The sequence below is a fragment of the Neomonachus schauinslandi genome, chromosome 11, assembly GCF_002201575.2.
Source record: "Neomonachus schauinslandi chromosome 11, ASM220157v2, whole genome shotgun sequence".
NCBI lineage: Eukaryota > Metazoa > Chordata > Mammalia > Carnivora > Phocidae > Neomonachus > Neomonachus schauinslandi.
In genome coordinates, this window is record NC_058413.1 from 31583990 (window position 1) to 31656078 (window position 72089).

Consider the following 72089-nt stretch of genomic DNA (forward strand, 5'->3'; position numbering starts at 1 on the left):
TGTCCTTTATTGCTTCTGGCTAGCCTTTAGATTTCACATGCATTAAATATCCCACAGTAAACCTCATCATCTGTGCTGTAAGGTAGTTTGTATTGGTCATGTGTCCTGTCATGCTGATAGAAGTGCAAAGCTAAATGTCTGACACGCTAAGAATATGCATGTTTTTGAACAATTTGACTACTCAGTCCACCAATTTGGAAATCCTTCTGATAACACTTCCAAGGAACAGATAGCTTTGTTTATTTTGAGGTGGGGGGAGGCACGGATATTTCTAGCTGGAGTTCCTGAGTTCACTGAAGTCTCCTCTCTGGCGTTTAGCTGTGTGAATTTGGGCAAATTATTTCATGGCATTGAGCCTCAGGTTCTTCATTTATAAAATAATAATAGTTTCTGTCACTAGTCTTTAGAAGCTCTAAAGCAGCTAATACAAGTGAACTCATTTTGTTAACTGTAAACCCTTAGATATAATATTATTATATACTCAGTTCAACAGCACATTCTTGATAACCACAAGAGGGTCCAGGAAAGGAAACTGTTTATAAATCTTTCCCTTTCCCCAAATTAATGTTGGAGTGTTTAGGGAAATTCTTACAGCAATGAGCCTTAGCAATTATTAGGTCAAACCCCTTTGAGATTAGAGAAAAATGCACATACACATAAAACTGGCCTACCAAATTGGGGGGGGATGGGCGATTCCTCTGACACCCATTTAATCATTCCTTAAGGAAGTGTTTCTCAGAGCGTGACCTCAGATTTTCTGCATCCGAATTGCCTGGGATGCTTGTTAAAATGTTAATTCCTAGACCCGGCCCCACCCCTACTAAATCACGAATTCAGGAGGAGAAATCTGCGTTTTAGCAGGCACCCAGATGACTTGTATGCTCGCGGGATGTCCAAGGACTACAAATTAAGTACTGCCGTCTTGTTCCTTATTCTATATTTTAAGGTCTTTCCCAGTAGCCTACGAATCGGTTGAACTAATGGGAAGAAAATTCAACTTCAAAACAGGAACCTAGGTAGACGGTTGACAGTGTTCGTCCAATGGCAAATTGAAAATAGTCCTCTGGACCCTAGCCACTTAAATTCTCTCCGAGGATCTTGGCTACCTGCACCCTAAAGACTGCTCTTTGCTGGGTGGGGGAGGGGCGCGAGGGTAGGATTAACTGAGCCAACTGCTTCTTCCCCCCACCCCCCATCCCACAGGTAAGAACAGAAGGCTCTTTATCTTTGCTGCCCAGGTTCATTATTAAAAGGATTGGTTTATGTGTGTAAGTTTGCTAGGGAGAGAAGTGAAAACATCTGCAAAACCATGCAATGCCCTGGAACGGAACTCTTCTAATAAAAGATGTATCATTTTAAATGCGCTGAATTTTGATTCTGGTAATTCGTGCACTAGAGTGTCTATTTCGAGGCAGCGGAGGTATCATATGACACCGCACGTCAAGGCACCGTGGAGCCCTCTCGTGGACTCCCACCCACTTTCCCATTCACCGCGGAGAGGGCTGCTCGCGCTGCCGCTCCCCCTGGCGAGCTAGCATGAAATCTCCCTGCCCCTGCCGAGATCAAATGGAGCTCCTCGCTCAGGGGGTGCGAGTATTACCTCCGCCATGCAATTTCCACTATCAATAATTTAACTTCTTTGCTGCAGAACAGAAGGAGTACATACCGGGCACCAAAGACTCGCACCCCCCACTTCTTTTTAACCAAAGGGAACGTGAAAAAAAAAATAATAATAGAGTCTGGGAGTTTTGGGGCCGAAGTCTTCCCCAGAGCAGCTGCCTTGATGTTTACTTTGACAAGTAGTGACTGAAAAGGTGGGTTTCTTTTCTTTCTTTCTTTCTCTTTCCGTTTTTCTCTGGTCTGCTAGAAAGCGTTTGGCTTTAGTGAGGTCTGTCATTACTGGCTGGAGCAAGTAACTTGATGTAACGTTATCTGGGGGCATTCATTAATAAAAAATGCCTTTATTATCTTGATTGAATTCCTATTAGGCAAACTCTGGAGAGGTCAGTGCACGAACTCTGTTTAAGCCGACGTGTTTAAGGCAGCGGAGTAAACCAATAGCCCCCATGCTCCGTGCGATTTCATTGTGTGCTCGCGTTTGCAGCTCCGTCGTGCGGGAAGGTGCGGGAAGGTGTGTCTCCTGGCCCGGGAAATGCACGCCCTCTCCCGCAGAACTTGGGTGCTGGGATAGGGCAGAGGGAGTTGCAAGCAAGGGGAGCAAGACCCCGGGGGCGCTCGATTCGCACCAGCTCCTTCCCGCCCCAGCGCGCACAGCCTGGGTTTCCGCGAAGGGCGCGGATGCGGGGTTTCCCCGGGCGGGGGTAGGTCGCTCCTCGAAGCAGCGGGCGCGGCGCGTACGTCCTGCCCCGGAACCCCGGGCGGGCGCGGGGCTTGCGGGGACACGTCGCGGGGTCCCAAGGACAGGTGGAGGCGGGTGCACGGACCCGGGGAGCCCCGGGAGCCCCAGGGGCTGAGCCAGAGCGAGGAAAAGGCGCGGCGTTCCCTTTAAGCGGCCGCCCCGCACGGGTATCGGTGGCGCGGGCGAGCCGGGGGAGGGGGGCGGGGGGCGGCGCCGTTTGACCAATCGAAGCTCAACCGAAGAGCTAAATAATGTCTGACCGGAGCTCGAGGCGCAGGCTGGAGCTCCCGGTCACCGCCGCCGCCGCCGCCGCGCCCGGGCGCACCCGCCCGCTCGCTGTCCCGCGCCCCCCGTCGCGCCGCGGGCTCCCGGGCGGGGCTGAGAAGCCGGCCCGGCGCGCCCCCCGCCTCCTCCTTGGGAAGCTTTGATGAGACACTTGAACTGCAGTTGCCACCGCTGTTGTGGGGCCGGCGGCCAGCGGCTCCGCGACGGGGATCCGGGCTGGGCTCAGGGGCCAGGAGCGAGATAACGATGTGACTCCTCCGCCGGGGACCCGTGAGCTTTGTGTGGACTCCGAGGTAGGCGAGTAGCAGGCGTGGGGCTTGGCGCGGGAGCCGCCCGTCCGCGGGGGAAAGTTGGCTGGGGGGGCCCGAAGTTGTGGGAAGAGGTTGGAACTCCTTTCCTCCCCTCCAGGAAAAGGGGGACTTGGAGTTGCTCCGGCGGAGCTTTCTCCTCGGCATCCCCCGGCCCAGAGGGCAGCCAGGACCCCCCGAGGGAGAGGGACCCCGGGCAGCCCTGAAGTGGGGGAGAAAAAGCCTAGAGGAGACGCGGAGCTGCGTAGCAGGAGCGGAGACGGCGCCCCGGGGATCCGCCGAAACCCTCCCCTAGCACAGCCGGGGTCGTGAGAGATTTAGGGCGCCAGCTGTCGGGGCCCTGACTGCAGTGACTGTGTCGGAGCTGGGATATGTATCTTTCCTATGGGCTGGCGGTCCCCGCGCAGATTTTGGGGGGTCCCTTGCTCCCTCAGCCCACACCACCGCCCCCGGGGCTCCAGCCAGGCTGCACACGGTCACCTGCGCCTCGGGATTTGAGACCAAAGCGGACTTACACAGGTCCAGTGCCAGTATATCTCGGAAAACTTGAGACACTCCTGCAGCTCGGACCTGAAAGGGGCTGCGGGACTCCGGGGCTGGCTGCGCCCACACTTAACCCCATCTCGCGGCCCTCCCTTGGAGCACCTTCCAGGGAATTACAAGTTTTGACTTTCGGGAGCAGGATGGGGTGTCGACTCGGGTGGGTCTCTGGGGATGCAAAGCCGGGAAGAAGGAATGGGTGAGCTGCGCCTGGAAAGAAATTGCTGAGGGTTTGGGGGCTTTATGCCCGACGGGCTGAGAAGGGAAATTGCAGACTGGGGGCACCCCCAGGAGAGAAAAGTCTTGGGGTCGCTGGAGTGAATTGGATTCGCGGTCGGAGGATGCTGTGTTTCTGTGTTGGGGGTGGAGCGGGGTGGAGCGGGGTGGAGGGACTGGGCTTGGGGGGGCGAGGAGGAGGGGGCAGGGAGCTTGGTGCTAGGGAAGGTAGAGGGTGCCCTCTGCCGGCCAAGCTACCCAGAGCAGCTGCTGGGGGCCGGGAGGCTGGGGGTGGGGAAGTGGTAAGGGATGACTTTCCGGGATCCCTTCGGGAGCTGGTAGGAGGGACTTGTTGAATGATGCTGCTGACTCCCGACTCGGATGTATTTGACCCGTGCTCTTCTTTGGCACCTAAGCAAAAAGTTTTCCTCGTGCTGGGGGAGTTATGACGGACTGCAGTTGGTGGTGTTAGGGCTCCCTGGATCTTATTTCTGGGTTCTCCAGGTATCTTATAGTTACCCCTCACAATGTCAGTAGTAGCCAGTGAACATTTTTTGACAAGAATGCAGGATTGTTCTTGGCCAGAAGCAAAGAAAATCATATTTCTGAATGTTTATTAATTCTCCTAGTACAGTAATCTTTTTAAAGCAAACCAGTGTCTAATTGGGAATGTTGTTGTTGTTTTTAAACTGCATATAAAACGTGTTATGCTATTAAATAAGATCTTCAAACTGGCTCTACTTCTTGGAAAATACCCCTTCTCTATTCTTATCCAAAAGTTTATTTCTGTATGTGTTTATTATAAGGTCAAAAGCTATTTTGGTCTAAAATTATATACTTTTTAAAAATATTTTTATTTATTGAGGTATAATTACAGATTTATTTCGTCTAAGTGTGGGAACCCTCAATGTTTACCTCCTGCAAAACATCATTTTTAACTTGAAGTTTCTGAGATTATGGCACATACTGCTCCATGTTGTTGCACGTAATAGATCACATCACACATTGCACATAGAGATTGCCAATTCTTGGCCCTGGGACCAGCACCCCTTTAAAACACTCACTAACTCCTGTTCCCTGATTTTGCAAACACCTTGCTTAAGATTTTTCTTTTATGAGTTTACCTCTGGGCTAGCAGCAGAGGTAAGAGAAAAGAAATAGACACTTGTTGAAATGTAACCATAACTTTTACTGGAATTTAAAACACGTTGGTCATCATTACTGGAATTCCAGGGCCATAAAATCGTTGTCTTTTTTTTTTCTACATTATTTTGCAAAATGTGATAAATGTTGGTAAATACAGACTGGTAGTAAGTATTTTGATAGAATTGTTATGTAGGAAGGGCTATTTTAAGTTATTACAGAACGTATTCTATTTATAAATGATATAAGCAGAAAGAAATGATTTCCAGATAAACAAGACGTACGTACATGTTTTGAAGCATTAGAACATTGCATACACACTTAGACATCACATTTTTTTAAAAGCAAAATAACAGAGTAATTTTTCACATACCTTTGGAGCCATTCATAGCCCATTCAGAACTGAATTAGTAACTGGAAATCATGTTTATTTTAAGGTGATATTTAAGGTCATTTAAGGTATAAAGTAGGTCAACATTTAAGTATCCACAGAATAAAGCATTAAGGAAATCTGTTTTAGGATGTCTTCTCAGTAAGTATAACTTTTACTTTCGAACAAGAGGAACTGGGTAAAGGATCATTTGCCTAAAAAGCAAATGATTCATTTGTACTAAGTGAATTAATTGTCTAAAGCTCATAATGGCCAAAGTGGGGTGGGGAGGTGCTGGAATATTGCTGGCTCATTGTGATTTACCAGGAGGGGGAAATCCTGTAAATGCAAATTTCTAAAATCCTGGCTTAAAGTCCTTTGGTTTCCTGTTTAATAGGGGCACCATTAGAATATAAGCTATTCCCTTCTTCCTGGAATCTTAACTTTTCAGTAGTCAAATGCAGATGATTGATAATCTCATTTTTTTTCAAACATAAATAGCTCTGGTTTGTAGTTGAGCACACACAGCAAGCTGGGCACGTCCAACATCCACCTGATAATAGCAAAGAGCTCTGTTACATGTTTTTACGTTTGTGTTTAAACCGTTCTGTAAATATCTCCCCCACCCCCCACTTCAGACGCATGGAGCACACAGAGCTCTATATTCTATATCCAGTTAGTGAACTTGTGGAATGTAACAGCCAGCAGCTTTGGGTCTCAATTACGGACTTACTCTTCTACTAAACTTCAAGAATATTGAAGATACACAATGGAAAGGTCATATGCACGCAGTTCATTAACATTTTAAGATCTAGGAAGTTAGTCCCAGAGTAGAGAGAATAATTCTCGATTTCGTGAATGAAAACAGCATGGAAATTGTATGATGGCTAAACTCTGAAGATCTTTTAAAATGAAAGGCACTCCCATTTTGATGTCTATAATAGCAAATTTATTTTAATGGTTGAAACATAATTTTCAACTCCCTGTATGGAAGATTGCAATTTGTGTGAGGGGGCCAGCTCAGCCAAATGCGAGTGAATATGTCCCTTTAATTGGGTAATTGCTAACTTTTCTCAACTTGTTTTCAAACGATTGTTATGGAGCACTCAGTTTCCACTAATTGCAAAATTGCTGCTTAATTGAAGGACTCTCAGCCATCTAGAGCAGCCATTCATCCACTGGCAGGCTCTGTAATCTCAAACTGTGAATTGCATTTTAAAAAGGAATGGAGCGGAGAATTCAGGGGAATTCTAGGTTTAAATGCTGGATGTTCAGTGGAGGAAGAAATCATTTGAACAAGAATCACATTAAGTTGCGTTGTGATAAATTTCCTTTACTAGGATGAATAACATACCCAGATGGGCTTCAAAAGTGAATGAGCAAACTTATTGGTTACCCTCTGCATCCATTTACTCTGTTCAGCATGGAGTAATGTTAAGCAATAAATGATGTTGGCAAATGAAATCCGTATGTCATTTGTATATGGGATTTAACCCTAGACACAGAAAAAAGCTTTGGTATTTTTAAGCTCAGGCATGTGTGTCCTCAAAGTCCCCTTAAACTTCCACTGAAGGCATATAATTGTTTAGTCCTAAATAATTTTATACTTAAACACATCTCTGGCTTTCCAGAACACTTAGACTAAAGCGTTAGAATAAGTCATGGACCCAGTTATTAAATATATGGAATCATTCTTGATGGCAGACATGAAACAATGAAGCTCACTAATATATTGATTTTGAAAAACTTTTGGGGGTAAGGGAGTGGTAAATGGGTGTGTTCCCTAAGTGGAACAGAAAGGTATTCTGTTTCTGTAGAAAAACGCGAGAATGTGGTCAGATAAGAAGTATGGAAGCTTTCATTTAACTGCAGATACTCAAATTCAAGTTCAGACTCTGGGACACTTAGGTTCTTGGTGAAACAAATCTGACCAGATATGCTGGATGCTAAGAAGTGGTTCATTGCCTTGATTCTCATTTGCACATGGTCTGAAGCTTGAGGATGGGTTCCTTTAAATGAATTGGGGGAGGGCCGGGGGCGGGACCAGGAGAGTGACAAGGGGGAAGCAGAGTAAAATTACGAGCTTCAGTGACAGCCATAATATAGCAAAAGTTTATTTCCAAAGATCCCAGAGAGTAAAGAACATTATGCAGTTTTCCCTAAAGGTTCACTTGAAAGAACTTTTCACTGGTTGTCATGGTAGTAATGTCCTGATTTTGAAAGCTCCCAGAACCTAGTAGCTCTTAAATGTGCTTTCATCTTGATTCCTTTGGTCTGACTGAAGCTTTATGACCACCTTCTGTGTTTTTGACATGCCTCTGCATACTTAGAGGGAGGTGGGTGGGCAAAGGAAGATGCCTTAATTCTAAGACAATATAATTAGGAAATGTAAAATTATATGGTAAGAAATCACTTAACTTCAAACTGGCTTATTAAAATAAAACTAGAAGACAGCCTGTCATTTAATTACAACCAGTGTGTGTAAAATTAAGATTTATACAATGGAAATTCAAAAAAAAAAAAAACAACGGCATTTTCAAGAAATGTAAGCAACTCATCAAAAGTTGAAGTAATAGTGCCACCTAGAGAACAAAATCACCAGCTTTACCAAGCCAAATGGTTCATTTGCCATATGAGCCCTTTGTTTTCAGGCTATACTTTTAAGGCTACAGTTACTAGGATTTGCTTGCTACCCTATTCAGATTTGGTGAGTGTGGGGGCGGGAGGGCGTAGAGGTTTGTTTATGCCTTTGGGATTGTAGATGAGATTTTAAAACTGGCAGATCCTCAACTCACTGCATACACTAAGTCATTTTAGCATTTTAATATAGTAGCCAAATGTAGATTAGCCTGCCAGGAATAAAGGCTGGCTTTCTTTCTTTTTTTTTTTTTAACACTTATTATTTTCAGTAATATGTATTGAAGCATTGAGTACAAAGGTTCTGATTTTATTCACTCGTTACAGGCAATTCATTACACTTTCTGAGATACAATAACACCAAATAAATTGAGTAGAGAGACCTGAAGAATGTCTTTGATCTGAGATCCAATTTTAACTTTAATGATTTGAGGAGAATTAAGAATAAAATATAGGGTCATATATGTAGCAAGACTTTAAACGCCAAAAAAGTAAGAGGGGAAAAATAGACAAGGAGAAGGAAATTATAAGAGCTGCCTCAGCCTTAGAATAGATAAAGATAGACATCTGAGCCAGCACCAACAGATAGTAGTGGAGCCAGGAACCAATAATTGCAAATTAGCTTAAAATTCTTTGATGACAAAAATCTGTGTTTAACTCGTTTTTGCATGCTCCCACAATAGCATCCAAAACGGTGCTGGTAGCAGAGGAGGCACTTGGACAAATACTGTTGAATGGACAAGTAGATTGATTAATAGTTGCTTCAGAGTCTGACTAGCAATGTAGACAATGAAGAAATCTCATTATTGCAGAAAAATGCTTGTTTTGCTGGCACAGGAGCAGAAGTTGGAAGAAAGTGTAGTGCTACCTACCGGTTGTTGATGTCCTTTAGTTGGCTTAGTTCTGAAATTTCTTATGCACAATTCTTTTATAAAGTTCATCATGTTTGGAACATAGGAAGGTTAGAGTTGATGTACGCAGTAGCAGCTGTCAACTTACTGGTGGATTTTCGTTTAAAATGTTTTCAAAGTTTTGGATGTCAGTTATTGTGCTTCAGGGAATGGAAAACTGTGTGTGTGTGTATTTTTTTAACAGTATATGTTAAGTTAGTGCCAGTTTTTTCCAGTAAGCAGATCACCAAAGAAAGTCATTATATTGTCTGTATTTTGTGTCATGCATGGGAACAATCAGGTGTGGAAAACTTTCAGGAAAAAAATACTAAAAAACGAGAGACAGAGAGAAGGAGGAAAAAGGAAACTCACTGAGTACAATTTTTGCCACATGAGATTGAATCTAATCAGTCTTGGGTTTGGAGTGGCTAGCATCAGCTTTGACTGCATTTTCTGTTCTTTCTGCCTTCCTGTGTTTTTGAAAACTGAAACTATGCCCAAATTGAAACAAGTTTCTCTGTCTTCCCACATGTTTGTTTATTTCTTGAATTATGGGGAGTGTTTTTAAACACAGATAAATTTCTTTTACATCATACAGAATCTGAAGGTCAAGCAGTTTGCTTCAGGCCGCTGGAAGGGATGCTGGGCCGAGTCCCAGGCCTCACTCCTAGACCAAACTGTCAAAGGTGCTGGCTTACGTACGTGACACTGGGAAAGTACATCCAGCATTAACATGCTGGCTGATAATATATCTAAAGGCACAGATGATATGGTTATCATATTGAAACCTAAAGCCAGGGGGTGCCTGGGTGGCTCAGATGGTTAAGCGTCTGCCTTCGGCTCAGGTCATGATCCCAGGGTCCTGGGATCGAGCCCCGCATCGGACTCCCTGCTCAGCGGGAAGCCTGCTTCTACCTCTCCCTCTCCTCCCAACTCCTGCTCTCTCTCACTATCTCTGTCTCTCTCTCAAATAAATAAAATAAAATCTTAAAAAAAAAAAAAGAAAGAAAGAAACCTAAAGCCAGGAGACATTCTGTTGAATCATAGAATCTGGATCATTTACATTTACTTAGATGTAAAATAGTATGATTTAGTTAAAATCAATTGTATAAATGCAGGAGAGAGTAGGGAGTTGGGAAAAGGTTTGGGGGGATGACTTACCAGACTATAGAAAGGAAACCTAGATGTTTTAAATCATCACAGGACCAGTGTGAGCCAGTGGTGTGACTACGGGCGGTGAACGTAGCTACTGCAATTTTGGTCTGCACTAGGAGAAGCGTAACACTCAAATGGGGAAGCTGATAATTCTCCTTCACTTTTTAGAGAGACTATATATAGGATATTATCTTCAAGGAACTGAAATTGCTCTCATCTGTTGAGATCATGGTGACACAGATACACAGGGCATTTGAAATCATTGCATGTGAGGAATGGTTGAGGGAATTTGGAATGGGTGGCTGGGGACAGAAAAACTTAGGCCCAAATGGCAAATGGTTTTTTGTCTCTCTAGCAACTCCCATCACATGATTCTGGCTACGTGGAATGCTGGCTTAAGAAGAATTCTGAAGCTGTCCAGGCTCAAAAGAGAAAGAATGTTCTGACTACTAATGCCCACCATGGCTGAGGGGTTTGCGGCAGCATGTGTGATGTTTTTGACATCCTTATTTACAGGACAGTCTTCACATGTGGAGGAGGGAGTAGGTTTGTTTTGTGTCACCCCAGAGAGCAGATCTAGGACCAGTGATATAAATGTAGGTAACTGTACATAGTGTCTAGAAGTATTTTAAGTTCCATTTAATTTTAGCAAATATTGAATGCTTACTGCATACAAAACACTTCATGGGGGGGGTGGATTTATAATCTAACAAAAAAAGAGACCTTCTTAGGATATGGTCCATTCCTGTTATAGATGTTTAAGCAGAGGTTGCAAACTGTTTAGAAAGGATGCATGCTAATGTGGGAGGTTGGAGTTAGGTATATGGGATCTGAAGTACCTTTGTACTCCTAAGTTTTTCATATACATTGATCATATCATAAAGTGTACTCCCTATTTTTAGTTAACATACAATCCTAATAATGACAATTACGTATCTTTGTTTTCTAATCCTCTACCTTTGCAGCTTTGTGAATTGAGTATCAGAAATGCTTCCCATTTTTTTTTGCAAAAAACTTTACTTTTTCCATACTTTCATATGGATTCCCAAAAGTAGTTTTTTTTCCTTTGGATTAGACTAAGCAGAATGTTTCTAAAAAGAGGCCTGATCACATTCAGATGCCCAAATTGCTTAAGAAATTAACTTTTGACATTAGATTTTCTAGAGAGTTCAGCGGCTGAACTAAAAAAACCTTCTCAACATTCACCTTCCCCTTCTGGGAACCATGAGATCTTGAGATATGACAGTTTGTTCCAGAGTTTCTCTTTTTAAATATAAAATGTCAAAGAAATGGACCCCTTCCCCAACCCATCAGGTTTCAACATAAGTTTCTTTTTTATAACTTATTTTGCTCTTGGGTAGAATAGTTGGAAATTAACATGCATGTGTTATCAAAATGCAAGTCTAGACTATGGGGTGCACAACCCACTCCAGTACTCATGAATATTTATTCTTTACAATCGATCTCTCAGACTGCTTTCAAGTATTCATATTGTCAGTGTATCAAACAGTTTACTTTTTTTTTTTTAAGATTTTATTTATTTATTTGACAGAGACAGCAAGAGAAGGAACACAAGCAGGGGGAGTGGGAGAGGGAGAAGCAGGCTTCCCGCTGAGTGGGAGCCCTATGCGGGGCTCCATCCCAGGACTCTGGGATCATTACCTGAACCGAAGGCAGACGCTTAACGACTGAGCCGACCTGAGCCGAAGGCGGACGCTCAATGACTGAGCCATCCAGGCGCCCCTCAAACAGTTTACTATTTACATCCCCTTTAGAACATCACATATTTTATGGTTTATGTTTTCTCCTGTTTCAAAGCTTTTCTTTTAAAAAAGTAAAAGTGTTATACACCGGGGATGATTATTTTACTCATTAATGCACCAAGCATTAATTGAGTGCCCAGGGGGTGCCAGGCACTGGGCTACATGGGGTTTCTTTTCCCTGTATCGATCCATCCATCTTTAGGTGCTACCTGTTAGGGAACTCCACTGATTTTTCCATATAAGGCTTCCATTACCTTTTCATATACTCACTTCAAAAGAGGCTTGGTCTTTAGAAGAAAAAAATGTGTTGAGCAAATTCTCTGACTTCCTATCCATACTGTATTTTCAGTGATGGTCTATAACATTTTAAAATAACTTATTTCTCTTTTAAGGGTTGATCTTTCTTATCCCTTGATTTTCAGGTGTCATTTTGTATTCAGATAAAGACAAAAATGCTTGTTAGAATTTTGTCTTAAACATTTTGCTGCTAGAAGACATTTCACGAGGAACTCTTTGTACTGGATGCTGGTAGAAGCCACAGTAGAACTTCTGAACCAGAGATGCTGGTTCATATCCACTGACTTGATGATGGATTTTTTTCCTTACATACGAGGACATGTTTGGGCCTCTTAGTATTCAGGAATGTATCTTTCATTTGACAGTGTTTATAAATGCTGTATGTATATAAATTTAAATTGTGAGGATGCTTCCATTTCCTGGAAGCTGCTTTCATGATTATGCTGAGTAAGGAAAAGATGGAAAAATCAGTTTAGTGAATACTATCTTGCCTTTAAAGATTAGTCAGTAACATGTTTAAATTTAGTAATGTATGTCTTTAGAGTTTACTAAAAACCTCTTTTTAATCCATAGGATCTCCTTTCATGGTGAAGTCAGGAGGTGTTTTTGCTCAAACGTGTGGTAGAACTAAGAATTCATATGTGATGTTCATGGGTCATGTAAATATGCCAGTATAATAACTATGAGCAGTTTGGCACCATCAACTCAGAAAGGAATGTTTAACCTCTTGATATATAACAAGGAAGCAAATTTTCACGTAGTTCTGTGAATTTCAGAAAAATCAGGAAGTTGATCAAGAAGGGGTAATAGGTCCCACTTTCCTTCTCCTACACCATACTTGCTGCCATGCTCCCAGCCTTCGTTTACACTCCTGAGCAGGGCAGCTAGAATAAGCAGCAAATAAATAGTGTCAGAGAACACTCTATGCTTTGCGTTTTGAGACAAACTCAGAGAGATAGACACATGTCCACTAACCTCAAAACTAGTAGTATGAATATAAATAAATAAGTAAATTGTAGGGCTGTTTTTTTTTTTTTCCCTCTAACAAAATCATATACGGAACCTAAGTATGTAAAACAAGAATAAGCAGTGCTGTTCTAGTCAAACTACAGGTGGGAACATCAGTGTCCTGCCCCTTTGGCCTTGATCAGTTTTGTCACTTGCAAGAGGCCCCTTGACACCCCGCTCTGCAAAACCCAGATGGAAAACTATTTTTCTAGATAAAAGTCAACAAGTACAAATCCCAGAGTCCTAAATCTTCCTTCCTTTTTCATGAAAATGACTGTCCTCCTGCCCATTCCTTGGCCGTTCTCTTGCATTGAGAGTTGTGTTCATCTGCTTGTTCAGAGTATTCACAAATGGAACTTGATAAAGGAGATACTTCTACATGAAATTTTTCCCATTGCATAGTTTTTAGAAATAATCATGATGAAGTCCCAGTAGTTCATTTTTGCCCTTGCTTCCGTTGCCTTTGGCGATGTTTCCAGGAAGAAGTTGCTGCAGCTGAGGTCAAAGAGGTTGCTGCCTGTGTTCTCCTCTAGGATTTTGATGGATTCTTGTCTCATATTTAGGTCTTTCAACCATTTGGTGTCTATTTTTGTGTGTGGTGTAAGGAAATGGTCCAGTTTCGTTCTTCTGCATGTGGCTGTCCAATTTTCCCAACACCATTTGTTGAAGAGACTGTCTTCTTTCCATTGGACATTCTTTCCTGCTTTGTCAAAGATTAATTGACCATAGAGTTGAGGGTCCATATCTGGGCTCTCTGTTCTATTCCATTGATCTGTGTGTCTGTTTTTGTGCCAGTACCATACTGTCTTGATGTTGACAGCTTTGTAATAGATCTGGAAGTCCGGAATTATGATGCTGCCAGCTTCACTTTTCTTTTTCAACATTCCTCTGGCTATTCGGGGTCTCTTCTGATTCCATACAAATTTTAGGATTATTTGTTCCATTTCTTTCAAAAAAGTGAATGGTGTTTTGATAGGATTGCACTGAATGTGTAGATTGCTCTAGGTAGCACTGACATCTTCACAATATTTGTTCTTCCAATCCATGAGCATGGAAAAATTTTCCATTTCTTTGTGTCTTCCTCAATTTCTTTCATGAGTATTTTATAGTTTTCTGAGTACAGATTCTTTGCCTCTTTGGTTAGATTTATTCCTAGGTATCTTCCCATTTTGGGTGCAATTGTAAATGGGATTCACTCCTTAATTTCTCTTTCTTCTGTCTTGGTGGTGGTGTATAGGAATGCCACTGATTTCTGTGCATTGATTTTATATCCTGCCACTTTATTGGATTCCTGTATGAGTTCTAGCAGTTTTGGGGTGGAGTCTTTTGGGTTTTCCACATAAAATATCATATCATCTGCAGAGTGAGAGTTTGACTTATTCTTTGCTGATTCGGATGCCTTTTATTTCTTTTTGTTGTCTGATTGCTGTGGCTAGGACTTCTCATACTATGTTGAATAGTAGTTGTGATAGTGGACATCCCTGCCACATTCCTGACCTTAGGGGGAAAGCTCTTAGTTTTTCCCCATTGAGAATGATATTCACTGTGGGTTTTTCATAGATGGCTTTTATGATATTGAGGTATGTACCCTCTATCCCTATACTCCGAAGAGTTTTGATCAAGAAAGGATGCTGTACTTTGTCAAATGCTTTTTCTGCATCTATTGAGAGGATCATATGGTTCTTGTTCTTTCTTTTGTTAATGTATTGTATCACGTTGATTGATTTGTGGATGTTGAACCAACCTTGCAGCCCAAGGATAAATCCCACTTGGTTGTGGTGAATAATCCTTTTAATGTACTGTTGGATCCTATTGGCTAGTATTTTGGTGAGAATTTTTGCATCCATGTTCATCAAGGATATTGGTCTGTAATTCTCCTTTTTGATGGGGTCTTTGTCTGGTTTGAGGATCAAGTAATGGTGGCCTCATAAAACGAGTTTGGAAGTTTTCCTTCTCTTTCTATTTTTTGGAACAGTTTCAAAACAATAGGTATTAATTCTTCTTTAAATGTTTGGTAGAATTCCCCTGGGAAGCCATCTGGCCCTGGACTCTTGTTTGTTGGGAGATTTTTGATGACTGCTTCAATTTCCTTAGTGGTTATAGGTCTGTTCAGGTTTTCTATTTCTTCCTGGTTCAGTTTTGGTAGTTGATACATCTCTAGGAATGCATCCATTTCTTCCAGATTATCTAATTTGCTGGCATATAGTTGCTCATAATATGTTCATATAATTGTTTGTATTTCTTTCGTGTTGGTTGTGATCTCTCCTCTTTCATTCATGATTTTACTTATTTGGGTCATTTCTCTTTTCTTTTTGATAAGTCTGGCCAGGGGTTTATCAATCTTGTTAATTCTTTCAAAGAACCAGCTCCTAGTTTTGTTGATCTGTTCTACTGTTCTTTTGGTTTCTATTTCATTGATTTCTGCTCTGATCTTTATTATTTCTCTTCTCCTGCTGGGTTTAGGCTTTATTTGCTGTTCTTTCTCCAGCTCCTTTAGGTGTAGGGTTAGGTTGTGTATTTGAAACCATTCTTGTTTCTTGAGAAAGGCTTGTATTGCTATATACTTTCCTCTTAGGACTGCCTTTGCTGTATCCCAAAGATTTTGAACAGTTGTGTTTTCATTTTCATTGGTTTCCATGAATTTTTTAAATTCTTCTTTAATTTCCTGGTCGATCCATTCATTCTTTAGTAGGATGCTCTTTAGCCTCCATGTATTTGAGTTCTTTCTGACTTTCCTCTTGTGATTGAATTCTAGTTTCAAAGCATTGTAGTCTGAAAATATGCAGGGAATGATCCAGTCAATGAAACCAAAAGACAACCGACAGAATGGGAGAAGATATTTGCAAATGACATATCAGATAAAGGGCTAGTATCCAAAATCTATAAAGAACTTATCAAACTCAACACCCAAAGAACTAATGATCCAATCAAGAAATGGGCAGAAGACATGAACAGACATTTTTCCAAAGAAGACATCCAAATGGCCAACAGACACATGAAAAAGTGCTCAACATCACTCGGCATCAGGGAAATCCAAATCAAAACCTCAATGAGATACTACCTCACACCAGTCAGAATGGCTAAAATTAACAAGTCAGGAAACAACAGATGTTGGCGAGGATGCGGAGAAAGGGGAACCCTCCTACACTGTCGGTGGGAATGCAAGCTGGTACAGCTACTCTGGAAAACAGTATGGAGGTTCCTCAAAAAGTTGAAAATAGAGCTACCCTACGACCCAGCAACTGCACTACTGGGTATTTACCCCAAAGATACAAATGTAGGGATCCGAAGGGGTACATCACCCCAATGTTTATAGCAGCAATGTCCACAATAGCCAAACTATGGAAAGAGCCAAGATGTCCATCGACAGATGAATGGATAAAGAAGATGTGGTATATATCTACAATGGAATATTATGTAGCCATCAAAGGGAATGAAATCTTGCCATTTGCAACAATGTGGTTGGAACTGGAGGGTATTATGCTGAGCAAAATAAGTCAATCAGAGAAAGGCATGTATCATATGATCTCACTGATACGAGGAATTCTTAATCTCAGGAAACAAACTGAGGGTTGCTGGAGTGGTGGGGGGTGGGAGGGATGGGGTGGCTGGGTGATAGACATTGGGGAGGGTGTGTGCTATGGTGAGCGCTGTGAATTGTGTAAGACTGTTGAATCCCAGACCTGTACCTCTGAAACAAATAATATATTATTTGGTAAAAAAAAAAAAAGAAGAAGAAGAAGAAGATAGCAGGAAGGGAAAAATGAAGGGGGGGTGAATTGGAGGGGGAGACGAACCATGAGACTATGGACTCTGAGAAACAAACTGAGGGTTCTAGAGGGGAAGGTGGTGGGGGGATGGGTTAGCCTGGTGATGGATATTAAAGAGGGCACGTGAATGGAGCACTGGGTGTTATACGCAAACAATGAATCATGGAACACTAATCAAAAACAAATGATGTAGTGTATGGTGATTAACATAACATAATAAAATTTAAAAAAAGAAATAATTGTAGGTGTGGAACAGTTGAGAAGCAAGGAAGGATGACCTTAGCGTAAAGATTTTATTAACCATTAAAATGTATCATCATTAACAAAATTTATTTTAAACTGCTTTTCCTAAAATATCACTATATTCCTCTGGTTTTCACATTCCTGAGAATGACTCTCTTAAAAGTTGGAAGGCTTTATTATTCCAGAGCCTCTGATTGTCCTTCAGAGTCGGTCTCATGTAAAAATCTCGGGGAACTCTCACCATCGCTATTCTAAGCACTATTAAAGGATGTGAAAACTTGCCCTAATGCAGTAAGCATTGATACTGGAACCAAAATTCAGTTGGTTTGTCATCACTAACATTCCTACATGATTTTCTTGGCTAACATCATATGTAGACAAGGCTGCACATTTCAATAGTAATCTTGTCCAAAATCTTGTTTCATATTTTGAAAATGCATTCTCATGTCTCATTCCATTTGATCCTACAAATAACCCTTTGAAAAAGATGGAGTGGACATTATTCCCACATAACAGATGAGGAAGCTGAAGCTCAGAGTAGCTAAATAACTTGATCCAAGACACATAGCTATAGAACCAGAGCAAGGATTACAACTCAGTGACTTCTAACCTAGCCCTCTTGCCATCGCTGACTGTCCACAACCATAACCTACAGTATTCAGGTAAGAAACCATATTTCACCATTGGCACATTAATGGGAATCTGGCATTGGTGTAGGCCAGTATTGTCACCCTGGCCTAGTGTCTACTCTATAGAGCAGAGATTGGCGACCTCTCTGTGCCAAGGAGGAAAATGATGATGGGAAGATTTAAAAAATGTCTATTTTAAAGGGCTTTTAAATTTATCCCCCCCCTTTTTTTTAAGGAAAAAAAACTCTTGAAGAGAGAGGAACAGAATATATGATTTTTTGATGTCTTGTTCCTTGAGCTTCTTTGTTAAAATTTTACTTAAAGCTGAGGATCCTGGTAAGTGAACCATTGGAGACCATAACAGAGCAGAGTTCCCCAATGTGGTGATCATCAGAATTACCTTTGAAACTGTAAAAAAAATGCATATAACAGGTGCTAGTCCTTGAGATTCAAGATTTGTAGGTTTGGGACAGAGCCTGGACATATGTTTAGAAACTTCCACAGGTGGTTCAGATATGCAGGAAAGTTTAAGAATTGCTGAATGAAAAGCCAAATAAATTGAATATCCTGTGATTTAGAGAGACTTGTCATTTACTTCATTGTTCAAATACGTGGATTAGTGCATAGTTAGAAGGGATTTGCGGCCTTATAAATAATCAGAAGTCCAGAGGCTTTGAGATAGTAGGCCTATTGAAGATATTTTCTGACTTCAAAGATACTTCCTCAGAAACTTCCTTGAGAGCAGAAGACCTGGGACAATATTCCCCAACCCAATGATCAAGTTGGATTCTAGGTCCACCACATACTAGAAGTGTGACCTTGGGCATATCACTTAAACTCTCTGTGCCTCAGCCTCTTGACAGGGTAGTGGTAGAGATTAAATGTGTTAATACTAGTAAAGTGCTTAGAACAGTGCTTGGCGTAGTAAGGGCTAAATGAATTTCAGTCACTTTTGTTGCTGTTGGCACTTTCCAGCCCTAAATAGCACCATTTGTGACTTATTATCAAGACAATTAAAAACTTTATTAACATGCTTCCTGCCTAAATTTGCTCCACTTTATACCAAAGTTGACAAGACGGAGGCTCTGTTTTGCTGTAATCTTTGGAGTCTAATTTGTTTATTAATTACTTTCTTCCCCCTTCATCCATCTAAATCCTACTCATTCTTCAAGACCCAGCTGGAGTGATGGAGTTGGATTCCAGGTCCGCCACTTACTAGACTATGATCTTGGGCAAATTGCCTAAATTCTCCATGGCTTGAGTAATGTTGAGGGAAATACTTTCCCCTCAACCTGTGATTCCACAATGGCACCTGCTTCCTAAAATGCACAAGAGAAGGGTTAGGTCAGAGGAGCATTCTGGGTCTTCTCTCATCCCCATTACTTGCTCCTCTCTGTGAGAAGTGGTGATTAAGCTGATTGGTGGGACCTTACCAAACCTGGCCTATCCTAGAGTGTATACACTATGTAAATCAAAGCAACGGACTGCTGGTGCTGAGATTGAGCCCACCGCTCTCTTGCTCTGTGGGATGACCACGTCCAAATGTGTAGGTTCTTGGCATTCTAGCCATGATGCAATAAGCAGTAAATGCAGGGCTGGCTTCTTCAGGCCAACACCTATGCCCATCATGTTTTCTAATCCAGCTTTGCCAACATGAGGCTGACTCTGTATTTTGATTTCTTCTTGGCAGTGTGTTCCTATTCTGTTCTCAATTCAGATCCCAAAGAGAGGAGGTACGGCTACCCCAAATAGGTACTACTAAGTAGGAAGTAAAGAAATGGTAATTTTTTTCAAAGTTGAATGAGTTAGGGTCCTTGTCCCAAAACAGCTGTCTTACAAGTTAGCTTTTATCCCCCCCCATGTATTTTAGTCTTTTTTAAGTTTTTATTTTAATTCCAATTAGTTAACACACAGTGTTATATACAGTTGTAGGTGTACAATACAGTAATTCAACAGCCATGTATTTTAGTCTTAATTCTGCAGTTAAAGTTGTAAACCCTTTGAAAGCCTAGGTGTCGTGCACTGCATAGTAGGTGGTGACAGGGTACTTGCTCAATAAGTCAACATTTCCCTCCCGCATGGGAAAGACTTCGGCATTGTCATGTTCAGCTAGGAAAGCACTGTGAATGGGAAATCATTTCTAGGTACGTGGCCATAAATGAGTCTTGATTTCCAGCTTACATGCCCCAGAAGCTCACCAACATTGAACTCTTTATGGGCATTTTTCTTGCTTTATGGCTTGTAGGTGCTAAGAGGTTAAACAGATCAGATAACGTAATCTTTTGCTCTACAGAATATGATTTATACTGAACAAAAACCTAAGTCAACAGCCTCCTCTTCTCTGTCACCCCTTCTCCCTTCCATTCCCTCTTTTGGGACTGCTCCTGGGCACATGCAAATGACAGCATGTTTTACAGTGAGCGATAGTTGTTGATTTAATCTGTGTCAAACCTGTTCCCCATCCCCTCTCTCTAACGGTGAGGCTCCCAAAGGCAGGGATTCTGCCTCATTCATCTTGGTGTCCCTGGCATCTGTGCTCAGAGATTGTTAAAGAGCAAATGTTAGGAGAAGGCTAAGTCCTAGTTCTCCTAAGCTGTGAGTTTGATGTGTTGACCCCAATAAAAGGCTTTCACAGATAACCCAGACACAGAAGGATGGATGACCTTTGTGTCTCTGAAAGGAGAAAAGGCAGAAATGGAGCTTTAAAAATATTTGTGAGATTTTTTTCCTCATGGAATACTCATGGTCTACCACTGAGTTTCTTCACATGAGAGAAGGACAGAAACACAGCTGGTTACGACCTTCCACTTCAATGATACGACCAGAGCTCTGCTGATAAAACATGAGCTTGAATCCCTGACTCTGATGTATACCTTGGAGGTGTCCCCTCATTGTCCCTGTGTTCCCATGAACATTTTTTTAAGAACTGTTTTTGATTTGTGAACCTCTAATTGATTAACTGTGTAAAATTGACCATTTGGGGTAACGCTGAAACACTTCCTTGAAAGCTGCCGGCAGCACCCACCTCTGTAGGTCTCAGATTTTCTTGTTATACTTAAAAGTCAGTGACAATTTCAGGAAACAACAGATGTTGGTGAGGATGTGAAGAAAGGGGGACCCTTTTACACTGTTGGTGGGAATGCAAGCTGGTGCAGCCACTCTGGAAAACAGATGGAGATTCCTCAAAAAGTTGAACATAGAGCTACCCTACGACCCAGCAATTGCACTACTGGGTATTTACCCCAAAGATACAAATGTAGGGATCCGAAGGGGTACGTGCACCCCAATGTTTATAGCAGCAATGTCCACAATAGCCAAACTGTGGAAAGAGCCAAGATGTCCATCAATAGGTGAATGGATAAAGAAGATGTGGTATATATATACAATGGAATATTATGCAGCCATCAAAAAAATGAAATCTTGCCATTTGCAATGGCATGGAAGGAACTAGAGGGTATTACGCTAAGTGAAATAAGTCAATTAGAGAAGGACAATTATATGATCTCACTGATATGTGGAATTTAAGAAACAAAACAGCATCATAGGGGAAGAGAGGAAAAAATAAAACAAGACAAAACTAGAGAGGGAGACAAAACATAACAGACTCTTTTTTTTTTTTCTTAAGATTTTATTTATTTATTTGACAGAGAAAGAGCACAAGTAGGCAGAGTGGCAAGCAGAGGGAGGGGGAGAAGCAGGGTCTCCACCGAGCAGGGAGCCCGATGCGGGGCTTGATCCCAGGACCCCAGAATCATGACCTGAACCGAAGGCAGCTGCTTAACTGACTGAGCCACCCAGGTGCCCCCATAACAGACTCTTAATCATAGGAAACAAACTGAGGGTTGCTGGAGGGGAGTGAGGTGGGAGGCTGAGGTAACTGGATGATAGACATTAAGGAGGGCACATAATGTAATGAACACTGTGTATTATATAAGACTGATGAATCACTGACCTCTACCTCTGAAACCAATAATACATTATATGTTAATTAATTGAATTTAAATTTAAAAATGGAAAAAATATCACTGCCTTTAAAAAAAAAAAGTCAGTGACAATTTAAACTCAGGATTCAGTCACTTGAAGACTTCATTAAGAGTTACCCAGTCAAGGGGCACCTGGCTGGCTCAGTCAGTAGAGCATTTGACTCTTGATCTTGGGGATGTGAGTTCAAGCCCTATGTTGGGCATAGAGCTTACTTAAAAAAAAAAAAATAAGAGTTACCAAGTTGATTATTCCCACTTTACATGAAGCAGCCTTGAAAATTATTTTCCTTAAACCAAGTACATCTAAACTCTAAGTTTTGTTTTGTTTTGTTTTAAGATTATTTATTTATTTATTTGACAGAGAGAGACACAGCGAGAGAGGGAACACAAGCAGGGGGAGTGGGAGAGGGAGAAGCAGGCTTCCCGCCGAGCAGGGAGCCCGATGCGGGGCTCAATCCCAGGTCCCTGGGATCATGACGCGAGCTGAAGGCAGACGCTCAATGACTGAGCCACCCAGGCGCCCCTAAACTCTAAGTTTTTAATAAATAAATGAATCATTAAAATGTATGTAATGCTTTCTTAATCAGCGATAGTTTACCACTCATAAGCAAGAAGAGACTCTGACTTGAAATACTATAGGTTAGAAAGCCCCCTAGAGAAATTTCTGTAAGGAAGCATGGTCTGCTGTGAGACCACGTTTCTGGAGGTGGAGGTGAGGACGTTGTATTTGACCCAAAGAGGGATTGGAATTTCTCAGAATGGCCTAAAGTCAAGATTCATTTCATTAAGAGGTGATCCCAGAATTTGCTGCACCATTTGGACTACTTAAGACCCAGCTGGAACCAGGCACCTTGCACAGGGCCTTCTTTAATCAAAATAGAAAGGCATTCTTTGCTTTCTTTTTCTGAGTTCCATCCATACAGCCTTCTGGGTTCTTCCCAGGCGGCTAGGTAGCAGTACCAAGTAGAGCACCTCCAGTGAACTTCCTCCTGTAGTTATTTCCTGCCTCTGGGAATGTTGCACTTCAGGAGGGTGTGGAAAGCCACCCCTGGATTTTTCTGATTAGGTTAACATCATGGTGCGGCCTTGACCATCCATTTAATGGGAGCTCTGCTTTCCAGATGACGGTACATACAGAGTTGAGAAGGTTTTTTGTTTGTTTGTTTGTTTGTTGTCTTTTTTGCCTTTTTAAAGCATGGTTTTTCATTCAGTCTCTAAATTTGGGGTAAAAGGTCCCCTAGGGAGTATTTTCAGAAATGTTTGAAGTTTACATCTGATTTTGGAGGAAAGTTGGAGGCCTACCTGTGTGTGACAGGCATCTGTCTCCGACACCTCTACTGATCACAAGCACCATCATTTTGGATTTGAATTTGGATTTTGGATTTGACATTGATCTTGCATTTGTTATTAAAGTCTGTATCCTTAAAGTTTGCTCCCATATATGTCATGTTTCCCTAATTTCCCTGTTAGGTTTATGGGATTTCCAGTATATTCATTTGTAGATGACCACATATGGAGTCATTTAACCACATGTCTTCCTCTTCAAGTCTGTTTTTGTCAGCCCACTCTTGTTTTCTGTTGACATTTCAAGATTATTTTGGAGATTTCCCCTCCACTCCCCCACTATCTCAGTGTCTCAGAAACTTTTGGGAATGGGTCTTGTTCCCCTCCTATGTTTGGCTATGATCACCCCTCAGGCTGGTGGTGTGGTTAACAACATTTGTTTGTACAGTTGCCCTTTCCAGTTTATAAAGCCCCTTTCCATGTGTTGATGACCCTTGGCATGATGCTATGAGTCAGACAAGGTGAGATTTTTTATCGTCCCGTCACAGAGCTGAGGCAGCAGGGTCCTTCAGTTGGCTCATCCATGAAGATTCACCTATGAATTTGCCGAATTTGTTGGTTAAAAAATGGCTGATTATGAGCCATTTCATAGGGTCAACTTAAAAACCAGTGGGAAAGGCAAGCCCAGAACTCAGGTCTTCATTCCCCAGTCCCAGGGACTGCCCTCTATACCCAACTACCCCCATCTTGTACTGGTTTCTTCCAGAAAATGTCCCAGAAATTGAGACTTCTTGATTTTAGTCACTACTGGGACATAACAAAGGAACTGGCATAAATTTCTTGAGTGTCTGTTGTACCAGAGCATTGGTGTCAAAAGCGTCAAAAGTCGGGCGCCTGGGTGGCTCAGTTGGTTAAGCGACTGCCTTCGGCTCAGGTCATGATCCTGGAGTCCCGGGATCGAGTCCCGCATCGGGCTTCCTGCTCGGCAGGGAGTCTGCTTCTCCCTCTGACACTCCTCCCTCTCATGCTCTCTGTATCTCATTCTCTCTGTTTCAAATAAATAAATAAAATCTTTAAATAAAAAACAAAAAACAAAAAAAAACAAACAAAAAAAAAGCGTCAAAAGTGAAGTCACTGGGTTAAACTTTTTTTAAAAAATTGGTTAGTTTTAATTTAATTTTTTGATAGTTAATTTACTTACATGATTCAAAATCAAACAAGTATTAAAAAGTCTGCACTGAGGTGTGTTGCCCGCCTCAGTTTCCCCATCCAGCACATACCATCTATAGGTGATCATTTGTACTAATCTCATGTGAATCCTTCATAGTGTGTTTTATGAAAACATAAGTAAATATGAATGTGTTATTATTTTCCCCCATTTTTAAAAATTTATTTTAAGGTTCCCTCCATTTGCTTAAGCCATTATTTTTAAGTAATCTCTACTCGCAATGTGGAGCTCAAACTCATGACCCTGAGATCAAGTGTCAGATGTCCTACTGACTAAGCCAGCTAAGCACCCTTATTTTCCCCCATCTTTTAAAAAAAAAATTGTATTTATTTAAGTAATCTCTACGCCCCACGTGGGACTCAAACTCATGACCCCGAGATCAAGTCGCATGCTCTTCTGACTAAGCCTGTCAGGCGCCCCTATTTTCCCCCATTTTTTGAACAAAAGGTAATATACCCTACATATACTGTTCTTCACCTTGCTTTTATTACTTGCCAATATATTTCAGAGAGCTTTGTATTTCAGTATGTAGGCAGCTAATTGTTCTTTACAGTTGCGTGGATTCTATTATATGTATGCAGTATAGTTTATGTTTTCCTATAACTAGAAATTGGGCAATCTCTAGTATTTTTGCTATTATATGCCTGTTGCAGTTACTAACGTTGGGTATACATCATTTTGTAAATGTGCACCTACCTATATAGGTACATTCTCAGAAGTGGAATTGCTGGGTCAACAGGAAAATTCATTTATAATTTTGATAGATATGCCCCAAGGGCCGTGCAAAGGGCTCAAACCCTGGGGCACCTGGGTGGCTCAGTCGGTTAAGCGTCTGCCTTCAGCTCAGGTCATGATCCTGGGACCCTGGGCTCCAGCCCTGCATTGGGCTCCCTGCTCAGTGGGGAGTCTGCTTCTCTCTCTCCCTCTGCCTCTCCACTTGCTCATGCTCTCTCTCTCTCTCAACTGAATAAATAAAATCTTTACAAAAAAAATAAAGAAAGAAAACAAAGGGCTCAAACCCTTTGTGTTCCCACCATCAGTGTATAAGAATGGCTGTTTCTTTATAGCCTCAACAACAGAGTGTGTGTCCATCTGAAAGATGAGAAATGGAGAGTGAGCTTCTATGTGAGGTCTCTGTCTCTCACCTTGCCCCTAGTTTTCAGTGGGAATATTGCACGGTCCCAGACTTGGTGCAGACACCAATTCCAGTAAAAATACTGCTTCACCATGGCCATGGGCTTATGCCAGCTCTGGTGACACACACGGAATGGACCCAGTTGCCACTTGCAGAAGCTCATGCAATGGAAGTTTGAGCATGCACTCACTATTCACCTAACTAGCAATAATAGATCTAAAGACCGCAACAGGGGCGCCTGGATGGCTCAGTCGTTAAAGCGTCTGCCTTCAGCTCAGGTCATGATCCCAGGGTCCTGGGATCGAGCCCTGCATCAGGCTCCCTGCTCCGCGGGAAGCCTGCTTCTCCCTCTCCCACTCCCCCTGCTTATGTTCCCTCTCTCGCTGTGTCTCTCTCTGTCAAATAAATAAATAAATAAAATCTTAAAAAATAACAATAATAAAGACCACAACAGTGTTTATTGGAACAGAAAAGGACATTGTTCCACCACAACGCGCTGTGCACCAGGCTTTTGATGCTCTTTTCGCAGCTGTTAACCTTATTTTTAGGTACTGCGTTCAGAAGATATATCCCAAATCACAGACCAGGTCTTGCTGAGCTTAGAACTTTCACACCCAAGGGGATGCACTTTTGAGGAACGATTTTGCACTTTCCTGAAGATGTGTAATTGAATAATTAGTACTTTCTAAGATAAATTAAAGCTGGTGGAGTACAGCGTAAACATTGAACAATGACACGGTATTGTTACACTTTTCCTTTAGAGTTGCCGGGCAGTCTCCCGCATCATACAAATAGGGGATCCTGTAAAAACACAGGGTTTATAGCCTAGCTAACATCTCCACATTTCAAAAAGCATATATTCCAGGTCATGTTCACATGGCTCTATCATTCTCATTGGAAAGACTGATTCTTAGTCTTATTTTTCTCTGCAGACAGTGTGCTGTATTTAGGGGGAAAAAAATCCCTTTAGTTCTGCATAGAAAAGTGTGGTGAAAGGAGCCTGGCAGAATTGTTATTCCATTCAAGCAAGCGTTCTTTTTCTTTTCTTTTTTAAAGATTTTATTTATTTATTTGACGGAGAGAGACACAGCGAGAGAGGGAACACAAGTAAGGGGAGGGGCAGAGGGAGAAGCAGGCTTCTGGTGGAGCAGGAAGCCCGACACGGGGCTCGATCCCACGACCCTGGGATCATGACCCGAGCCGAAGGCAGACGCTTAACAACTGAGCCACCCAGGCGCCCCAGGCATTCTTTTTCATCGAATTTTTTAGGGGGCCCTTTAAAAGGGAAAGCCACTCCTCTTCCTCTCTGTGGCCTCGTGGCACGTGCGGCGTTGCAGTGATGAGTGTATGTGGCTACACAAAAAATAATTCCTGGGCATAAGGGTGGACTGCCAGAAGCTAGCTGACACACCACTGACAAATACACGTTTTCTCTTGTCCGTATCTCTGAAGGCTTTCACAGCAGGCATTTCCAGTTCTGCTCTCAGGCTCTTTGCAGCTGCTTCTCTAGAAGTCTGCTATCGTCCGAGGGCTGACTGTGGCCAGAAGCAAGGTATTCGGTGTTTTGTGCCATCATGCATCCAACCTGCCGCACACATTCAGGATGTCGTCTTGGGTACATGTTCTGTATCCACTGAGTGTGGCTGTGGGGTCCACTTTGCCTTTGCGGTTCATGCCAAGGGCCTCCAGGTACCCATTTGGAGGCAGGGAACCCATGTGAGGTCTCCACCCCATGACCTTTTTTCCTTTGGCTGTTTCAACTTGGTTGCTCTTATGGGCGCAATCTGAGAGTCTGCTGCTCTGTCCATGTTGGATCACCTGTTCTGCGGTCTTTGTGGTCCTAACTAGTTGTATGAACCACTCCCTGAGAATAAATTTGAGATTGTCCTGCCATACCTTTTTTTTGCCACTGCCATCTCAGGCCCTCAGCTCTGTTCTTGAGTAACAGGACCATGGCATGAGTCACAATTGGGGTGGCCTAGAGAACCAGGCCTTTAGATTTTGAGGGGATTAGGTTGGGGTACTAAAAAGAAAGATTTTATGTCACAAGTTGTTTTTTCTTCTTTTTCTTTTTTCCTTAAGGCACATTGGTATTTGGGTCCTGATTGAAATCATTCTTACTCAAGTGGAGTTGACACAGGAGTATTTGCAGTTGTGGTTAGTGATCTAAAAAGCATGTGGTTCTGTTCGAGGCCCAGTGAGATCTTCTCGGGGGAAAATGTTATGACATTTCAAACAAATTACCTCCGTGCATTGTGTTGACACTATGCCCTGTTAAGTATGCGTGTATGGTTGATACCTTCAGGGAATGCTTCAATCTGGGGAAGAGATAGTAAAGCAGAAACAGAGTGATTGTCAACCTTGTGAAATTAGTGTGTAAATAAACTGCTTATCAGGAATGATCATAGAGGGCTTTGCTTAAATAAATAAGAAATTGATACATAGGGTTTGCAGGCTGTCTCTGCCAAGTAGACCTCCCTCAAAATATAAGCCCACATCCACATCGGACCCCATGTGGAAAGAAGCATGCAAGCCATCTCTGGTTCAAATTCCACTTCTACCACATGCTGGGCATGTAGTTTTAGGCAATTTATTGAACCTCTCTGAGCCTCAGTTTTCTTAGCTGTAAGCTGCGGATAACTTGGTTATCTACCTTGCTGCTCATAAATGTTAGCTATTATTTTAAATAATTTTTTAATACAAAGAGAAGCTTGATACTACTTATTTATCCAGCTGCCCACGGCTTCTCCCAAAATCCACCCCCCCATACACACCACTACCTCCAGTACTGTGTTTACTTATAAATACCACGTAGATAGAAACACATCCCTCATCCCACTGCTTAGATTAAATATGTTGGTGTTTCAATTTGCATGTATTCTGTAGGAAATCAATGTCTAGCGAAAAGGGTTGGAGACAAACAGATGTTCTCACAGTCCTGATGCTCATGAAACAGAATCGAATGTTTCCATATAGGTACATTCTATTGGCTTAAGTGCTGTGGATATTTTCTGACCAGCCATATGGATCTTTTGTCATCTGAGATGTTAATATTTTCCTTGTATTTTATAGTAGCTCTGCAACATGGCCAATTTCTGGAACAGGGTCCACATGGCTCATTATGCGCAGGGCCCAGAAACTGGCTTGCTTCTGCTACTCACATGAACAGGGACACTTACAAGAGTTGGGGACTGTGGTAGGGCAGTGAGCAGGGGCACATACTCCATTATTTTTGCTCCTGCATTAAGCTACAAATAATGAGCACTTCCCTGTGCTTTACAATAAGTAATTAAAAGAAATTATAGAGTCAGGTGCAAAAATAACCCGAAGGACAACTGGATGTGTGGAACCACCAGTCTTCTCCACGTGTGCAGGAGGTTAATCCTCGTTCACGCTTGGAACATTGAGTTTCTACAGAGAGGGCTGCATGTCCACGCACGTCTTGGCATCTGCCCACACGCTTCTGTATGGTATGACTGTGCATCCCAGAAGAAGGGCTGTGGCATGTGGAATTTAACAAACTGATTCCTGAAAATAGTCTCATAAAGGTGAGCAATGGAGAGCTAATGGCGTTCTCTTGCTAATTTCATCTTTCTCTTAGGATTTCCCGATAGTGGTTTTAAAAGGAACGCTGTTCTTTTGTTCTAGGGGCACCTTATCTGTCCAGTTTCTTACCCCACCTGTTTTTCACCTCTTGCTTTGTAAAAAATGTTTTCTGTCGTAGTTCAGAGGATAGGGTCTAATCTAGACAGCAGTCTCTTCATCAGGTGAGAATCATCTGTCCCATTCTCATTTTACCCCTTCTGAAGTAATGACATTGAAGGCTTCCAGTTTGGACCTAAGATGGCTCTAATTATGAACAGATATTCTGTGATGGAATTCACTCAGATAACTAATTAACCACAGGAATACATTGGCTGTGGAAAATTTCAGAAGCACCATCTGTGGAAAAACTGGGAAGGGCATGCCGTTACCACAGCTCTGGGGTCCATTAAGAGTGTGTTTGTGTGGGGATGGTGTCTCGTGGGCGTCAGCTCACAGCTGCCAAAATTCCCATAGCATCTCATCCCAGGAACTCCAGAGTGTCCAGCAACACCTTACAAGCAACCTGTTGATTTGAAGTTTCCAATTCTGAGCAAAGAGACTGAAATATAGTCTCTTTTGTTTGGTTTTGGTTTTGGTTTTTAACTGTAATGGGTTCTGGCTTGTTTTCAATTTCCACATTATTGCAAACTTTTCTTAAAGGGGGATTCCTTTTGTCTTCTGGCTTGAGAGAGTTACTGCATGTTTTCTCCCCTTGGGGACAAAGGGCGCAGTTACATCACCCTTGCACTTTTTTAAAGTACAGAGCATGCTTATTCCTGGATCCCGGAACTTGAAAGACAGTGCTCTGCTGCACTTTCACAACATCCCCTGGTAGTAAGTCCTCCGTGTTTGTAATTTGGAGGAGGCAGCTCCTTAGTTGTGTTCACATCTGTACTGTGTGGGGCTTAAGATGGAACCCAGTAATACTTAGGATTCCGCCTGGGAAAAGAGGGTTGTGTGTCATCTCAGCCCCACCCATTTGCAGGTGATCTAACACAACACTATCAGGCTTCCCAGTGTGAGTCATTTGTGTACGTACTGATGACTTGGTGACTTTGTGTTTGGGAACTAGCTGTCTTTCAATCCTTTGTAAAAAAACCTAAACAGTGAAGCAATCTCCAGTTCTGTTGATGAAACTACCCCATCAACTCCCTGATGATGTCCCTGTAACTCAAAAATGTTTAGACTTTTCTTTAGAAAGCTAACTTTTTTTTTTTTTTTAACCACGTTGCCTCCTTCAGTCTTGAAGCAAATGATCCCAGTTGTTGGAACCCAACTGAGAAATTGGGTTGCCTGCTGGATACCTTACTGAGTGAGATAAAGATGAATTTGGGTTGGCTAGGGATTTGGATGCTTGATACACTGATACGTTTTAGGGTTTTGTTGTTGCTGCCACTGCTGTTGTTTTGTGGGTTTTATTTAGGAGTTAGGTGGTAGATGTTAGCTATATCTGTTAGTTTTAGGGCAGGCTTAGAAATAAATCTTTATTGAGTGAGTCCGTTTTCCCTGCCTCTGTCTCCGTTTCACCTTCAGAGATATCTGGCTGAAAGGAATATTCATGTGTGTGGAAATCTATCACCTGCTAATGCTATTGGTGTCATTTCCATTGAGAGAATGATGTTAGGCCTTGTAAGTGATCAGGGAGACCAATTATGCTTGCACATGGTTTGTAGCATTGAGATAAAAATTAGTGGAGTGGAAGTGAGTGGAAGTCCAGATTTAGGTCCGTAGTACAATATAAATTCTCATTCAATCAATCACATTTATAGGTATCCTGTACTTTATAAACACAATAGTGGAAAAGCCAGGTGACAATAAAGGGAGCCCAGATTTATTTAATACCATTACAAAAGCAAAAATATTTTCCTACAGAATAAATGTCTCAATAAAACAAGTTGAACCAATGAGGAAAGATGGCAGGTAAGCCCATGATATGCTCAGAATGTACCACAATACTTAAGTTGACCTTAACCCTTTCATTTCCTCATTTGAAGTAGCTTCTTTTCTCTTTATCATTTACAGTCCAATGTTTCTCAACTTTAATAAGTATATGAATCACCTTGAAGTATAAGAATCTTGTCAAAGTGCAGATTCTGTTTTAGTGGATAGGGTGGATGGGATGGAGGAAGGGAAGCTGAGATTCTTTTTCTTTTTTTTTTAAGATTTTATTTATTTGAAAGAGAAAGAGAGAGGGAAAGCACAGAGGGAGAGAGAGGGAGAAGCAGACTCCCCACTGAGCAGGGAGCCTGACATGGGGCTTGATCCTAGGACCCTGAGATCATGACCTGAGCCGAAGGCAGACGCTTAACCAACTGAGCCACCCAGCTGCCCCAAGAGTCTTCATTTCTTATAAGCTCCTGGGTGATGCTAATGCTGCTGGCCCATGGATCTCACTTTGAGAAGCAAGGTTTCATTTAATTTTTTCAGGTCCTTATAAAGTAGGTCATTGAAACTTAATGGAACCTATGGGAATTTAATAATGCATTGTTTTTTTGCAATTTAATAGAACGTTGTTCAGAGAATGACAAATACCATATGATTTCATTCATGTGGAATTTAAGAAACAAAACAAATGAGCAAAGGGGAAAAAAGAGAGAGATAAATCAAGAAACAGACTCTTAATTACAGAGAACAAACTGATGGTTACCAAAGGGGCAGTGAGTGGGGGGATGGGTTAAATAGGTGATGGGGATTCAGGAGTGCGCTTGTGATGAGCATAGAGTGATGTATGGAATTGTTGGATCACTGTGTTGCACACTTGAAACTAACATAACACTGGGTGTTAATTAACTGTACTTAAAATAAGAAACTTAAAAAGTCAAGAACAATAGTAATAGTTAGAATACTGTTAAATCTGAACTTTAGTTTATATAAACAAATCTCACCTGAAATTCTAAAGAAAACAGAATCCTAATTAAAGAGGTTAAGCTTTTTAATTGAATGTTAACTGCCATTTTGTTCTTGTGATCTAAAAAATAGCAGTTTAAGGGGGCACCTGGGTGGCTCAGTTGGTTAAGCGTCTAGCTCCGGTCATGATCTCAGGGTGGTGAGATCCAGCCTGGCATTGGGCTCCACACTCAGCACGAGTCTGCTTGGGATTCTCTCCCTTCTCCCTTCCCCTCTGCCCCTTCCCCTGTGTACGTGAGCGCTCGCTTGCTCTCTCTCAAAATAAATAAATACATAAATAAAATCTTTTATAAAAATAGCGTGTAAAAATGTATTTTAAAAAGCAAAATTTTTAAGCTGTCTATTCATTTGATAGGCAATTGGCTTGGATATGCTTGACTTTATTACAGATCTGTGCACTGTTTGGGCAGTATTACTCTGTGAAGAGGAGCTGGAGGAAGTGGGTAGGGCATGGATAGGACTTCCAGCTGTGGGTGGCTCTGGCTTTCAGGCATTCTTCCTTGGTTACTGTAGAACAGTAGGTTTCTTGGGGCAGTACTTTTGGAGGCACTTAAAGACCTTTGGATGGTGGCAGCTGTGCCTGGAATGGAAATGGCAGGTGGAATGTTCTCTGCCCAGACCTGGTCCTTGTGCCAGGCATGTTCTAGCCCTTACTCCAAAATTCATTCCATCTCATTTTAAGACTTCCTATTCTTACTTTAATTTCACCTCCCTAAATACTATACAAATATTACCAGCACAGAGGGAAGAGAGTCATTTAGCATGTATGGGAACCTACTTTGTACAAGGTACTGCAGAAATTATAATTCTCCATCCTAATGGAGAATATGGTCTAGTGTTAGTCCTAGGTAAGTTGGGTGTCTGACCAGTAGAAAAATGTTTGCTTTTTTCAAGGATGGAGTATGGAATAGAAGGTGTTAATAAAGGACCAGAACTGTTGTGCTTTCTATCAAAGATGTATGTAAATTTATCTATCAAATTAATAATTCAGGGCAATATACTTTTTTACATGCTAATTACATGTATGTATTATTCTGGGTCTGTAAGAACCAGCAATTTCTCTGGCACTCTCAGTGAGGCTAAGTAATGTCTGCAAGTGTCACAGTACCATGCGTCCACTAGGGGATCAGAGAGTACTCTGGTATGAAGGACTGTGTTGTGTAGAAAGCATAATTGGATACCCATGAACATAAAATACATTATGGTTGAAAACTACATTTTTAAAGGTACTTCCTTCAAAGCTTTGGAACATCTGCCTTATTAGATTTCATTTACTAAAATATTTATTAGTTTCAATTGATTGGTCATTCAAGCAAATAGGTGAGCATCTGTCATGATCATTAGGCCTCCACCGCCATTTTACTTATGGATTCCAACTACCAATTATTTTCTTTGAGGAATGTGAAGTTATTTGTTTTCAGGTTTTTTTGTTTGTTTTGTTTGTTTGTTTTATTCTCGCCTAAGCAGTATATATCTAATGGGAAAATAATGCAGAGGGATGAAAGGAACTGGTCTCTGTAGTTGAAAGGCCTAGTTTTCCTTTGGAATCTGAGCTTCAGACCTTGTTCTATCAGGGGAACCACAGCGAGTGGATGAGTTGATTAAAAACTCTGGTCCTCCTTCCTCCTATACGAAAGGGGGATAATTATAGTTACCTGCACCTCTAGGGTCCTATGAGTCTTAATTAGTTAATATTTGCAAAGTGTTTGGAGATCTTTGAATTAAAAGTGCTGAGCAGTGGAATCCAAGTTCAGTGTAATTATAATTGGAATGACAGCTTCTATTCCCGCCTTCCCTCCATCTCCCTCCACGGTGTTCTTTCAGCCAACCCAGACATGACCCGTGGTTAACACTCATCTTTGCACACTTCTCTCTAACCCCTTCTCCTTTTGGAACTCACTTCAGCCTAAAAATAAATAAATAGAAAATAGAAATAAATTAATTAAGTCAAAAGATATACCCAAGTCCTTAACTCCAATCTCACACTTAAGTAACTACTATTTATTTATTTATTTATTTATTTATTTAGAGCGAGCACATGCACGTGCACACACAGGGCTAGGGAAAGAGGAGGGGCAGAGGGAGAGAGCAAGAATTTTTTTTTTTTTTTAAAGATTTATTTATTTATTTGAGAGAGCGAGAAAGTACATGAGAGAGGGGAGGGTTAGAGGGAGAAGCAGGCTCCTCGCCGAGCAGGGAGCCCGATGCGGGACTCGATCCAGGGACTCCAGGATCATGACCTGAGCGGAAGGCAGTCGCTCAACCAACTGAGCCACGCAGGCGCCCGGGAGAGAGCAAGAATCTTAAGCAGGCTCCATGCCTAGTGTAGAGCTGGTCGCGGGGCTTGATCTCACAACCCCTGAGATCATGACCTGAGCCGAAATCAAGAGTCGGCTGCTTAACCAACTGAGCCACCCAGGCGCCCCTCACTATTTATTTTTAAAGCTCAACAGCCACTAAGAAGAAAATCAATGAATTAACTGGTCTTTCCCAGTCTATCATTCTTTCAGGCCCTCCTATACCTGGTGATAAACTGGGCTTCTGGAAGAATTTCCCTGCTCAGAAACTCTTCACTGGCTCTTCCATGCCGGGAAGGCAGGGTCCAAACTCATTAACATCCCCCTGAGAGCCTTCCAGAATCTGACAGTCATTCTCTGTTATTTCTCACTATTCCATTTCAGAGCTCTTCTCTCGAGAAATGTATTCTATGACTTCAACCAAGCCTCCATCCATCCATTGGTGTCTTTTCTGGACACATCTAAATCCTCCCTATCCTTTACCTTCCTCTTCACAAAGCATTCTTCATTCTCTAACTGGAAGTAACCTCTTTCTCTTTATAGAATTTTTTCTTTACTTTTCCTGGGTCGTTTCTACCTTTTTGTTTTTATTACTTAAATATATGTCCTACTTCCCTCCTAGACTGTAAGATTTGAAGGTAGATTCTTTGTATGTTGAATGAACAAACAAAATATATGCATGTAGTGAAATTGGACACAAATTAAAGATTATTTGCATTGATTTGCAAGATTGCATTAAGGTGGTCTGTTAATAGGCTTGCATCATATATGTTAGGAATTAAATATTAATTGACAATTTCTTCAACGTTACCATTATCCTTGTTGCTTATAGGACTAAGATGAGCAGCCCTATCTTTAAACTGTTTTCTTTGATTACATGCTCATAGACAAAACCCTAAGGGATTGGCAACAAGGAACGCTTTGTGTTTTCTCTCTTTGCCTGAGTTACCCATATTACTGTTTGCTTTCCCTTCTTAGCTTTGGCCATGGAAATGTTGTTCTAGCATGCCTAAATTTTTGCAAAGCTTTCCTTTAGAGGAAGACCATGTTGTCTGAAATTCCATCCACTGGAATGGCATTAAAGTCAAAGGGTCTTCTAGGTCACAATTAATCCAATACTAAAAAGTAGCATCTGGGGGGTGCTGCCTTTAGAAAGTTGGGCTCCAGGATACACACACCTGCAGAGAACTGTGGCCACATTTTAGAAGCTCCTTCTCTGACCACCCTCTGTAGCAGAGCCTCTCTTCTCCTGGCAGTTAAATATTCTAAACCCAGCAGCATGTCCTGATGGTGAAAACCTGGACGAAGAGGTAACCTGTGAACCTCTCTGAACCATAATTGTCTCATCTCTATAATATGGATAATAATATCTGTCTTATCTCCTTATAACAATCAAATTAGATCATACTTGTGAATGTTCTGTAGTCTTTTAGACAAATGTAAGTTATTACTACAGCATGCTGTCATGGATATTCATCTGGTTGAATGTTTAAGACTTGTGAGTCATGCTTAAAACTAAACTTTATTTCTATTTTGTCGATTTTCTTTTTAGCCCAGCGTACTATATTTAATTTTTTGAGAATGGGGCTAAAAAAGAAATCCTTTCTAGCATTTTATAGATGCAGTTGAGTTGATTGTTGTAAGCCTTGGAGCAGAATTAGACAGCACCAGTGAATTTATTACATATAAACAGATATATAGACAAACCGTCTACTTAGCAGTATTACACCGCCTCTCATCTTTGGCGTAATAGACTCATCTGAAGGGCTAAAATGTTAGGAATTGTCATGGAAGCTTTTACTTTTAGGATTTCCTGATACAGCGTATAAAATCACTCACTGAGGAGGTTAACAGCAAAAAAGGCAGTTACAATGGGCACCTGGGTGGCTCAGTCGTTAAGCATCTGCCTTCGGCTCAGGTCATGATCCCAGGGTCCTGGCTGGGATCGAGCCCCGCATCGGGCTCCCTGCTCGGCGGGAAGCCTGCTTCTCCCTCTCCCACTCCCCCTGCTTGTGTTCCTGCTCTTGCTATCTCTCTCTCTGTCAAATAAATAAATAAAATCTTAAAAAAAAAAAAAAGGCAGTTACAAGACTAAAAAGTCCAAGTTTTGCTATGATTATTATTATCACCGGCTGCTTTTCCAAAGTCTTCTATTAGAAACAGAGCTACACAAATGACAGGGGCTGTTCATATGATGTCATGTTATTTGCTTTTTAGAAATCATTCAAGTAAAGCTTTGCCCTGTTAGAGAAGCTGAAGAGATTCTTCATGACTGATCATTGACATCTATCAGATCCCTTCGAGCTTATAATTTGGGTTTAGCATGGCCTGTACTTGACCAAATAATTCCAGTGACTTCACTGGTGCTTTCCAAATGGGAAGGCTTCCCATGAAGATTAGGTCAAAACTGTCTTTTCTCATGGTTCAAAAAACTCATCAGTAAGTTTTTACTGAGAACTATTATATTACTCTGTGTTAAGCATTAATTGGGTCAGACATGATTCATTCCCTCAGAGAGCTTATCATCTAACTGAAGACTGGCCATGGTTAGCAAACACCGTTAACAATTAATGAGTGAGTAGGGAATGAAGTACTAAATGCAATGTAACATGCAAATTTTAGAAGAGAAGGAGGACAGTGTGTGCTGGAGTAATTAGAGAAGGTGCCATGTGTGATTTGATGCTTTAACTGGGCCATGAAGGATAAACAAGGCTTAGAGAGAAAAGAGTTTGCCAGGAATGGAACAAGTCACTTCCAGGCAATAATGTTTCTGGGATTCCAGGGACTCTGGCCTGATCAGAGTAGAGGTGAGTAAGGTGAGACCAGATTCTGAAGGGTATGAATACCAGACAAAGAGGTTAGATGGGATCTAGTGGAACAAAAAAATGCCATTGCAAGTTTTTGTAAGAGAATGATGAGCTCAGAGTGGTTAGTCAGGCAGTGGTCATCATAGTTCAATGGAGCAGAAAGGATGTGAAGTATGTCTGGGGGACATTGTAGTCCCAAAACCAAATGGTGACAGCTGAGCCAAGATGGTGGCAGTGGGATGGAGGAAAAAGGGGATGGACAAGAAAAAAATGTCTTAAAGGAAAAATGAGCAGGACTTCTTTGCTGATTGGATTTGAAGACCATACCTAAAATGTATGGTCAAACCTGACTCCAAGATTTCTTGCCTTCACCCTGGACGGTCCAGAGGAATAAGAAATCACTGTCAGGAACAGAAAAGTTAGGAAGGAACATTGTCCCCACAAAAAGTAGGTGTTGGATGCATTCCCAGGCCTTGTGAGTGAGTAGGCAGTGAGCATCCCGGAAGTGTCCCTCTGGGCAGGGCTGGAGATGGGGGCTGGACTTCAGCACCAGGAAGTTCATTACTGACTCTGCAGATGTTGAGCTTTCAGGGATGCCCCGGGTTTGGGCTTCAGGATGGAAGCCAAGTTATATTGACTCAGATACCATTGGGGTATCTGAAATAGTTACTTATGGAACTGCTAAGAAGAATATGTAAAGGACTGACTACTTTTGTAACCGAGAAGTTATTAATAAAAAGATGAGACCAGTAAAAGGCAGGGTAAACTTCTTTAAGCCAAGTATAGGAAAAGGTTATCATTAAAAGACTTATTACTGTGGTAGTGGTTATAAAATAGTTGCCCAACTCTGTATTTGAAGGTGCCTGAGTGCCTTAGGCCATTTTAAGCAGTTTGTGTGGGCACTTAGTAAATATTTACGAGACTTACTCTATTTGATTAATTCTAAATGAGCATTTTCCGATTCATGTTTTTAACATCTCTGAAATAGGTTGTGTCCTACAGTTGATGTCACTTTATTGTTATTGTTGGCCAGGGAGGAAGGAGTCACGGCACAGTTGTCACCACCTTAGCCAATTTATTTTGCTTAGTTTTCTTTGGTTATGTATGCAGAAAAATTATATATGATAAAATGTGTCCAAATAAGCCTAAGAGAGCTCTTCAGCAAGTATACAGTAACAGTTCCGAGTGATAAAGAAAGCAATAGTTTAATTGGCTGCCTTTTTAATTTCTTAGTGGTACATAAAATGGTGTGTTTTATAATGCAGGTATCTTAGATTTAATGAAATAATAGTATTAAAAGATAACTGATCACAGCAAATCTCTAGTGATATAGGTGGATGTAGTAATATACAGATGATATAGATGGCTGGAGTGAAATATTCTAAATTTGCATTCTTTCCTCAGCCTCCATCGGAGGTGCCCCTTGGGTTGTTTTAATTTGAACTGGGAACATTAGGAGAAAGGATTTTCATTCAGTGGTACAGCCAGGTACAGAAAGCTCCTCGGAGGATACATTTCTTTGGTGGTGCAGAATCCAGAACATTCACAAAAAGTTCAGGTGTAAGCAGAATGGATATCTGTGGTTCATTCAAACCAGTGTGCCCTTCCAACCCTCAGACCCTTGTGTACTGCAGACAGTCCTGAGCATGCTTGCTAGTTGTGCAAAGTGAGAGTGAATCCACAAGGAAATTTGTGGGTGTTTGGGGACAGTAATAGTCTCTCCGTGATCTCTTATAAAAGCGGAGAACAGAAACGTTTGTTTCTCCGTACCAGCATTTTCAGCCATTTCTGCAGAATCACCTATTGACTGGAGGTAGGTTGTTGCCTTCCTGTTCAGTGACACTTCATGGACAGAAAAACAGTCCTTCTTCCTACTGGTTAGCACAGCATAACAACTAGGGCACGTGTGTGTCTCTTTGTAAGTCCTTGCTCCAGGACTGAGAAGTAGGAATAGTTAGTGTTGGAGCTGAGGGATGCTTCTCTCTCTTGCTAAGGGACCCAGTGTTTCAGGTAAGTGATTCTGAAGTCCTTCACCATCAGACGGTAACCTTGGGTCGGTCTGTAGGTATGTTTTCATGTTGTTTGTTCACCTATCCTAATTGGCTTCCCAGAGTCTGCTTGTAGACGTAGAGCCAAATTTAGAGAATAGCAGCCCTCTGGCAAACAGGAACAGATTAATTTTGTGGTGTGCTGTTAAGGGACTTCCCAGAAAACTTCAAAAGCACAGAAAGAAGCCTATTCCAAAATGTGCAAAATGCCACGCAGCTTTTTAAAGGTGTGATAAACTCCGAGCTCTCTCATACACATACACACCGGACCACACCTCCAATAAAAGGAGAAACTGAGCTTTCTTAGATGGGGCCGCCTGTGAGCCAGGAAAGCCAAGGGGTGAGGGGCTCGGAGAGTTGGTGGAGATAACTGTGGATCCACATCTGGGAGGCATTTGAAATTGACTTCAGTGCCTTTTTAATGCTGACTTTTCCAGTTCTCTCTTAAGTAGACACATTGTTTTCATGATATCAGCCCCAGGCATAGACACGCCATTAAAATCAACGCGTAGAAAATGATTTGTGTTTGGAAATAAGCAAAACATTTTCAGTTATGACCACCCAGGTGTAATAGGGAAACACTGGAGCTGAAGTTGGGAGCCCCAAGTTCTAATATAAACTTTCTTTGGGACAGGAAGCAATTCCTTCAGTGGCCTTTGGTTTCCTTATCTGTAAAGCAGGATGGCTTGATGGGATTATCTTTCTGCTTTGTTGTAATAGATTATCTCTACGGGAGGGAAAAAAAAAAAGTCAATGTAAAGGCTCTTTACCCCTCCCTGACTTCTTTTTCATGGTGCTCTTCCTGCCTAGCTATCACACAGCTAGAAAGGCCCCCACAGACCCCTCAGGCCACTACTGTTCCTGTCACACGTTCCTGCAATAGGACCATGTTGCTAACTTGAAAAAAAAAAAAATTACTATTACACTTGCAGTTGTTGCTTAGTAACATTTCTGATTTTGTGTTTCTGTGACAGCCTGAGCAGAGATCATTAAAAATTAAACTTACAAAGCTGCCAAAGTGGGAGGAAGGAGAACTTGAAGCCACCGTTTTTTTCACTTGCTTAGAAGCCATCTAACCTTGGGTTTCAATGCCAAGTCTTGGGGCAAACACAGCACAGTCTCTGGTTTATATTAAACCACACAGAGCACACTCCTGACATTAGCTTGTGTTGCAGCTGGAGTTTATCACCAGTACATAAAATCCTTGACCCTGCAGAATGGCCTGGAGTTACAATCACATGGCCGCACTGCATCCCTGCGGAAGAAAGCCCTAACGAGTTCTGTGTCCTCTTTCTGCTTTCTCCCTACAGTTCCACCAGGTGAGAAGAGTGATGACCATCCTTTTCCTTACTATGGTTATTTCATACTTCGGTTGCATGAAGGCTGCCCCCATGAAGGAAGCAAACGTCCGAGGACAAGGCAGCTTGGCCTACCCAGGTGTGCGGACCCATGGGACTCTGGAGAGCGTGAATGGGCCCAAGGCAGGCTCGAGAGGCCTGAATTCCTTGGCTGACACTTTTGAACACGTGATAGAAGAGCTGTTGGATGAGGACCAGAAAGTTCGGCCCAATGAAGAGAACAATAAGGACGCGGACTTGTATACTTCCAGGGTGATGCTCAGTAGTCAAGTGCCTTTGGAGCCTCCTCTTCTCTTTCTGCTTGAGGAATACAAAAATTACCTGGATGCTGCAAACATGTCTATGAGGGTCCGGCGCCACTCTGACCCCGCCCGCCGTGGGGAGCTGAGCGTGTGTGACAGCATTAGCGAGTGGGTGACAGCAGCGGATAAAAAGACTGCAGTGGACATGTCGGGCGGGACGGTCACGGTCCTTGAAAAAGTCCCCGTATCGAAAGGCCAACTGAAACAGTACTTCTATGAGACCAAGTGCAATCCCATGGGTTACACAAAGGAGGGCTGCAGGGGCATAGACAAAAGGCATTGGAACTCCCAGTGCCGAACTACCCAGTCGTACGTGCGGGCCCTGACCATGGATAGCAAAAAGAGAATTGGCTGGCGGTTCATAAGGATAGACACTTCCTGTGTATGTACATTGACCATTAAAAGGGGAAGATAGTGGATTTATGTTGTATAGATTATATTGAGACAAAAATTATCTATTTGTATATATACATAACAGGGTAAATTATTCAGTTAAGAAAAATAATTTTATGAACTGCATGTATAAATGAAGTTTATACAGTACAGTGGTTCTACAATCTATTTATTGGACCTATCCATGACCAGAAGGGAAACAGTCATTTTGCGCACAACTTTAAAAAGTCTGCATTACATTCCTCGATAATGTTGTGGTTTGTTGCCGTTGCCAAGAATTGAAAACGTAAAAAGTTTAAAAAAAAATAATAATAAATTGCATGCTGCTTTAATTGTGAATTGATAATAAACTGTCCTCTTTCAGAAAACAGACAAAAAAAAAAAAAACAACAAAAATTTGAACCAAAACATTCCGTTTACATTTTAGACAGTAAGTATCTTCGTTCTTGTTAGTACTATTATCTGTTTTACTGCTTTTAACTTCTGATAGCGTTGGAATTAAAACAATGTCAAGGTGCTGTTGTCATCGCTTTACTGGTTTAGGGAATGGGGGCTGGGAGGGGTATATTTTTGTTTGTTTTGTGTTTTTTTTGTTTGTTTTGTTGTTTTTTTTTGTTTTGTTTTGGTTTTTTTTTAGTTCCCATAGGGAGTAGGGATGGGGAAAGAATTCCTTCAATATATATTCTGGTTGATAAGAGATTTATTTGTATGTTGTAAAGATGTTTGCAATATCAATCAGATGACTGGACAATGAATAAAAATTAAGGCAACTGAACAAAGTGCTCACTCCACTTCCCATGATGCACCTCCTAGGCTCCCACTCGCCCTTTGGGCCTTGATCAGGGGAGTCTCCTTTTGTCTGAAAGACCTACATTTTCTTAGAGCACATTCTTTCCCTCCCTCCCCCTTTGGTCCCCTCTTTGTTTTGTTTTCTCTCAAAGGAAGAAAAATCAGTTGCGCGCTCTGAAATAATTTACCACTGCTGTGAACAAGTGAACAAATTTTGTCATTGTGGCACTCATAGAAGCATGGAGAACAGGGATTTCTTTCTTTTCTTTTTCTTTTTCTTTTTTTTTTTTTAAGAAGAGAAAAAGACAACAAAACACAAAAATGAAGATTCTTTTTTACGAGGGGTAAACGTTGGGTAAATCATTGTAAGCCTTCACAGAATCATGGTAAGGCTTAAAAATTGTCTTGCAAGCAAAAGGTGGAGTTCTGTATGGACCCAGAAACGCCTAGATCAGAGTAGGAGTCCACACGCCAGTGAAATGAGACTGCAGAGCAGCCATATGGAGGCTATGTGGAGCTGACGTGTCATTTCCGGGTGGTGCAGGAGAAATTCCTGAGCGGCCATCCTGAGGTCTAGGTGGGGGTGGGGAATGGTACTTGAGACATTCCAGAAGGGAGGCCTCTGAAGGACCTTTCAGAGGTGGCTCTGGAATGACTATGTCAAGTTGCTTGGACCTCGCGCTTTAAGTGCCTACATTATCTAACTGTGCTAAGAGGTTCTCGCTGGAGGACCCCACTCAAGCTGACTTATGCTCTCCACCCCTGGGTAATTTGTCCTAAAGCTGGATAAGCCTGGAGCAGGTTCAGAACCAAATATGGCATTGTGATCTTGAGACTGATACAATGAGAGAGAAGATGCTTGCAACATGAACACTTACTGCTTTGAAATTAGACTTGAGGAAACCAGGGTTTTGTCTTCTGAGAACTTTTGGTAAGGGGGAAGGGACAGGAAAAGGCCCCAAAATTCAGGTTGGATGACCAAGGCTACTGACAGAAAATCTTGTCCAGAGACAAGACTTCGAGAAGGTGTCTGCACATCCAGGACACCAAAGGCTTGAAAAGGTGCCTTGCTCAATGGAAGAGGCCGGGACAGAGCTGACAAAGTGTTGCTCCCAGTGAAGGCCTCAGCAACCTCCTGCCCATCCTGTCTGTTCATGGAGAGGGTCCCTGCCTCACCTCTGCCATCTTGGGTTTGGAGAAGTAAAGTTGGGAGTCTGGAAGAGTGGTCCTGGGAGAAATAGTGCTAAACCCACTCCCCCATTCAGCCCCCTGTCCAGATCTGAGAATGTCCTAGACCAGGGTCCTTGAATAGCAGAAAGCCTCCAGAAGTTGCTGCATCTTAGGAGGTTGGGTGAGGGGTCAGCAAAAGAGGACGTCCACCATGACCCAGGGAATGAAGATACCATCAGCAAATAATTTCTATTTGTTCAGTCTTTCATTTAGAACGAGCCGAGCCTATCCTTTACGATACCATCTGAACACCTATCTTTAAAAGAGGGAAGATTTAATAGAGGTTTGTTTTGTGCTGTTTGAAAATATTGTCTTTGTAATTATTTTTGACATGTAACGAATATCTGCTGTATGTTAACTTTTTGCAGCTTGCTTCTGAGGGACAAAATTATAAAACAGGAAGTCCCGTCACAATCTCAAAGTCCTGCAAAGGCCAGATCCGTTACGTGGTTGAATAGGAGACCCTGAGCAATTGTGTGGTCACTGGCTCTCTCTTACCCCATAGGTTACATCACAGTCACACGCTTGGTGGCTTATGTTGACCTAAGATTTATTTTGTTAAAATCTTTCTCTGTTGCTGTTCATTTTTGTTCTGTTCAGTTCTGTTTTGTTTTTTTTTAAAGTCTTGCTGTGGTCTCTGTGGCAGAAGTGTTTCATGCATGCCAGCAGGCCTGTTGCTTTTTTATGGTGATTCCCATTGAAAATGTAAGTAAATGTCTGTGGCCTTGTTTTCTCTATGGTAAAGATATTATTCACCATGTAAAACAGACAAAAAAATATTTATTGTATTTTAGTATATTTATATAATTATGTTATTGAAAAAAAATTGGCATTAAAACTTAACCGCATCAGAAGCCTATTGTAAATACAAGTTCTATTTAAGTGTACTAATTAACATATAATATATGTTTTAAATATAGAATTTTTAATGTTTTTAAATATATTTTCAAAGTACATAAAATCTGGGGGTTTTGGGTTTTTTCTCTTCACTGTAAAACCAAACATGAAAACGCGTTTTATTATAAATACGTGTGTTCCTTGCTTTAAGACCAACCTGACTAGTGTTAGCAATTGCACAGCCCCAACAGAGAGGAGGCTTATTTCAAAGCAGGGGAGGCCAATCCTGCAGTCTGTGAGCTTCTGAGAAGCTCTAGGATTGGGCCCGCCTTCTGCAGTGGAAGACAAGAGTGTCAGATTCTAGGACACTTGAAAGTTCTCTCCTTTGAAGTGATAGACTTTCATCAAGTACCAAACCATGTATCCTAGCAACATCAGGATCCATGAATCAGGGCTGGCTGGCTCTATTTGATTATAAAATAACTGTTAAAAAAAAAAATCAAAGTAGGTTTACTTAGGAATAATGAGAATAAATTGGCCCAAATTTAGAAAGTCAATGACTGAAAGAAAACATAGAAATTCAATATTTAGAAGCAGGTCATGTACCCTCCATTTGGAAATGGTGCCATTTGCATTATGTTTTTGTATCCATTGCACTGATTTAATTTTTATATGTGAAGCATGCAGATTTTATATCATAGTACCCATGATCTAACAGATTGCTAGGATTTCTAAAAAGATTTGCCACTGTGATGGCTGCCAAGCCGCTGGGTAATTTAGTTAAAGTGTTTAAAGTTATCACTAAATCTTAGGGAAATAAATGGAAGGATTTTAAATTAGGGAAAGAGCCATTAAGGAAAAAAAGCATCTGTTCCTACTCTTCAGACTCCCCATTTGAACACTGACAACCCATCCCAGAACGTGGTGAACCATATCTGTGCAATGTATCATTTCTATTTCAAACATACACACATGGTTTCCTCTTGTATTGTCTTATAAATAAGGATCAAGAAAGTCATAACAAACATTGACTTGTGTTGTGTATATGGAAGAACAGAACCAATGAGATGAATTACTCGATCCTAATCTGTCCAGGGAGCTTGCAAAGTACTCCAAACTCTAAGAGAAGACCCTGCCTGGCAGTCCAGGCATGAGCCCAGACGTGGAATTAGATCTTTGGTAAACGTCAGGCTTAACCAATTTTCATAGTCCAGGAAGACTAAGATATTTTTGAAAGGATTGTGTAAAAAGAGAATTAAGTATGGCATTCAAATTACTTAAAAGGGTGTGGTAAACAGTCCTGGGAGTTTTCATCAGAAGATGAGGTCAGAGAAACAAACAAAAATGGAGGCCCTACCAAATTAACCAACTTGGAGTTAACAGGAGTAGTCAATTTGTACTCTGTTCATTGGGTACAAGCCGTTAAACCTGTTCAGTCATTGGGATGCCTAGACATAACCCAGATCATTGCTTTCTTGGACCAATTGTATTTCACAATATTAAGAGGCCTCTCTGATTATTGGCGGTGTCTATGGTATTGTTAGCAGTACTAATTCCATGAATACTCCCTCAGTTGTGAGATTCTGAACGAAGTACTAGAGTGGATCCGTGCTAAATCTTCTCTTATTCATTTAAGTGATTACTAGACTCTGGATAAGATGTCAAACACCTTATTAATTGCAACCAAGGGTTTCCAGCCTGGCCTCAGTTCAGCCAGCACTGAGGCAGCGTTAGGGCATAAGCCTGATGCAAAACATACATACCTTCTCTGCATTCTCTCATCAAGCCTGTTCTGGAAGTCAGTCAAAGTTGAAACAGCTGCATATTTTGATAAGCTACTCTTAAGTAAGAAATGATATATGTACATACATGTAGGTAGATAAAGTATTTAGCCTGGAGAAAATTCACCCATGGATTTGACCCATCCTCAAAATGTTGGACAGAAAAATTAGTGATGGAATTGGGCCCTTTTAAAAATTTTTTGGTTTTCGGTTTTTGGTTTTTTGGTTTTTGTTTTTGTTTTTTTAGCTGTGGGTTGTTTTAACTCTTGCTTTAAAGGTTAGTTGGTTGGTGATTTGGCAGGGGGAACGAGGGTTGGGAATCTGACTCTCATTGGTTACGTTAAGCTAACTGGCGATTGGTTCTGTGAATCCTCACCTAAGAGCCAAACTGAGTGACTAGAGTAGGTGCAACCACTCCAAACCAGCCAGCGTTTACGTATGTTGCAGCTAAGTGTCCCCCTCCCCCTGCACCTCTGTCCCCAGGCTTGAGTGTCTTCATCCACTCCCCAATTCCAGCCACCATTTTAATTCTGTATAGAAAAGCAAAAAGACCCCCTCCTCATCTTTTGATAAGTGATTAAAAGCAGTAAATTGCCTGAAGAATGTTTAAATATTAACAGAAAAAACATTGTGATCTTACACATCATTATATTCCTCATTAAGAAAGAGCTCTGTCTGTAGGCTTTCCATAGGCCTCACCTCAACCCCTCTAATTATTTGCTCGGCACAAACACTGGATCAGGGGCCCCCCAACCTGGCATTTGCTTGTCTGACTAAGGATAGTGTACCCTCCGTATTCTCGGTATCATGGAATTGTAAATGCTGATCTCCTAATTAATTCTCACTGCATGCACACACACACACAGGATCTTTGCATTCATTATATATTTGTGTGAGCCACTAATTTCTTCTACCTGGCAAAACAAACGTATTTTCCCTTTGGAAAGATAAGCCCTTCCTTCTGTCCTAAAATATCCCACACAAAACACTGCAGTTTAATGACGGGACATGTCTTAGGCCTGTAAATAACCAAAAAATGTTGATGGGAAGACTGTGCTTGAAGTGCATGTTCTACATTTAGAAATCATCATAAGGATGCTTCTGCAGCACGGCAGTTTGGGATTGTATTCTGTTCAGATGGTTCCTTAGAAACCAGGAGGTGGTCTGCATAGAGTGGCTGAACCCAGGGGAAATATTTTTGTCTAGCTTAAGTGCTCACATTTTGGAAAAATCCGTATCAAGTATTGCAGTACATACTCAAATTAATTTAGTCAAGCTACATTCTCCACTGAGCCCTAACATTAAAAAAATTTTTTTCTAACTGGAATTTGGCGCATATCAAGTGGGGAAAGAGGAAAAGACACAAAACAAAGTCGAAACTCTCTAAGCGGGAGACCTCCAACAGGTACCGCACAGCGTTTACTTGGAGGTAGTGGTCCCATGCTTGGGTCTAATTGGACTACGGTTCTCAGGGTAGGCTCTGCAATCAGCAAGCGGCAGCCTCTTCAGGAACTTATTAGAAATGCATATCTCAGGCCCCACCCTAGACTTGCTGGAATCAAAAGCCCTGGGGGTAGAGACAGCAAATCTGTGTTTTTAACAGGCCCTCCGGGTGCTTCTGAGGCCCACACACATTTAGGAATCACTGGACTAAGGGACATAAGCAATCAGCCCCACCCCTGTATTCTAAATCATAGGAAGATAGCACAGCCCGAGACGTTGGAGCTGTGAGTTCGAATCCCAGGCATGCCACTACCTCTTTCCAGGGCCCCCAAAACATCATTCAAACCATCGAGCTTTTCATTTCCTAAAAGCCACAAGAACAGTGGGTGCTCCCAGGCGGAGCACTTCTCAGCGCTGGAAGAAGGCACTAATGATTGAGAAGCAAGCACATAAATGTGTGCGAGAAAAGCTCACCACAGTTTACAGTCAACAATTTTTTTTTCTTTCCTTTCAAAGCTACAGCAGTCGTGGATTCAGGACCCAGAGCATGTAGTCATTTGTAACACATTTGGAACGACTGCGAGAAATGAGAAGCAACACGCAGCAAATTAATAAGGAAAAGATTATTCCATCTGGGGAGCTGGGCTCTGCACCTGCCAACACGGCCCTCTCTCTGTGAAACAGAGCTATATTGGTCACAAATTAAATAAGCTTCCTGAATTAATCAGCTATTAACATCCAGCTGAGGAGTCCAAGGTTCACCCCTCCAGAATGACCAGATTGTAAACACAAAGGGCTTCTCCAGTCTTTGTGGCCAGCCTTTTCCTGATTGTAAGGAACTGTTTTTCTGGAAACGAGGACTGGAGAATAATCTATTCCCACCCCCACCACATATCTGTGTGTATGTGTATGTCTGTGTGTGTGCACATTCCTGCACATTTTTAGACACCGCAAACAGCATTCGAAGGTTTTCTGTTTGTGGGCTGGGCTGGAGGTGTCCAAATATGTTACCCATTTACTGGGCAATGTGGAAACCTGAATCCTGACAAGTCTGCTTTAGGAGCCAGGAGTCCCAGTAGCTCAGTTAACCAAGTCAGCCAAGCCATGTCTGGACTCTGAAACTTCAAGTCCTCCTTCGTCTGTCCTAGGAAGAGACTCGGCTGTCTTGGAGGTAAATTCCAGCTCCAAGAGTCTGTCATCCTGTTCTTCCTACTTCATTACTTGTGGTAAAAAGAGATTAAAGAGGTATCGGAAGCACTTAAAAGCTGGGGAACAATCTGAGAATTCACCGCCCATCTCCTGTGTCTGTCCCTGATGCCCTCACTGCTGGCCACTTGCCACAAAATGGAAATCAAGAGGCGCTTGGGTCTGCACGGGAGTTGAGGAAGTGGCGACATGCCCTGAGGAAGGTTTTCACCGCTTATGTGACTATGAAAATGTTACCAACTGTCGGACAATCAGGCAGAAAATGCCTTGGGGAAGGTGCCCAAATATTATTCAAGGGACAAACTTTTCCTAAACTTCATTTCCAAGCCAGACAGTGATAGTTGCCCGTTTTATGCCACTTCGTACTCTATATGGTGGCTGGCCAAGAGAGATGACGGCAGGGAACCCTGGGGCCAGCTGCAGGATCCTCATCCTGTAGAAGAGCTGTTTATGGAACTCTGAAACAAACAGGGCTTGCATCTCAGTTCCTTTGGGCTTGTAACTTCACCAACGACATGCAGTTACCAACTTGCAGTTATCAACCTGCCTCACCGCTGCCCCGGACACTCTGGATATATCCTCTTTCTCGAGACAATAGACTTGAAGACAAGGGTGTCACATGATAAATCAGGGCAACACTACACCCAATAGCACACTTCTTCAGAGCCGACCTTTAGGGAAGGTCGTTCCAAGTGGAGTCTAGAAGACAAACCTCCCTGGCACAACAGAGTCTGGAAGTCCTCATGCCAACCACCTAACTTTGGCTTATTCCTGGCCCAGAGTCCTTTAGACCTGAATCTCTGAGAAACCTATATTTTCTTTCTAGTTCAATCTGCCTCTGCTCCCAGTGTATGCCCCTCCTCCCTTCCTGGTGACCCGAGGAGTCGTTTCTTCTGGAATCCAACTTCTTACCTCTCAGAGCATAGTATGGTAGTTGAGAGTACAGATTCTGGAGCCTGACTGCTGGAGTCTGAATCCCAGCTCTGTTACTAGGGCTGTGTGTCTATGGGCAAGTTACTTAACTTCTCTGTGCCCCGATTTCCTTCTAAAGGACAGGTAAAAAATACGACCTACCTCACAGGACTTTCGTGAACATCAAATAAGTTAACGCACATAAAGCACTTAGAAAAATGATGGACCCGTGCACAAGTCTCAAGAAGTTTTTACAAACTCTTATTCTATTGATTGGTGATGAACTAGGCTCACCTAGCCCAGATATCAGAGATTCTTCTCTAATATTCCCCGACTCTTAGAGGGGATCCCATTTCATCTGTGTTTCATTAGCCGCCAGGGCACTTTGTCTTCTCTGGAAGACTCAGAGAGGCAGCTCTCGTGTATCCACTAACAGGATTCCTTGGCCGTTAAGCTGTGGCCAATATACACACTTAGGCAAATGGAGGAGATACGCTACAATAAAAGGCATTTTTCTAGACTATACAATCCCAACGAAGCCCATTATCCTTAAGTGTCCATTCCAGCTGAATGGGACGGACTGAAGCCAGGGCAAAGTGGATGAACTCACCGAGCCAGAAAGAGAAACGAGCCACAGTTCTAAAAATAGCCATGGCCCGTCAGGAGGATCTATCAGCCGCTGGTCATCCAGACCATGACACAGTGGTAAGGACTTGTGCTCTCCCTAAGCAAGCGCTGCCCCAGGCACCGTAGGCAGATCTAGGTGGCAGTATTCGTACTCACATTTTAGAGGTGAGGAAGGGAAGGCACAGAGTTCGAGGGAGCTGCCGAAAGTCACAGCGCTGGTGCGCAGCAGAGCAGGGCCCGGTATCCAGGCAGTCTGGGTCTGGAGCCACTCCCCTAACTGCTGCAATGTTGAAAGAGTGTAAAGAACATTGGGGGAAAATAGAAACAAAAGCAATGGAAAGTAGCTCTGGTCTAAGAAGATCTGGGCTTCCATGGAAAGGGAAGAGCCCTAGTGGTGTTTTGTTTCTAGCTTTCAAGAGATCACTGGCTGGCTCTTTGAAGGGTTAACGTGCACAGAGGCTCGTGTTGCACGGAGGCCCTTCCAAGAGTAGATAGGACACTGCTCTGTGCTAAACAATCTGAGGGCAGGGTTTCTAGAGCTTTGTGCCAGCTATTTCCAATGCCTGGAAATAGGGCAGCTATAGCCCCCTTCAACCTCATAGCACATCGGAAGGGTTTCCTGTGAGTTGCCTGGATTGGGTAGACAGAGTGTTCTGGATCCGCTTGCTAAACTCAGGATTGCCCAGTCCTCCCTAGGTGAAACATTTATGAAGTTATTCTGTGTTTGAGATGGGTGGAGGAGAGAAAGGGCAGGGGCCCAGACCCTGCTGGGTCTGCAATGGTCTTGGACAATGCGCTGCAGGGGTAACACAGACGCCCCCTCCCCTTCACCCCACCCCTTCCAACTATGGCAGACGCCACTAATAAGTCCTTGCTGAGCTTCGTTTCAGCCTCAGAATACTCAAAATGGGGCTTTGTGTGGTCACGGCCAACTGAATGTAACCGACTCAAAAGATGAACTCAGTTTGCTGTCCTGGGTTCCCCAGTTTCTCAAGAACAGATCCCATAGGTTGCGGGATAGATCAGGCAACAAAGTCAAGTGCTGAGGCCTCGATGTGCCCAGCAGGCTGGAGCAGAATTGGGGTGTGAAAGGATCAAGAATGTTCTCCAGACAAGTATGTAGAGAGTGGTACCCGTGGGCTTTGGACAGATGATCCAGATGTGAGAAGCCCAGGAAAGGGGTGATGACATGAGGAAGTGGTTGAACACTAGGAAAAAAGTTTGGCAATAGGCAATAATATTATAACCCTGAAGTATTTTGTACAAGATGCCATGGTAGATGCTTTGCATGCTATCTAAAATGCATGTTAACCATGACATAAGAGTGATTAAAGAGATAAGGAAACTAACAACACACAAGCCTAAATAACTTGCCCCAAGGTCACACAGTAAAAAATGTTAAATTCAGATTTGAAGCCACATCTATATGATTCCAAGGTCCCTAGTTTTTAAAAAATCAGCATTGTTTTATTTTCTTTCATTGTCCATATGCTACCTAAAAATCTTAGTAAGTTTACTGCTGCCTCTATATTAATAATCTGTTGGCATTCTCAGTGTAACCCTGTATTTTCTGGTATTTTTCTCCCCCCCCCAGCTTTAGTGAGATATGATTGACCTATAACATTGTGAAAGTTTAAGATGTACAATGCAATGATTTGATACCCATATATTGCAAAATGATTTCCACCATAGTGATGGCAAACACTTGCATCCCCTTTCATAATTAACTGTCTCGTCTTCATGGTAAGAACATTAAAGATCTCTTCTCTTAGCAACTTTGAGGTATACAATACAGTGTTGTTAACGGCAGTCGCCATGCTGTATGTTGGATTTCCCAGAACTTATTCATCTTACAGCTAGAAGTTCGTGCCCTTTAACCAACATTTCTTCTCTCCCCCTCACCCCCCAGCCCTTTGTAGCTACCATTCTAGTCTCTAGTTCTAGGAGTTCAGATTTTTTTAGATTCCACATATAAGTGAGAGCGTACAGTATATGTGTTTCTCTATCTGACTTATTTCACTTAGCATGATACCCTCAAGGTCATGGCACAAATGCCAAGGCCCCTAATCTTAACCACCAGACCAGTGGTTCTAGATCTTGAGCTATACATATTTGAATCACTTAGGGAATTTAAAAATACCTATGCCCCGGCCCCACCCCGGGTAAGTTAAATCAGAGTCTCGGGGAGTGGGGCCCAGGCATAGGTATTTCTTAAAGCTTCCTAGTAGTTCTGTTGACTAGCCAGAGCAGAACCACAGAACCCCTGCCAAAACAGGGGACGTGCTAACAGCTGCAGGAGGGTGAAGCCCGCAGATGAGGGTCAAGTGGCCCAGTGGCGTAGTGGACAGAGCTCCATAGGCCAGAAGGCAGGCAGGTCATTACCTGTCCCACCTCCAGGTAGCCTGCTCTGAGCCATTGACAAGCTCCCACAAGCCATTTCACTAAAGCTTGGCTTGTTCGGCTAGACTCCAAAGAACTTTATAAGGTGCAAGCAAAGAGAAGAAAAACATGTTTTCTCTGTTTCCAGAAGTGACCATTAGCTTAACATGTGGCTTTGTCTTCTGCTCCTTCTAATATTTTTTTACCTCTCCCCTGTCCCCACCTCAAGCTGCTAAGCAGTCAGTTCTGATTGAGACTTAGTATAAGGAAGAAGCATCTCCACGTCTCATGGCCCCTTCCTCGAGGGCTTCTTTTAGCAGCAAAGCAGGACATGCCCGGCTTAGCCAGGCCACGGGGCTCATCGAAATTGGCAAATGCTCTGTGTCAGCAGCACCAGGGTGCTAACGCCCCGGGTCAGCTGGTTAGAGGGTGAGTGGGCAAGTGCCTGGCTTTTTCCCCATGTTTTCAGAACAGGGATCAGAGTCCCAGTAATCACCAGGCTGTGGGACCAGAGGCTATTTTGGGCATTCCTTTATCCAATGGAAAGTTAGGGCTGGTGTCATCTGAAACTTCCAGGCAGCATCCAGTTTCACCCTTATCCGGACACATACCTAGAGGAAATGGAAGCAATGTCAAGGAGACCAAAATGTGGGTGTCACAACTTTCCTGTGTTTTTATTTCTGTGTCATTTCTTTTCATCTGTTCCTTTCATTTTCGGCTCACCTTCCCACCACTGGGTTCAGGTCATTAGATCTCGGCTGGACCCTCACAGCACCCTCTGGGGGGCTCTCTACCTCCAACTGTGCCCCCCACCGCAATCTACCCTCCCATGATGGCAAGGTTCAATGGGAATAATGAATGTGAAAACGCTTTGCAACACATGATACAAATAGCAACACCCACCTACATACAAATTTGCTGACTTGGCAGGAGACAGGGATGCAGTCCTTCCTCAGTGGTGAAGACACAGGGATAAAGTGCAGGGCTTTTGCAAAAGGATGAAATATACAGACTGAGAGGAATGTTTTAGGGTAACAAGGCGACGAATTTGTGCACACGGTATTGGAACCTTCAAACAAGTCCTCCAGAGGCATTCAAGGTGCCCTTGTGTGCTCTGCAATTGTATGTCATTATGATAATCCTGATGAGAAGTGTAGGGTGGAGACCTAATCATGCCCACTTCTCAAAGAACTGAGGACGAGAGTGGCTAGCTGACTTGCCAAACATCACTCAGGAGGTGCGTAGCAGACCCAAAACCCATATTCAGAGGACACATGCTTTCCAGTGCACCATTCTGATACAGATACATTGATGGATGGATGCATGGATGTGCAGGTGGATGAACGGATGGAGCATGTTTCCCTCCCTTTAACATGTTGAAGGGCTCTCCATTGCTGACAGAGCGTAAATCGGTCAGAGTGGCCCTCATGGCCTTTAGGATGTAGTTTTACATTATTTTCTTACTTTAGTGTCCAGACGACTCCCAACACTCCCTACACTGCATTCCCACCCATCTCTCCCTATTCCTCAAATACACCTTGTACTCTTGATCCTCTGTGCCTTTGTGCCCTTCCTGTTTTCCTCTCTGATTGTCGAAAGCCCACCTAACTGTAACCCATAGTAGGATTGCCAGATAGAGTACAGGATGCTCAGTTAAATTTGAATTTCAGGTAAATAATGAGTAATTGTTTAATATAGGTATGTCCAGATACTGCATGAGACATACTTTTTTTTTTTTTTTAAGATTTTATTTATTTATTTGACAGAGAGAGACACAGCGAGAGAGGGAACACAAGCAGGGGGAGTGGGAGAGGGAGAAGCAGGCTTTCCGCCGAGCAGGGAGCCTGATGTGGGGCTTGATCCCAGGACTCTGGGATCATGACCTGAGCCGAAGGCAGATGCTTAACGACTGAGCCACCCAGGGGCCCCGAGACATACTTAAATTAAGAAATTATTTGTGTTTATTTCAATTCAAATTTAACTCTGCATCTCATCATTTTATTTGACAAATCTGGCAACCCTACTCATAAGATGTTGCCATATATGTATCCTTTGGTTTTCCTCTGCCCATCTCAAAGTGGGGTTCAGTGCTCCTTTGTATTTTCCATACAGAATTCACTCTTACCAAATCATTGGTAAACAATGTGTATTTTACTGAGGGTTTCTCAGTAAACATGGAAGATGGGGTTTACATTCCATAATACCTCATATTTTGTCTAAAAAAATTCTTACCAAAAATGGCCTCAAGAACCTCTGTTCTTGGTCAAAAAGTCACCAAGTATTCTTTTGATCTCTTTCCTATGTAGCATTCAGCTCTGCTCCCATTCTTTATTATGCAGAGAACCTTCCATTTTCCAAACCTAAGCAGTGGTCCGAGGCTCTTCTGCACACGATGGTTGATTTACCTAAGCAACTTTTCAATTAAGCATGCCCCTCCATACAAAGGAATCATCTATTAAGAAGATAAAAATCGTTCACATGTTTATAGAATCTTCAAAGTTCAATTCCACGTGGCCTTCAGGATTTCCCAGGAAAAAGGAATTGCTCCTTTCCCAGATGGTAGTTACTTGTATAGTGACTAAGCCTATACCCCATGCTTTAGTAGGGCCATGGATATTTCGTTCATGTATGCACCCACCACAGTGTGCCTAGTTATATCCCGGAAAGTACTCAATAAGCATCGATTAAATTGAATGACACAGTGTGACACCACATTTTAAATGTATTTAGTGCTATGTAGCTACAAAAGAGTTAGCAGGAGCATAAGGAACCAATCCCAGCAGCCAGGTAAAGTTACTGGACTGTCTAATTGAGTGATTCTTTTTCCCATTTGCATGTTAGACACCTGGGGAGTTTCTTTTAAAAATCATCATGTCTAGACACCATCCCAGGTCAAGTGAATTAGAATCTTTGGGATTCAGGCATCCATATTGTTTTCAAAGCTCCCAGATGATTTTATTGGGCAGCAAGGTTGAAAATTATGGGTGGTTGCTAGAGAATTGGACTGATACGCATCTCTGGGTCTAATGCATGACACAGAAGAGACCATAAGATAATATGAGGGAGCGTTATGGCTTTCTTTTAATTTTTTTTCCTTGTATGTGTTTTATAGTTTACACAGAGCTTCACACATACATGGACACATGCCACACCCACAGCACAATCTGGCCATTGAGCCTTTGCTAGGTGTTCACTTTGTGAGTATGAGGAACAAGGTGACTACAGAAGTGCTATGCTATGCAGACATGCAGTCTTGGTTTTGGTTGGGTTGGGCATTGCTTCCTGGTTCGCAACTTTTTTGGGTTCTGGTTGCACCAAGAAGTCAATAACGGTGATACATTTTGGGTTCGAATGGATAAAAACTTCGCTAAAGCAGAATTGGCCAGCTTTCCACAGCTCCATCTCCACCACACACCGACCCAAACTAACCAGAGAAAAACCAAGGAAATGGCTTCCTTCTGGTTTGGCGACATTCCACTTGAAGCTCTTCCAGGCATTGTGAAGCAGAATTCCTTTCAGTGTATGTGACTGTAAAGAGATGGATTCTTGAAATGGACACTTGGAAAAGTAAGGGTGAGCATGAATAGAGAGAAAATGTGGGTCTGGGAGTCAGCAGATTGGAATCCCTGACCTTGCTCTGCCCTTCTGGGTTCCCCCCTTACTTCTTTCAGCCTTGGTCATGTCCTCTACAAAAGGAGGACACTGAATTCGATGATCTTAAGATTCCTTCCAGCTCTAAATGCTCCATGGATTCTAAGTCTTGACGCGGTACACGAGAGGTCTGTTGAGACTCCGTGAATGACTCTTAAGAAATAAAATTCTTCCCCCAAGTCCTGCCTACACATGTGCTCAGACAGTGCACCCAAATGAGCACTGGATGGGACACAGTTCCACCTTGAACTGGCTCCATGTTCTAGAGAAAGTTGTACTCCCTCTCTGGGTCCTATTCTTCTTAGCTGTAATTTGATGTTCGAGTACATTCTCTCTACCATCCCTTTCAGCTTGGCCACTTTAGGAACATTGGGCGCCCTAGTGGCTGAGAGTTTATGTCACAACGAATGTAATATTTGAATATAGAACAACATCCATAATATGAAGGCGAGATCAGAATTAAAGATCAAGAAGACACCAGTTGTCCAGGAACCAAGTTGTGAACCAAGCTCAAATGCAAGCAGAAGGAAGGAAGGGAGAGGAGGGAGCCAAAGAATTCACAAATAAAATTTAAAGCTTAGATATATTTTATTCCATCGGGGGGAAATACCTATAGTTGCGTTTTAACTTAGATAGGGAAATTATATTTCAGAAAGAAAGCTCTTCAAATGAACAAGTATGTTGTTTGCAAAATCAGCTCCCTTTGTGGTTAAAAGAAAAAAGCTTTCTATTCTGGTTAACTAATGTAACTTCTTCAGAAATGAACTAACTAGATAAATAAGCCCATGTTTTGCCAATTCTTACTAATAAATAATCACCATGTCTCAAAGGCTTAGGTCTTATTTTAACTTTTTGTTCTTTTTCCATTTGGTCTTTTTAAGAGCCATTTTAGGGACCTTCAACTTTAGACGTACGCGCTTTAGCTTCTTCCTTGAGGTCCCTGGTGATCTGGCTTCACTGAGGGCTTCAGGCCACGTCCCTCCCTGCTCTCTTGCACATACCCCAGGATCTACTTTTACTGAAACACCCACTGCCAGTTTCCCATCTCTACCTTGCCCTTCCCACCCCTGACCCTTTGCTTGTCCTTTCCCACTCCTGAGTCTACATAAATAAATCTTTTAAGACTCAACTCCAATGCCACTTCCTCCTTGAAGCTTCTCCTATTTCCTAGGCTAGAAACAGTCTCCATCCCACTTTGGTTCGATCTCCCTCAAGGCACTTAGTGTTTCCAATCCTACAATAGTGCCCCTAGAACATAATCGTGCTTTCCCGAGAGCAAGACTTGCTTCTGAGGGTAGCACACGGCACAGGGGTATGAAGTCCAGCTGTTAGATAGACCTGGGTTTGAATCCTGGCTCTGCCACTGGTTTCTGGGTGACATTGGAGGGGCTACTTGACCCCTCAGCTTCAGTTTGCTCCTCTGTAAAAGGTGGATGGTACCTACTTCATAAGGTTGCTGGAACACTCAGGAAATATATGTGAAATCAAACTTAATATGCACTTACTGTATGCCAGATATGGTAAGCACCTGATATTTTTTAAACTCAGGAATCTCACAGCAACTATTATTAAGCCCCACTTTATACAAAGAACCTAAGATCTCTTGCTCAAAGTCAAGTAGCTAGTCTGGCTCCATGATCCATGCACTTGGCCACTGTACTTAATGGCCTCTGTTCTGGAAATGTTACCTCTTTTTGTGAATAAAATTTATTTCTTGGGGTGCCTGGGTGGTGCACTTGGTTAAGCATCCAACTCTGGGGTGCCTGAGTGGTATAGTTGATTAAGTATCCAACTCTGGGTTTCAGCTCAGATCATGATCTCAGGGTTGTGAGATTAAGCCCCATGTCGGACTCTGTGCTCCATGTGGAGCCTGCTGAAGACTCTCTTCCTCTCCCCTCTGTCTTCCCCCTGTCCTTTTCTCTCTCTCTCTCTCTGTAAAATAAATAAACACATCTTTTTAAAAAAACACTTTATTTCTTTACAGAGCCTAGCATACTGTTGGCATGAAGTAGATGCTCAAGAAATAATTATTTGAAGACAGTGGCTCAATATTTAATTTGAAGAAACTGACCTGATTAGGTGCATTTTGGGGATTAGCTACTTGAACGGCACATCTGTAGTGAGCTGACGCACACGCACACGTGGTGAGCCCACACTCCTTTTCTGGTTTCCCTCCACTGCGTCATTTCTACCATCTCCATCAGGAAGCCTAGGATATATGGCACTCTCTTTCCAAGGAAATGTCAGTAATACTGAAGACATCAAAATGTTTCCAAGGAAGAATAATGACATAAAAGAATTACTATTTCACTGTGTGACCTTAGGCAAGTCATTTCTTGTCTCTTAGATGTAGTAAAGTGACAGGGCTGAACATAGTGACCTTTAAGCTCTAACATTTCATGATTCCATGTTGTTATACATTCCTTTCTTCTTCTGATATCTCAATATGTGCCTTAAGGCAGCCAGGATGCAGAAATGTAGAAATTTGACCTATATAGGATATATTTGCCAAATGCAAAAAATAAAACAGAAATAAACGCATTTTTTCTCATAGAGTTATTTGCATGGTGTTAGTAGTAACAGCACCTTCTTTAAATTTAATGCCTTTGGGGCGCCTGGGTGGCTCAGTTGGTTAAGCGTCTGCCTTCGGCTCAGGTCATGATCCTGGAGTCCCTGGATCGAGTCCCGCATCGGGCTCCCTGCTCGGCAGGGAGTCTGCTTCGTCCTCTGACCCTATCCCCTCTCATGTGTTCTCTCTCTCTCATTCTCTCTCTCTCAAATAAATAAATAAAATCTTTAAAAAAAAATATTTAATGCCTTTGCATTTACACAGGGCTTTTTGAGATTTTCAAAGGCTTTCACCCTCATTGTTAAGAGATCTCCTAACTATTAAAAAGCATTGCAACAAAAATATGAAAGACAGATGCATAGAAAGCCTGAATCCTATCTGTATATCTAACAAGTATTAGGCATCCATCATTTCTAAGTTCTGTAAAGAAACATAAAAGACACACCCTAGACTCAGGACTTGTGTCCTCTGAAAGGGAAGATACACAAACGTACATGCAGCTACACATTAAGAGCGAAAAAGTCCTGTGCAAAGAATAGCCTGCCTAAAACATCCTGGGAACCAGGCAATAGGCCAGAAATTCATTCTAGGATTTTTCTGCCTTAATAATAATAATCCTTTCCAAGTGTGTGGTGTCTTAGCATTTCCAGAATCTTTCACATGCATTTCTTAATTTAATCCTTGGGACGGACACACACACCACCACCACCACCACCTCCCCTGTCTGCAGTACTCTATTAGTCTGAGTTTACAGATGGGGAAACTGTAGTTCAGAACTACAAAAAGACTTGCCCTAGGTCAAGAAATTAGTACAATGCTGACACAAGAGTCAAGTCTTCTGACTCCAAATCCTGCTTTCTTGTCACTTTCCAAACTGTTTATCTGAGGTTTCATGGAGGTCAGGGGGTGGCTGGAGAACTCTGGAGGCTTTGGTTACAGTCAGGGAGAGTTAAGAACAGATGTGCGTGCTTGGATGAGGCAGAAAAGCCCAGGTACGGGGGAGAAAAGAAAGACGGTCTTTCGTTGCCCGGTTTAAACATTTTGAATTGCAAAGGGATTCTTATCTCCATTTATAGGTGAGGAAACTCAGACTCAGAGGGATTAGTCCAAAATCACATAGCTGGTGGCAACCTCAAGATTTGAAACCAGGTGTGCCTGACCCTGAATATAATGATGAGAAACATGAGTTTTGGTTTGAGCTCTGCTCTCCACAGAGATCTGGGGCCAGCCAGCTCCCTAAGCCTGGTGTTCTCATTGTGAAATGAGCCTAATAATAACCACTGATAAGATCTCCTTGTGTGTATTAGGTGAGATGATTCTTGTGACGCACTCAATACATATCTGGCACCTAGGACATGTTCAGGAACTATTTGCTATGAGATTATTTGCCAGTGTCTCTTGAGTGCCATCCCTTACCTCCTCAGTGCCTTTCCAGAAAGATACAAGTGGATGTAAGAAGATGGGGGAAAAAGTACGATCAGCTAGAATGGACATGATTATAGCTGTCCAGCTCTCTATTGACCTTCTCTGCGGACTACCTTTGATCTATAGGTCTGCTGAGGGGCAGAACTGATTGGGTCAGAGGTCAACACCACTCTAGGTGGAAACAACCAGGTTCTCCCTCTGGGAATTTGAAACTCGGACTGGGGAAAGACATGGTACGTTGTGCATATTTCTGGGACTACTGCATAGAAACCTGAGAGGGATGGGGTGGCCCTATGAACTGGGGAGGCAAAGATGTACAGTCTGCAGAGAGGGACGGGACGAAGCCAGTCTGCAGAGGAAGGCAGTCGTAAGAAAGAGTTTACTACCATAGTTCCTCCCTAGGACCCAGCTCTGAGCCTGTCCTCGGGTTCCACTTCCATCAAGCAGGCTCAAGGAGTCCCACACACTGCAGTAGCCACTGTGGCCCTGTAGCTCTGTTACTCAGCCCACACCGTGCAAGAGTCCAAACCCCCAAATCTCCTTAGATCATGAGGCTTGCTTCTTTGGGAAAGAGGACATGGAAGCTGCATACCCAGGCACTCAGAGGAACACTGAAGCCAAACTGTGTCTGGATTGAGGCTGTGTGACAAGCCTATTTCAAATGATTTAGGCCTTAAGAACACAAGATAATATAAAATCCTGACACCCAAGATTTCAGGAGTCCCAACTGGACTCGGAGCTACCTGCATCCCTGAGATCCAGTCATGCCTAGTGTGGGCAAGATAGTAGGGGTTTTCACAGAAAACTCAGTCTCGAGGAAGAAGTCAATAGGCAGACATCCTGGGTGCAAAAGCAAAGCCTTAGTCGGCGAGGGATCAGGGCAAACCCTAGCTCAGTGTTGTACTCAGTTCCCTGCGGCATCTCCTCTGGATCGTATGGGGCAGAGTAAGGGCAATGCTGGGATAAAAACCAGGCTAAGACTCTCTCAAACAGCAGTTTGGTAGCCATGCCAAACACAAAACATGAGAGAGAAGCGTTTATTCTACCCGCTGCTGTACGGGAGCCTGTAAGACCTTGACATCTGGTGTCAAGGTAGAGATCATGGTGCCCGGCAAACGTGGCTCACAGGGAGCTTTGACGGAACAAAGCAGATGCCATGCAGAAACCCAGAAGACAAATGTCTGATCCTCATGCAGCCTCTGCGGGCTCTCAGGAATCACTGAGAGAGGGGACAAATGTCTGATCCTCATGCAGCCTCTGCGGGCTCTCAGGAATCACTGAGAGAGGGAAGTCTTCTAAAATAACGCTGGAAGTACTGCAAGAGAACTAAGGGCAGTGGGGAGCTGGGAGCAGTAAAGCACAGGTTAGAAATGGCAATAACTCCTGGGACATAAATATGCACTCAGGCAACTGCAAAGATGGGGACCAGATGCCCTGAAAGAGTTTAATGAGGCTGAAAATTCAGGCCAGTGATGTGAAATGCAGATGGCTGCTGAGTTGCGGGACCGAGAATCATCCAACCTCTTCACCTTCATGCAAATGGTAACCTCAGTGATCTACAGAGCAGTTGTTCCTCGCCTATTTGAATATCACTGCATACATTCTCATTAGGGCTTCAGAGAGCAGAGAGGATGCCAGTTAGGGTAGGAGGAAAGCAGGACTCTACTTGGGTTTTCCTGGTATCCAGCATGGTGACTGGACTAATATTAACTCTGAGGGCTCTGGCAATATTAATCCTCAGGTGCCCTGGGGTTTCAAGAATTCACCGACATCCTACTCATACGGGGAAAGCAGATTCCGGATGAGGCCACCATGAGGGAAAGGCAGAGTGGGATTTTGTGGTCACACAACTTGGAGCCAGAGAGCCCCAACCTTAAATTATGGCTCTACCACTTACCAAACATGTGACGTAGAACATGTTAATTCACTTCTCTGGTCTCCAGTTTCTCTTTCTGCAAAACTGGGAGAACGATATATAAAGCCAATAGTTATAAAATGCTTTTTATTTTCCCTGTTATAAATTAAGACTCTCTCTTTTTTTTTTTAAAGATTTTATTTATTTGACAGAGAGAGACACAGCGAGAGAGGGAACACAAGCAGGGGGAGTGGGAGAGGGAAGCAGGCTTCCCGCCGAGCAGGGAGCCCGATGTGGGGCTCAATCCCAGGACCCTGGGATCGAGCCCCACATCGTTGGGCTCCCTGCTCAGAAAGGAGCCTGCTTCTCCCTCTCCTTCCTGCTTGTGCTCTCTGTCACTATCTCTGTCTCTCTCAAATAAATAAATAAAATCTTAAGAGAAAAAAAAAAGAAAAGAAAGAAAGCTCTAATGCCCAGGGGACTGGGCAGATAACCTAGGTGAGTGAGGGACCAGGACATATAGTAGAGGGCCTCCCCCATCCCAAGAGGCTTCTTTAGATCCGGCCTACTCTTGCTGTGGAAATGCCAGCCCAGGATTATCAGACATGATTTTTTAAGAGAAGTCAAAAATGAGGAGTTTTTATGTATAGCCTCTCATTTTAAATGTCTCAAATAATTCAGTTTTTTTAAACAACCACATAAAGCAAATCCACAACAGGCTGCATTCAGCCCACGGCTGCTGGCCCATCCTGAGAGAAGAGGTAATGATGAGATTCCACCCTTAACCTCTCTTCAGAAACCAGTTCAAACCACCCAAGGCATCTTTGGTTTCCCCCAAACAGCAGGCCATACTGAATGAGAAGGGAAGATAAGACTCAGGGGCTGTTCCTGTGGCTCTCTAGAGGGGTTCTTGGTTATCCACATTGCATCTAGAGCTCCCGTGTCCCACCTGTAGCCCCCAGGAGTCCCAGGGAATGACTCTCAGCTCCCATCTTCCTATATTTGGACTCAGGTGCTATGAGACCGAAGTCCCCGTATGATGACATTCCACATTCTAAGAAATGTTCTCCTGTCCTGGTTCTCTTCTGGGTGGCCTCAGTGCTCCTGAGAAAATCGGGCCATAGAGATCATCCTTTATGCAAAGCTGAGGGATGTATTTATAAAGCTTGTCGGGGGATTGATTGATTTTGACATTATCTCTTAGGCTGCCCAAGCTCAAATGAGAAACAAATCGTCTTGGGAATCAGGTAGAGAAAGAAATGTCACTGAGAGAGACAGCCACAAGCAAATGCAGATGGAGGTCTCTTGAGAGACACTGGCATCAGAGGAAGTCAACACATTACAATAAGGTCATGGCCTCGGTGGATTAAGAAGCTATCAAATTCAGGAGAACATGATAGTTAAACCAATCCCAGCCCAGCATAGAGGGAACACTTCCAAGGACTTTATCTTCAATCATCAGATAATTTTAAACTCCTCTATGGCGGGCACTGCAGGCAGAATGAAAGGAGAGAATCCACATGTGTTAAACACCCACTGTGTTTCATGCATGCTGGTTATATATATTCTCTAGCTATAGGACGTGGAGCAAGGTATTTAACCACACGGACACTCATTTTGCATCTGTAATATAAGAATGATAATGTGCATGTCTTGTAGGATTATTATAGAAAATAAAGCAAAGTATATGAAAGCCCCTGGTACATATTACGTATTCAATAAATCGTCATTATCCTTATCTTATTGTCTTTCTGCTTCCTCACCCTCAGCCCAGGGATATTATCTATACTTCCTGATGAGAACTGAAGTGCACAGAGGTTACTAGGCCACATTGCTTGCCCAAATTCTTCCAGGTAATAAGTCAAAGACCCAAATTCCAATATAGGTTTGCTTTTTGCTTTTTTTTTTTTTTTTCCCTACAAAGTTCTTTTTCTGGTTTAGTGACATTACCAAGTCAATTTCCTAAATTTTTCTAACCAGAGTTATTTTTTTTCTCTTGAACCAAAATTGGAAGGGGCAACGTTTAACACCTGACTAAACCCTCCCCAGGCCCTTGGTTCATTGCCAATGTTTTTTTCTATCACCCCAAACAGTTTCACGATCTGACACCCGGGGCCAAGCCGTCTCCTGTTGGTGCCCCCTCTGCCCTGGATCTTGGTTTTGGGGTGTCTGTCCCAGGTCAAGCCACTCACATACCACAGAGCTGCCATCTAACACATAGCTGGGTCTGCACCTCCACACTGGATTCCTCCCCCTTTCTTGCTATTCTCATTCCTTTCCTGAACTTTGTCCCCTGTTTGCTCATTGTGTTTCTGGCATCTGACATCCTGACATCTGCTGATGTTCTGACATCTTATTTGGCTTCTCCATCTTGACCCTCAGACCTCTGGTCAATGTGGCTTTAATATAGCTCTTGGGTCCCTCTCTTTAAACCAGCTTGTGGAAACCAACTCACCAGGGCTGGCCAGGGCCCAGGCCGCAGGAAGCAGAGAATTATGCTGCCCTTTGCAAATAAACCTGAGTGTCTGATATCCACTAATCACTTGGTCAACCCAGTCACTTCACTTCTAGGAAACAATGATAAAAAATAACACAAATGCATGCATATATGTAAACAGTACAGCATTACTTGTAATAACAAAACAATAGAGTCTGAGTATCCATCAGTGGCACAATACCCAATGTCATCAAATAAAATAAAGTTAATCTAGAAAGATATTCGAGCTATACTAAGTGAAAAAAGTAAGTTGCAACTGCCTGTGTAAAGTCTAATCCCCCTTCGGTTTAAAACACAGCTTATAGGTACCTAGATATTTGACTTTGTAAGCAAAAGAAAATTCTCAAAAGATACTCTCCAAGCAGGAACAGTGTGTAGTGGCTCAATTTTTGGCATATTAACTCACATTTATCCTCCTTGTGTTTCTTCCTTTCCTCCATTGTAAACAGATGGCCAGGGCTTTTTGTGGCCTCTTGCCACAAAGGAAATTTTTGTCACAGGGCCAGAAGCTAAAGTTGTCTTTAAGACACTTCTGATCCCAGTCTGGAATTTTATAAAACCTAAATCCATTGAGGAGATTCTATTTGGTATCTTAGAGGAGCAGGAGAGAGAGAAGGGAAGGCCTTTGAAATGGAAATGGATAGAAGTCTGTGATCCTGGAGTACTCCCAGGAAGAGGAAGACCTCAGATGAACTGGCTTAGGAAACTGGGAATTCTAAAGTCTCACCAAAGATATTCCTGGCTTACAAAAAGGCAGAAGGGGAGCCAGAACAGGAAGAGATCATGTGGTCTGAGACCATGAATGTCTCAGCAGTAAATATAGACTACATCCAATGGCTGAAGAGTCCCGAGGACTTGGTGCTACATAAAACCCTGGGACCTTTGCCCAACACTGAGGATGGCAATAATGACTGAGACTGAATTTCTAATAACCTGATAGGATGAGAAGAGTGGCTGTGGACTCAGAATTGGATTTAAATTATGTAAAATAAATAAAGTGCTATTTCTTGCACACCTGAATTTATAAAATAAAATTCATGTTCACTACACGTAATTAGACGGGAGAGTTAGAGGGGAGGACTTCCCTTATGAAATTTTCAAGTGGGAGGATTATAGATAGCTTTTATTTTTCTTTTTCTGCTGCCCCTCCCCACCCACCATGTTTTTCTAATACACCTGTTTCTAATGTTTATTAAGTTATCCCACCCCCTCTCAGTGAGGTGGTAACCTCTCCAGAAGGACAGTCAACTGCATAACCATCATTTCTGACCCTAAGACATGGGTCCTCTTTATTCATTTAAACATCACTTGAGGGATGCCTGGATAGCTTACCAGTTAAGCATCAGACTCTTGATGTTGGCTCAGGTCATGGTCTCAGGGTCCTGGGATTGAGCCCCTTGTCGGGCTCCACGATCAGTGGGGATTTTGCTTGAGGATTCTCTCTCCCCGTCCCCCTCTCTGCCTCTCCTCCCTCTTTCTGCCCCTCCCCTTCTCCCTAAAAGAAATAAATAAATATATATATTTTTTAAATATCACTTGAAAGATCCACCTGCTCAAATGGTCTGTGATACTTGCACAAATTGGAATGCTCACTCTCCCAGGTCCTGAATTTTGGCTTCCCTTAGACTCTGAATTCCTCTACTCTCTCAGAAATAAATCCTCATTCTACCACCTCTTCATCCATCTCCTGACTCAAGTTTTCCCCAAAATGTTTGTCAGATTGTGAACTTACTTTCACACTCATTTATTCTCCAGATTTCCTTGATGAGATTGTTTTAAAATTTCTTTGGAGGGCTTCCCTCTTAGGAAGAGAAAATGCCTCTAGGGGTGAGTAGGTAGGAGAGAATATGATGGCTGGAGACATCTGTGCCCAGTCTGAAGGGGATTCTGCTGTCAGAGTGCTACTGAAAAGATAATTGCCCCTTGAAAAATGCAATAATGCCATCTAAGCCCCCTGCATGGAAGAAAAAAGGAGAGGCTGTTTTCTACACATCAGTCCTCGGGTCCCATCAATCCCTCCAGTCGTAGAACCCACTGCTCTCCAACATACAATCGCCCGACTATCAGGCCAGGACTCTACACTGATCCCCACAAGGGCACAGTTCCAATCTCCACATCTTTGTATAAACTGGTTGCCCTTCATGACAAACCACCTCCATCAGACTTCTACCAGCTGAATCCTGTCTATCCCACTATGAAGCTCCCTCTACTTCCTCCTAGCAATAGTCACCTTCTCTGAACCCAGATGTTTCATAAACACACCTTTATTAGTTAGGGTCCTCCAGAGGAACACAACCATATATATAAGTTTATATGTGTATGTATATTGTAGGGCAAGCCTGCATGTTGTAAATTCAGATACGACTTGACGTTGCAGTCTTTAGTCCCAAATCCATATCTAAAAACATATCTTCCCAGCAAAATCTAGACTGTTATTTGATCGAACAACTGGGCACAATAGCCTGGTCAAATTGACCCTTTACCATTATTTTATATATTTGAATTGTCTCTCCTCTGTAGGATTTTAAGCTATTGGAGAGCAGGGAACAGAACGACATCATGGGTTCAGGAAGAGATGTGTCTACTGAAAGCCCCATATAGTAACCAGAATTGGAAATACCGAATCTCAGAGTCTTAATTCTGAATGTCAGAATCTCAAATACATTTCCTGTGACTGTGAACTCAACCATTCAGGGATAGAAAATGTGAGTTCTCATTCTTTCTGCTACAGAATTCTGGATGCTTGCTGTAGAAATGGGGTTTCCTCTGGAGTTTAGCTCTACATGAAGAAAGGAAACAACTGTCAGCTAAACCAGGAGTTAGCAACTGTCATAAAGGGTCAGTGGGGGTAGATTGTTGAATGTTGTGATTGAATTGACATTCAGTTATCAATTGAAATTCATAGTTATCTTTGGATTGCTTTAAGCTGTGCTAGCCATGACGGAGATAACTGGTGAACTGGTCAACAGGAGGTCAAACATTAACTCGGTCATTCTCCCTTCCCCGTCTTTCACCTCTCAATACACACACACAAACACACACACACACATACACTCTCTCTCTCTCTCTCTCTCTCTCTGTCTCCTCTGACTGAATTTTTGCCTGAATTAACTGAAGGTTGACCAGTTAATTACAAGATAAGTCTGAGAATCAATCTTTATGGAGACTACCGGGAACTGAGTCAGAGAAAAGGATACCAAAAGGGGAAGCAGAGGGACAAATTGTTCTTCCTCATAGCCTTGTTTCTGCTACCTTCCAAAGTTAACCACAAGTAATAGTAGCATTTCAAAAAGGGTCAACTGCAGTTGACAGTGATCATACACGCAACCCCATTTATAGAATATCTAGAATAGAATAAGATTTAAATGTCTCCTGGCTGTTCTTATCCTTTCCCTGAAACCTGTCATATCTTAGAGGGATGGTATATATATAATATTATATTTTAATATTTAATATAAAACACATACAAGTAGTACTTCTTCTGCCTCTATCATGTTCCTAGAAGTATATTTAAAATTTTAAGCTGTTCCAACTATTACACATTTTGCCAAATTTTAGTCATTGAGGGAGTTGTGTTTAAACATCTGTTGACTGCAGATGTTAAGCAGTGTGAAATAGTCTTTTAAGATGCCAAAATGCAATTAAAATCATAATATTTTTCTTAGTAACATATCATGCTACATCAATGGAAATTCAGAAAGATAACACTCAATGAACAATGAGTGGTAATAATTCTCTAAACAAATCAGCTGTGGCTCACAGCAGGGGAGAATTAACTTTTAACTAAATTATGTAACATTAAGATGCCAGTTTGCCAGGTTCTTGAAGAGAGGTTTATATATATATATATATATATATATATTTTTTTTCCCCCCCAAACCAGGCAGTGGTCAGTAAAATGCAAGGAAGGACATCTTTTTTGGCTTGAAGAATAAAGATAATTGGATAACAAACTTTTCCTTTACTTTTAGCTGGACCACTGAACCAGAAGATATCAGTGTTTAAAACACAGAAATGCCAACTCTTCTCTTGAATGCTAATGTGGGGGTGTCTGATTTATATCTGGGCTCAGGATTCAGAGGAAGGTATGTGGAACATGGAAATTGGACATGCCTCAACCTGGGTGTTAAGCGCCACCTCCAGTTGTGGAAGAAACACATCTACAACATAAGCAGAGAGGATTCTTCTTCTGTGCTTCCCACCACCTGAAGCTGCCTTGTTTTGGTTGCTAGGTGGGAAGTAGGAGCATTTCTGGAGCTTCTAGAAGGGAGGAGAGAGCTATCTCTTTAGTATGAATTAAGCAGTATCAAGAGGCCTCACAGTTCAAAATAGCTCTCTCCCCTGCCTGAAATTCTACTGCTAGTTTTTCTTTAGGTTTAAAACCTTGGAAGCTCTATAATGTTCCTGCGTAGAACAACAAAACTATTAGCAGTCAATGTTTTTTTTTTTTTTTTCCCCCCCCCCCCCCATTTCAGTTTCAGGTCTAATTCTTTCTGCATCCTAAAAATATGTTTTGTATTTTCATGAAGACTAGACCTTCATATGTAATTGATTCAAACATCTTAATTTGTTGACTATATCAGCTGGAAATTCTTTTCTGGACAAAAGTGAATTCATCAAATTCAGTGACCCACTGTTTCTTAAATTCATCATTGATTGGTTGAGCGTCTGTTATATGCCGAGCCCTACAGTAGCTGCTGGGGCAACAGGGGTTAAGATTCATAATCCCTCTTTCTGGCACCCTGTCCTTCTGATGGGGACACAAGCACATAACCAGACAATTATTATGTGGTAAGTGGTAGAGGAGTAGACATAGGGTGCTTTTGAGCACAGAGCCATAGCCAGCCTCATCCTGGAAGTGTATTGATGATAACATCCTTGGGTTTCCAAGTATAGTACATTGAAAAAGTATAATGAGGAGGTGCAAAATTAGTATAGAGTATTCATGTAAAGTTCTACTAAGTTCCTACTCCTGTGCGAAGTGTTTGGTTTGGGAATGGGTAGAAGTTGGGAAGGAAGAAAACATCACCTTAGCCATCAAAGAGTTCACAATTTAATTGTGGGAAATAAGATGGCAATATTAGGAATTGTTAAAAATCAAGGCAATCTACAAATTCGTAAAGTGAGAGCATCGAGTTGTGTGGCAAACAGTAAGTGACAGAGGTAATGAGAAAAGGAAAGAAATGACATAGGGTGGTATGGTCTCAGAAAGGTCCTTCCAGAGGAGAGGGGCATAAGATAGACAAGGAGGGGCTGGTCCAATTGACACTGTTAAGGTGAGGGGCCCAAGCTACCTATACAGTGGGGGTGGCAGGGGCAAATGTCCAGAGCTGGCAATGAGTGGGGGACGTTTTGTTGTTATATGGGTATTACAAAGGTAGAAGCAGGGTATTATGAAATAAGGGACCAGAATAAGGATCTGAAGTTGAGTTTTGTGCGGGGTCTTTTGCTCACTCATTATTGAGGGTCATGCACTGAGCTATATGCTGTAGGCATAGGAATTAATAAATTCCTGCCATCTTGAATCTTAAAATCTAGTCCTAAAAAGATGCTTAGATTTCTCAGAGCCTCACTGTATTGGTGTCTATGCCCCTTTCATTTCATCCTTCAAATGCTATCCAGTGAAATCTCCCCAATCTGTTCAGCTGAAATAATTTGTAATGACCACAATACTAGCTAACATTATTAAGTACCTCCTGGACCACTATACTGTACTAAACACATCACATGCTTGTCCACAATAATAGTCAACATCTAAGTGTTTCAAGTTACCATGAACCATGTTATAGTTCTTGCAAAAATTACATAATTTAATCCTTACAACAAACTTTAAAAGTATGTGGTATGATTGTCCCCATCTTCTATACTGGAAAAGTAAAGCTCTGCAGGGTTAAATGATTTACGCAAGGTCACCCTTAACTTTTCAATGCTCAGAGAATGAAATGACCAACACTGTGTGCCTCCTGATGTAGTACATGGCACCACTTATGAAGTGTGTTTGCCAAAAAAAAGTTGAATGTAAATCCAGTTAGCTTTTTAGATCTAACTTTCAGTTTATTGAAAACAGAAGGATAAAGAATCAAGATGAATGACACCATAAGGAAGTAAACAGAAAAATCTAGAATCTGAGAGTGTAACGACTGCTGGTCAACTGCCCTGCAGATAGAGAGAGAGAGAGAGAGAGATAATAGAACTTGGTTTGGGTTGAGTTAATTTAATGTTTAAGCCTTGTTCGGTTCCTGATTTGAGCAAACCAATTTTAAAAAGACATTTTTGAATAAGTGGGGAAATTTGAATGTGGACTGGTTATTGGAGGATACCAAGCAAATATTCTTTTTTTTTTTAAAGATTTATTTATTTATTTATTTATTTAAATAGAGAGAGAGAGAGTGCAAGCGAGGGAAGGGGCAGAGGGAGAGGGAGAGAAGCGGACTTAAGCATGGGTCTCCTCACCATCTCTGGCTCAAAGCAGGGATACAAGTGGGGCTCCACCTGGGCTCAACCGGGGCTGACCTCAAGACCCTGAGATCACAACCTAAGCAGAGATCAAGAGTCGGACGCTCAACCGACTGAGCCACCCAGGTGCCCTGTAGGATACCAAGCAAATATTCTTAATTTTCTTGGGTGTGATCATCACACTGAGGTTATGGAAGAAAGCCCTAATTTTTTTGAGATGTGTATAAGTGAATTTGGAAATGATATGAGATCTGGGTTTTGCTTAAAAATATTTAGCAACAGTAACTGCAACAGAGAAGGATAAATGATGTGAGCATGGCTAACATTTGCTAATTTTTGTAGCTGGTTGATTGATACATAGGGGATCATTATATTAGTCTCAATTTTTCTGTGTGTTTGAAATTTTTTAATATAAAAATTCATTTAAAAAAATGGCATGGCTTAGGCACACCTGGCTGGCTCAGTCGGTAGAGGGGGCGACTCTTGATATCAGGGTTGTGAGTTCAAGCTCCACGTTGGGTGTAGAGATTACATAAAGTAAAAAAATTAAATCTTAAAAAAAAAAAAAATGTGTGGCTTAAATCATCAATTAGGCTGAAAATGGATCCTCCTGTACCAGTGGGTCCAGCTTTTTGCCGATAGTGGGTGCTCAAGAAGTACATGGAAAGTTATTGGCATTGGAGCATGGAAAACAACTACAGTATGAACGGAAAATGCCTTTCTACTCTTTTTATTATTATTATTATATGTTAATCACCATACAGTACATCATTAGTTTTTGCTGTAGTGTTCCATGATTCATTGTTTGCATATAACACCCAGTGCTCCATTCAATACATGCCCTCTTCAATACCCATCACCAAGCTAACCCATCCCCCCACCCGCCCCCCCTAGAATATTCTTAAATATACAACCACAGCAGTATGTGCTCCAAACCAGAAACCTCTCTTCTCTTTCTTCTTTTCCAGAAATGAAATATCCTCCTTGGGTCTTTCCCTTCAGGGCTGCCCTTCATGTTAATTTGAATCAAAATTCACACAGATAAAATTTTAAATGTGGGCCTTTGCTGTGTGTGTTCACCTTGGGAGTCCTGCTTGCTTGATTACAAAAAGCTTTGGATGCAGGGCTGGGACTCCAACCTCTTCTCTGAAATAGCAAATAGCAGACACAACTTGGAAGTGGACGTGATGAAATCACTGTTTAAGGAAATCAGTTTCCAGCTTCTCTTCCCAGTGCGCCTCCCGATCTGTCTTCCACCGTGTTGTTTCTTGTGTGGTATGGCAAAAACACCTCTTAATTGTGACTCTGGAGGAGTAGGGGCTTCAGCAGGCAGAAGGACACTGCTCAGGCTAATCTCCCATTTTGAATAAGACCTAGACTATTTTCCCATATCAAGTCTGCAGGGAATAACAAAAATGACATCAAAAATTTTTTTTTCCGGAAACTGATTTCTTAGACCAAATATGAAATTACTGATACTTTTCCGAGGGGG

General features: G+C 42.3%; 1 protein-coding gene across 2 annotated transcripts; it reads left to right on the forward strand.

Moving 5' to 3' along the window:
• The first annotated feature begins 1765 nt into the window (after window positions 1-1765).
• BDNF (brain derived neurotrophic factor) lies at window positions 1766-41311 on the forward strand. 2 transcript variants are annotated; one of them, XM_021685880.2, is made up of 2 exons: window positions 1766-1814; window positions 40198-41311. In XM_021685880.2, the coding sequence occupies exon 2, from the start codon at window positions 40219-40221 to the stop codon at window positions 40960-40962; it is 744 nt and encodes a 247-aa protein (XP_021541555.1). In that variant the 5' UTR covers window positions 1766-1814; window positions 40198-40218; the 3' UTR covers window positions 40963-41311. The 2 variants fall into 2 exon arrangements, with proteins under 2 accessions (XP_021541555.1, XP_021541556.1); XM_021685881.1 differs by lacking the exon at window positions 1766-1814 and adding an exon at window positions 2831-2937.
• Window positions 41312-72089: the final 30778 nt, after the last annotated feature.

What these genes read in the sequence shown, in the direction of transcription:
- BDNF (XM_021685880.2), top strand. Translation starts at nt 40,219, where the DNA reads ATGACCATCCTTTTCCTTACTATGGTTATTTCATACTTCGGTTGCATG.